Genomic DNA, 72,089 nt, shown 5'->3' with positions numbered 1-72,089 from the left:
TTATGTTGGTCATTCACTTAGGATATAATTACTATAAGATCATCAATTCACTTATAGTTAAGGTACTCAGTGTTTTTAAGGTTTGCTATAGAATTAGCTGGGATATGAAGTGTACTGCAATAAGCTAGACAGCCCTGTGTGCATTTGTCTGCTTCTATTTGTATATGACACCTTTAAAAACAATGGGGAAATTGTCAAAAGACCCATCCCATGCCCACCTATGTGCAAACTAATAGAATAAGATCATCCCCATAGCATAGTACAAATACCCTGATAGTATAAGATGCCAGAGTATGTCTCTTTTGTCACACTCTTGAACTGAGACACCAGAGGGGACAGTTTGGCCTGAACATAGTTATTGGTCCTTAGGCAGTGTTCAAACACCCCAGAGTGCTTTAGGGGAATTTGGCAGCCTTTGATTAGCTGCCTTCCCATGAAACACATGGGCAGAGTTACTCATGTAAGGAAGGGGTTATCAAAAAGCTTGAATAGGATTCCTGTGCTAGTCATTCTGAAACTAGGCATTGCTGCTGGTGGTTTTGCCAAAAAAAAAAAAAAAAAAAAAAAGACTAAAGTGTCCGAGGACAGTGGCCAGTGGCACACTGCTAGAGATAAGAATCTGCTATACTTGAAACCTTATGTAAAGAAACCTTTCCTAGAGTTAGATGCTTAACTTCTGTATGTGAATAAGACAGGCTTAAAAAAAAAAAAAAAAAAAAAAAAAAAAACTTTTCCTGGAATATTACTTATCTTTATTATTATCTGAATACAAATCCCCTTCTGCTGAATTCAGTTCAGGAATTGCAATCTATATTCTCCAGGAATCATTAAACTATTGAGTGTTTTAACCTGAGCACCTGATTTCTCTCTTATTGGAACTCTTCCACTTTAAATAAATAAATAATCAAGCATTAAAAGAGTGATGCAGAACTGCAGCTCTGATATTCCAGTTGAAGCTCTAACCACTGGCCTGTTGGTTACAGTCAGCACATGTCTATTTATGTTAGGTATTCTCTATAAGAAGAAAAATGTCTATGAAACCTATTTTCACCTGGCTGAAAACAGGACAGTAGAGAAGAGGTCTGTTTTAAGAATCCTGTCACCCATGGTATCTAGTTCTTCAAATGAGACCCAAAACTGGTTGTAAGATACATGACAAACTAAGGTCTTCACAGTCAGCAAGCTATTGAAACCGAGTTACTTAAGGAACTTTAATACCAGCAGTGTTAGACAGCAACAGATCATCATTGACTGAAGAATTTAGTGTCCATCTTAATCTAAGGAAGAAAGCTTATCTCCACTAGATAAATTTGGCTGAACAGGTAACATTAATGATATAATTAAGATGATTTTATAAAAGAAGTAACTGTCTAGTTAGAAGGTAGTTTTTTTGGCAAAGGAAGCTTCAGGGTAGAAACCAGGTTAATATTCTGGATTTAGTTTATAACAATGATAGATAGAAAAGCAACCCCAGAAGTTAAAATACTGTTGATGATTTTAAACAGCTACCTAGAGTTATTACAGAAGATAAACACATTCACGTTTCTAGAGTTGGTTTAAAGGGCTAGTTTATATGACCTAGACTGTAAATTAAAATTTGTAGTATTTTTTTTTTTTTCATTTGTGTTAAGCATCCTGAGAAAATTCTCTGCTACAAAGTTGTTCCTTTCCTCTTTTGATATACTCTGTATCTTACTGCATTGTCAGATGTCAGTCTGAAAGCAGTAAATCAAAACACTAAGATTTTAGTTTCTTGTTTTAGCTGTCATTGATTTGTTGGTACTGTCTTCAACACGTAGCTTCTAGAAATTTATTTCCCTTTTAATTTTGTGTCACTTCCAAGCCATTATTATTATTATTATTATTATTATTATTTTCGCAATGCATGTCAGTCACGTTATTTTGAAGGACTATATTTCAAAGAAATTATGGTAAAGAAAGGAATCAATATCATTTTAGATATCTCATCAGTTGAGGCACCTTGACTATAAAAAATGTGTATGAACACACAAGCAAAAATTATTTTCTTGGCCCACAAACTCTAAGAGGTTAAACACAATTCTTTTAGATTACTATCCTGTTTTTACCTTTTTTTATTTTTTATTTTTTTATTTTTAAATCTATTTCAAATAGAAATCTAAAGGATCTAAAATAAATGGTGATATTCAGCTGTGGTCCTTTCTTTCTAAAACTTTGTTTTAAATACTTAGTGTTTAATGTGTATGTCCACCAGAGCACTCCATAATAAAATAGTAAGTGCAGATGAAATTTACATTTTCTCTTTGATCCTTAGGATTAAACCCTGACCAAGATATTTTTGGAGATACTGCCAACATCAGTGCACTGGGTCTCTTTCAAAGTTTTGTCTCTGCAACCAAAAAGGAGAGAAATTTTACAGAGAAAAATCAGCAACGTGTCGATTTTCTATGTTAAGGGAAAGCTTCCATTGCTGTATTCTTTTAAGAGAACATGGGCTGTGGGAAAGAGTGTAGATAAGTTAAAGAGAGTGAAGAGAATTAGGTATGAAGGCTTTAGATGATATCCATTCAATGGTTGCAATTTCCATGGGATATTTGGAAAATTACTTTTTGCAGAGCTGTGTTCTGATGAGGCTATCATAAATAGCAAACAAAACATCCCTAAAACATTTAGGATGACATCAGACTATTGTATTTACTGTTCAAACTACCTCTTGAACTCTCACATGAACTCTATTCACTTCCTGGTTATGCTTTACATTTCTCTTAATATGACTTTACTCAAGAAAGGATGAAGCACTAGTGACTACTGAAGATTGCTAAAATGAGTCCATTTTTGTCTACCTGGGCTAGATTACCTATGTCCTCCTCACTTTTCTGTCTGATTTGATCTACTTCTTTGTGTATATGATGGAAGTCTGCCAGAATTGACAGATTTTAATAGTTGGAAATGTCAAAATATCTTCCTTTTATATAGCTAAATCTTAAATTACCATTACAGCAATATTTAAAGCCTAGTGTCTTTAAAAGCTGAAATATCTAGGACATGAGAAGACCAGGGAAGAAGATACCTTCAGTGGGAAAGAGTCAAGCACTAATGAGAAAATTGTTAACTGACTATAAAAGTTATGCATGAAAATTATTGAAAATACCAATATAGAGCAGCTCTAAACAGAAATCAGATAGATATCAGCATTACCATGCCAAGTAATAATTAGCATTCAGAGATCTTTTCCACCTCTTTTTACTACCCTTTTTAAAGGGCAGAAGCTGAGGTTCACCACAGAATTTCACTTAGCAGTTGCTTCTAAGTGTAATTCCTGAACAGCTGCCTAAGAAGAAACAAAATCCATCTTTCACATTGTAATAATATAACAAAAAAGATCGTATTAACTCTTCCTGCAAGGAGCAGCTGTGGCTCATTATCATCTTTGGCCAGTAGAAGTCAAAATTTTCACAGCTAGATTCTGAGTGATTCTGACTGACAGCACTTTTGGGAGGAGAAATCATGCCTCTTGTTTATTTATGTGCTTATGCAATGTATTAAAATAAAGTGGGATTTTTTTTCCCCCTCTTTACCTCTAAACATGATAATTTTTCTTCATTTACATTAGCTATAGTGAAATATATTCAGCCTGAAATATGCAGGCCTCTAATACAAGTCAGCATATATTCATTATTCTAAATATCTCACCAAGCACATAATCTGTGTTTGCTTGAAACACACAATATTTTTTTTTTCTATTGCTTTGTTTTGTTGGGATTTCATTGAGCTCTTTTATTTTAATTTTCTAAGAATTCCTTGCTTTATTTAGAACTAACATTTAACTGTTTTCTTCTTCAACAAGATTTAAAGAAAGAACAAATTTAAATATATACAATTATAGAACTTGGAACTGTTAAGCGAGTAAAGTAGATGTACTGTTGATTCATATTCACTCTCTGTGGGGATATTGTCTTTATCATTTAATGGTTCAGTCCTGCAGTTATTAAAACATTAACTGTTTTCCCAATAGTCATTATAACAACTGCTTTTGCATTTGAATGCTAAATAAATCTGACGTGAATGTGGTTCAGCCTGCTGTGCCAGCGTTATAGTGAAACATTTTTCTAGCTCTCTCCTTTCCTGATTGCCACTTTGCTATTTCAGCTACTGATCCCTTATCTTATTCTTCTTTCCTCTGCTACTTCTCAGAAACAGCCCACAGATATAGGAAATGAGAGCTGGAAGAGAAGGTTCAAGGAAAGAGTACTGAGGCTGTAAAAAAAAACAAGAATAATGTTCCTGGCATGGAAGATGGCAAGGGTGTGTTATGTTAGAGCAGCTGAGTGAGTTAAAAGGGAATAGAGACAGTCTTTCATTTCACTGAAAAAAAACAAAAAACAAAAAACTACTCACTAATATGATTATGGTTACCTATCAAAGATTTGCATTATTTATAATATTGCATTCAAAATGATTATAGATACATGCAAAAATAAAGATAATTAAGCTTTCATAAACATCAGATAAGTTGGTGTTTGCAAATAATGGTAAATTGTTATTTTGTTACCAAATATTGAGATACTGTCACATTCAAGCAAAGGGTCAGGTGATGCTGTGAGGTTGTGAATAGGCAAGTCTATCCTGACTCCTGTCTTCCTAATCCCTTTACACTTATCTGATATCTATGAGCACTTGAACTAAACTCCCAGAGAGAGATAAGGCAAGACAAAGATTGAAACTTCCTCATCACATAGAGGACTTGGATTGAAGAGAGGTATCAAAGACAGTGCATCAAAGATAGTGCATTGAGACACAAAATAAGCATTGTGAACACCATGATGCAATGGTAGCATAAGTATCCATAATTTTGGTGCTATGTAATTTATTCAAAACTGTGGTGCTGTTGTGTTATGGATATATTATACCTCATTGTTTCAAATCAGCATGAAATGAGCAAATGAACTATAAAATACTTATATAAAATAACTAGCCTGTCCTCTCTAATGTAGGATAAAATTTCAGGTTTGACAACAATACAGCATATTTGAGGAAAGGAGATTGGTACTTTGCAAGTACTACTGATGTCTATGTTGTAAAGCCCAAATACATTTCTGTTAATATGAGCATAGGTAAGAGTTACAAGGAAGTTTATTCTTTGGTGATTTCCCGCCCCCCCCCCCCAGTATTTAATTTGCTAAAATGCTTCATAGTAACCATAGTCTAAACACTAATCTTTTCATGGGCCAAGATCTGATATCCTATTTCTTATAGTCATCCAAGTGATACCACTGGGACTACTCATGAAATTATGCATCTGGAGTCAGTGTAACTCCAAACAATATGAAAGCCAAGGAAAAAAAAAGTATGATTAATGCAAAAGGGTGGAAAATTATATCAGACTTTTAATGAGCCTTGGCCTATCCGCAATAATCAAGTACTAGAGGTGGTTATGACATCCATCAGTTATAGCCCTTTCCCTCTGAAAGAGTATTTTCAAATCAGCCAAATACAATTACATTTTATGAGTGTATAAGTGCAGTAAAATGTCATAATTCAAAACCAATATCTTTCTCATTAATGCTGTAGTTCTGACTAATATCAGATGTGACTGCTGTGATTTGACCATTTCTGGACAATAATTTTAACAACTTTTCCAAATTTGCATATGAATGTAACCACAGTACTTCCTCTTCATCTGTGCTCTTGCTGTGAATAATTTGCCAAGACTTTTAAAATATGAAATAACCTTAATTTCCCAGAGTAGGTTTGCATGTCTTAAATTTATTTGAAGTTTTAAAGATACTACTATCTGTTTAAATAAAATATTAGACTGTTAATTTATACTTAAGGAAACATGGTTTGGGGTTCATCTGACATTAATGTAATATCTCTGAGTTAAACCTGAGAAATGTTTCTTTCCAGGATATGTAATGTAGGCTTTTTTTATGCTATAGACTCATATAACATACCATGAGTCTCATCTCAGACTGGCATCTTAAAAATTCTTACTAAAGTCAGCTAAAAAGCTATAATGATAACACCTGTGTTGTTTATGATGAGATTAGACTCTTCATAGTCTGAATAAACCTAAGTAGAGTATGTAATTTGTAACTGACCACTATTGGGCTGTAGATGCTGAAGAGCACTACATAGAAACCAGAGAGAAAGACAACAAAAGTCTGTTGGTCAGTGGAATGGATTGAAAGAAGGCAGCAGAAGGATGTTAAGGAATAAATTCTTTACTATGAGGGTGGTGAGGCACTGGAACAGGTTGCCCAGAGAAGCTGTGGATGCCAGATCCCTGGAAGGGTTCAAAGCCAGGTTGGATGGAGCTTTGAGCAACCTGGTCTAGTGGGAGGTGTCACTGCCTATGGCAGGCGGTTGGAACTGGGTGACCTTTAAGGTCTCTTCCCAAACCCAAACCATTCTATGGTTCTATGATTATTCTTAATTAAAAAGGTGAATTGAATTCAACTGTAAATGAAAATATCATTCTAAATAGAAAAGCTGAGAAATTACTTTTCAAAACTATCAGAACATACTGGTGTCATGGTTTTAGCCACATGATTTCTTGTTGAGGAATCTGCATGCTTTGAAAATGTTTTAAATCTTTAAAATTAACTTACAATGCAACTCATTTTAGGAATTTCAGAAGATTTTGTATATTTTGGTATAAATGTGTTGTGTTCTGTGATTTCAAGATTTTCTCATTAAATGAAACCATAAACACCTATCTTACTTACCTCAAATCACCAGCTAATAATATAAACTTTATTGGTGTTATTAATAATTATATGATATTTTCTTTAAATTAATAATGAGACTTAAATAGGAAATAGGAATGTTTTCTACAAACACATTGGACAAGTGCATGAAAGTGAATATTTGCAACTATGATTTTTGTAAGTATAATATACACTAAAATAAACATATTTCCCCCACATTCAACTGGTTCCTAATGTACCAATTCAGGAACATTAAGTGACAGTATTTCCCTGTGACCTTTTTAAATTTCATAATCATTTTATTTTTGTTTCCTTTCCCCATATCACAAATAATTCTGTGTTTTAGCTTCCTCATTACACAGATTGGTTCTGATTTAATGATGAAGTCAACGAATTGAGGGTATAACAATAAATAACCCACTGGACTTAAATGCAACTTTTAATCTTCAAAATGCATTCTAAATATTAATCAATTAAAGAAAGAAATAGGAATTTCATCTTAGGGGACTCTAGACTTTGTTAGCAAACATACCCAGGAACAGGATACTGTACTCACTTTATGTGGAAAATATGATGCAGCTTTTTCTATGTGAAGTATTTGTATTAAGTAGATGTTTATGATCTTCAAACATCTCTTATTCTATGAAACATGGCTGGTAGCAGGAATCATTCAGAACAGAATGTGATGGTTTCTTGATTTTGGCTTCCTATTCCACTGCTGTAGGAAGACCATCAGGTAGAATAGATGTTCCTTCTTTTGAGTAGGATAGATCAGAAAAAGCACTTTCTGAGGAGAGATTTGTTACTTTCTTGTTTAAAAATTTCCGTAGTGTGTTTCAGTTATTGGTCTCATAACTGATATCTAGTTTGTAACTTTTTTCCAAACATCTCCAACTGAATGACAGAAAAATAGCTATTAATATTGATAGCATAGATATAATGGAAATTACACAAGAAGACAGAAAAATATCTTCATCTTGACCTTGCTGGAAAGCATATTCCTGATGGTCCTCATGAAATCTAATAAAATAAGAAATATACTGGCATCACTTCTATAGTACTTTCTAGTTATATTCTTCTGCTCTTTTTGTTTCCTTTTTATAATATAATACTAAAATAAGCTCTTTGAAACTTGAGAGCATGTGATTTTCTTTCTTTTTATGTCAGCCTGCTTGATGCCTTTTTTGAAGGCTTAGGGAGTTCTTAGAGTTCTTGCTGACACATCAGGCATGCCTTGGGGAACAGTGAGGAGCTGCTGTGTTGAAATTTCATGGGGTTTTTGCAAGTTTTGCAGGTACTGATACCTAAATTAAGTTGTTGAAAGAGATTATATTTCCAAATATTGGAATTGAAAGACAAGGTTATGAGGACGTCATTGGCTTTTTCATCTCAGAAGGATAGCAAAGAAGGCAAAAGGGAAGAAATAGTGAAGTTATTTATTTAATGACAGAATTAGTATTTTCATCATTTTACTATCTGTTCACATGGTAGTCTGACCTTTAGTCACACTTTTACTAACTAAAAAACATCCAAAATCAGTAACAGAGATTTCAGGGATATCAAAAGTCTTTGAGCACAGTTCTGTTTCAGGCAGTGTTTTATTCCACTAGAAGACATCAGGGGGAGACTTAGTAAGAGGAATAACAACACATCGTCTTTTACATCAGCTGGAGAATGATTTTAGAAACAGACCCAGTAATGGGGGTGGAGGATGTGTAATCTAAAAAGAGATGTTAAATCTTATATCTGTCTTTTGATATATTTGCTGTTTTTCTTCCACTCTTCATCAATAAATGACTTTTTCATAGGATAACAAGGAAGCTCCTTGTTATGAAAAGGAAAGCAGATGCAAGGAATATAAGCCCATTTTCCATTTTTAAATATCAGATTTGACCATCTCAGCAGCTGGTATATTTTATTTACCAAAAAAAAAAAAAAAAAAAAAAAAAAAAGAGGACAATTACCACTACAGCTTAGCAGGGCTTTTAATTGTTTATTTTCAAGTCTATTTTAGAAGCATATTTAACACAGAAAAGTATATATTCAATTATTCCTTTTCTGGATTCTGCCCCATGAATGCACTTTGCAGCAGATTGCTTCCAATCACTGCTGCTTCACAAAGAAATGCTCTGTTATTTCTACAACGATTTTACTTTCTCAGGAACTGAAGGAGACCTCCAGAAGACAGCAATATGATGTGATTTGACTCTATTGAAATAAAGGCATTTCTTATCTTATGCACAGACAAGGCCAGAAAACCCATTCTTTTTACCATGTTGTTTAATCCTACTTTTTATTTGACCTTTCCTCATTTTTATTCTTTCCCTCATTGCTTTAATTTAATTTAATTTAATTTTATTTTATTTTATTTTATTTCATTTTATTTCATTTCATTTCATTTCATTTCATTTTATATATACATATATATTCCCCTCTCAGAAACCCCTGAAGGACTCTGTTCTCTGTTAAATATAACATAATATCATTGGTCAAGTTGAAAACATCATTTCTTGTGTAACATGATTTATAGTTGGTTTTAAAATCTATTTCTTACCACCACTTTTCAATGAACCCTCCATAAATCCAGCTGAGGGCAGGCAAGATCCATGTAGCTCTGATAAAAAGGGTAAATCTAATTTAGTAAAGATTCATGAGTTGTTTCCTCACATCCTGCCAGCCATTATGCCCAAGTATAGCATATCTGATGGAATTACTCTGAACATGAAATAGTGTTTCTCCTGCAACTGAATTTGAGAAAAATCATCACTAGTCTCAAAAGAAATAGAAAAGATGTCTCTTAATTTACAATAAAATATAAATTCTTTTTAGTATATGAGTCTAAAATTAACTGTAATGACGATTTAATTTCTTCAAAGACGACATTGTACTCCAGCCTTGCATGCTCTGTGTGAATTTACATAGAGCATAATGCATTCCCTGCATTCTCAAAAGACAGAGGGCATGCAAAGTTCTGTATAAAATTGGGACAACTGATATTTTTCCACTGAATCTGGTGTTGCTGATTTTAGAGACATTTAAATTGCAAGTATTTGCGCCTATGTATGCAATGTTTGTTTCTCTCTCCCTCTCTCTGTCTTCATTAGAAGTACCTTGGCTCTTAGGTCCTAGCAGATATATGGGAGCAGCAACAGACTCATTCACAGGCATTAGGCATCCAGCTCTTGCCGGTCTCTTCATCCCCGCAGGGCAAAGCATGTCCATGTCCATCCTCTTGTCGGTGGTTACCGGGTGCTTGATAAAGTGGCATGTCTGTGCCATCTCTTCCTTGCTCAGATCTGTCCTGCCTGACAGTCATTGCATAAAGAACCATGTATAACAGACTAGGAAAAGCAACAGCATCCCTGTCAGTCAGACAGGGGTATTTTCCTTTTCTTTCTCTATTACAGGGAACAGTGATAGAGTCAGAAGAGACTTTGGCAAAGTGTGATGCTCCCATGTTCTTCCATTTAGCTTGCTGCATGGATCCAATACTGAGGAGCAAGGAAGTACTGCACACTTAATTTTTTGAAAATTAATAAGAAATTGTATTTAAAACTGAGAAGCAAACTTACTTTTGCTGTATTATGTGAGCTATACAGCTGGAAAAATTTAAAACTTTTTCACGTGCAATTTAATGGGCTGCTGTCTCATGTATAATTGAGGATATAAACTTTTTTTTTTTTTTTTTTTTTTTTTTTTTTTTTTAGGCAACCTTGTCTATCTCCTGGCTTATCTCCCTGCCTCCTCAGTAAAGCTTGAACATATGCTTTCTAATACATATTTTTCCCATCCTTAGTTGCGTTGGCCTGGCTGCTTAGAGAGATGAAAAGCAGACAGAGTTTTTCACATCTCCTCTGTGCCATGAAAACATCAGAACAAGTGAATACCCCACTCTTAAGTGATTTTAATAGTAGAAATACCTTGTGGGTAACAAATACATTTACCAGTATAGTATAAAATCAATCTCAAAACTATTCAGAAAACAAAACTGAAGAATTCATCCTCTTCATACTGCTCAGTTCCGTACACCAAATATTTGAGTTTTACTCACCACTACATTCACTTTGAATGTGCATTTCAAGTGAATCAGATTTCAAGAAAACAGATACTGAAGAATTATATTAACACATCATTCTGGAAGAAACATGGAGAAACCTTCATGAGAACATAGAGATTTAAAACTGCATTATTTATGTGGGGTTTGGGCCAAGAAGAGTGTTCTATGAAATTGTGATCTCAGCATAACATAAAGCAAACAAGCCTTTTCAAGTGGATTAAGAGTACTCAAGTGGTCTGAGCAGAGAGCTATAACAAATATTGACTACCCAACTCAAGACAGGGATATAGCAAGCTACATCACAGGGGTTCATCTCTTTCTATATTTAGTTTTTGTATTCTTGGAATGGAAAATAATGAATGAAATGTGACTTTATAAATAAGCCTTTTGGGAAACAAGAATATAAGCCTTGTTAAGTGGCTGTTGAACAGCTCTGCTATCATTTTTTTTTTGTCCTGGGATGGGAGAAGATTTATTTCCTTCTTTTCTGTCCCCTGAGGAACCCTCTGCCCTGCTTTCTTGTTTCAGTGCATAGCCCTGTGACTCAGACTGTGCTGCAAGATAACTCTTTAGCCCCACAAGGCTAGATAATATTCCTTATATATGCTGCCCTGTTCTAGTCCTCCTAACATGGAATGATAGCTCCTAAAAGGATATAGGGTGTTATCAAGTTAAGTTTCTTCTTTAGCAAGCCATTGGTCCAATGCAATACAAAAATCTTTTTTTTTTTTTTTTTTTTTTTTTTTTTTTTTTTAAATTTAAAAAAAAAAAATTTTTTTTTTTTTTTTTTTTTTCTTTTGAGCTTCACATTGAAGAAATATAATGTATTTTTATTGGATCTAGCCCCCTGAGCTATCTTGTCAAAAGTTAGCAAAATATTGTTCAAAATCTCTTATCTAATCAGTGGATTCTGAGCTTTTCACGATGTTTCCAAAACACAGAGGAACATAATAACCATAAATCTGTGAAAGAATGAAAACAGTGAGTTGTGCTAGATGACAGAAGTTGTTTATATGTTACCTAAGTTGGCAGCTTTCCAGAATGGATAACTTAAGTTTTGGTTTGATTTTTTTTTTTTTTGAAAGACACTTTGAACTTTGAAAACTCAGATTCACTGACAGAGATGGACACAAATTAAACTAGAAACTAATAATATCAAGTAAATGACTGTATGTTTTCCATAAATCAGCATGCTTTTCCCTGTCAGTAGAGTTCTATGTTGCTAAATCCTGTAGAGAAGCACTGTTTACTTTCTTTCTCTTCAGAAAACTGCTCAAGAGAAACTTCTGAATTTTATCAGAGATTTCTAATGGGGAAAAGGAGGGAAAGCTTTCTGAATGCTTTAGGTCTGAGATTGTTTAATTGTATTTATTATAACGCATAATATTAAACACTGTATCATAACTATTATAAATATCACAATATCTTAAACAGGAGGGGATACATGGTGAAAGCCACACTCTCAAACCTCCTTCTCCCATTATTTATTATTATTATTATTATTTTGTAAATTAGTAATTTGGTCATGAACTAGGATCGAGTGTATATATATATATATGTATATATGTATATATATATTTTTCCTCGAGCCAGGGAGAAACCTAACCTTATCAAAGTCATTGCTCCAATATTCTGTTGAGCTCAAAGCAAAACAGCAGAAACAGCTTCGGTAGTGCCTAAACTTGATCAACAACTGGAATAAGAAGTTTTCTGTTTTGAATGCTACACAATCCAGGAGACACACTGAAGGAAACAAACAAACAAACAAACAAAAAACCCAACCCAGGTCTTTTTTACCTAGGATGATTTAAGAAAAAAATATTTTAGCTTAGTTCATTTTAGTTTTTTTTTTTGTTTGTTTGTTTGTTTTTTAAGTACAGTTTTCTTCTTTGTCTTGTCTTCACCATCTGGGAATAAAAAATGTGTTATTCAATGGACATTTTCTCTTAAGTCAGACTAAATACTTCATGGCTAGATTCTCATTGAGATATTTACACTATCCCTTATTCACTAGGACATGTTATTCTCATAGTTTCTGTCAATTAATTATACTGAGCAGTTTGGAAATTGCTGTAGTTGTGAGGTGCTCTGTTGTCACTTCAAAAAAACTTGACATGCCATCCAGTAAATATGCTGTGTAATCAGAGCTGCAGAAGCAAATCTGCATCATTTTAGTTGTAAACCTGTTATGAATTTTACAATGGTGCTGATTTTGGCTGAATAATGTTTTATTTTGTTTGCTTGCTTGTTTTTAAATTTCATATAAATATATTGTCTTTTTTTTTTTTCCTTTCTTTTTTTTTTCCTTTTTTTTTTTTTTTTTTTTTCAATTTTAACACAGTAAACATTCCACTTGAGGCCCAAATGATTTTTTTTTAAATGCATCCCAGGATTCAGAAATAACAAGCTTTTGTATATTTTTTGAAAAACAACAACAACAAATCAAACAAGAAACACCAACAGCATAGTTTTAGGGATTGGTTCCTTGGCCTATCACACAAACATGAAATCTTATTGCATTCAGTGAGAGACTCTATGTGAGCTACAAATAGTAAACAAATAAAACTTTACCAGCCAGAGAGGATGAGTTGTGCTTAATTGTTTGAGGAATATTTTACCTAAAAATGTCAGTTTGTAGAGATATAAAAACCAGAAATCGTAAACTGAATGTTTCTCAGTGCTTTCTTCTAATATTTATATAAAAATATCTAAACCTTTACTACACTATAGACTCTTCCTTTTTCATTATAAAAGTAAATTACTTATAGAATATTCTATGAAAAAAAATAAAAAATCTCAGTCTCTCTGATGTCACACATAATGTGTATTAATGATATTTGTGTAACATTCAGACCCAGAGGCCTATATAATAGTATCTCAAAAACAAATACTGAAATATAACAAAACTTGAAATATACTTGAAAAATGTTAGTAGCCTATACATCTATTTTTTTTTCCCCACGGAGATTTCCACCTTTATTTTTTGTAATATATGTTCCTTATTTATTTATATTTTAATCAAAAAAAAAAAAAGGAAAAAAAATATAATAAAAAATCTGGCTGTATTTCCTAATCCAAATAGGAATTTCAAGTACTATCTGCATTTGGATTTTTCAAACTATCTTGAAATGACAAAATCAAGAATTTTCTAGTTACTACTAAAATAAACATTTTACAAAACTGAAGAAAGGAAAAGTGTTATTTATGATAATGGTTAGTGTTACAAATACTGACTACATGGTTACATGACATTTAAAATGCATAGTTGTCAATTTAATTCACTAAATATTTTTGTATATGTAGACATTTGTATGGTTAGCCCTTGGCTTCAGTTCAAATATGAGACTAAATTCTCATGTTCAGCTTTTAGAACTTGGTTTCCCATTATATTACAACTTGTTTCAAAACATGTTATTAACTAAGATTGATTAATAATGACTAAAGTTTTCTGTTTTTAAAAGATGTTAGTTCTACCTAAAGACTTCAAGAGCACTTTAGGTATTTAAAATGATTTTTTTAAAACAAACAAACAAAACATTTCAACACTTGCAGAAGCCTTAGTAATCTGGAATCTCCACGTGGATTATCTGAAGGAGTTTTAGGTCTCCATACATTTCTACTTTTGAAATTACACTTCAGGTTTTAAGGACTCTCATCTCTTCATAGGCACACCTTTATTTATTTATATGCAATACTGAAATGCAGTATTTTCCCAAGATCTGCAGATTACTGATGAATGAACATTTGCAGTGTCACAGACAGCTAATTAAAATAACTAGGAGTTGTAAGCAATATCAAAGGTAAAATGCAAGTCATATACCTGTAAAAATAACATCAGAAAATATCTTCTGCAGTTTGGGGAGTTATGCATGTGCACGTGTATACATCTGTGAAATTATTAACCCAGTAAAATAAGAAAAAAGAAAAAGAAACAAAAAATCATTAAAAAATAAGGAAAAAATAAGAGGGGAAAAAAGATAGCCAACTTGTCTGGATTTCAGATGTTCCTTGCTCAATGCATGGAAAATCCTAAATACATAATAATTTACCTTATTTGGGCCTGGGTCCTCCACTCAAAGGCTATTCTTCAGCCGGTGGAGAAGTAAGATGAAATATTAGACTTTTCAATTTCTCAGCCTGAGTGCGTGTATGAGACTTTAGTATTAACACCACTGCTTTAATTATCAAAGAGAGAAGTAATATTACATGTAGTAATCAATCTCAAAACAGTAATTTCCCAACTACTTTTGAGTAAAATAGTCTACCATTTCTGATATGACTTCATTTCTTAAAAATCCAGGCAAAAAGAACATTTTCATATAAAGGATTATTCAGGGGGTTAAGGAACCTGTACTACCTCTTGACAACATGACATGGGAATTTATCCTTGATATGGATATTTTATTCAACCATAATCCTCTTTCTCCTTCTGGCCTTATTCCAGACTAACTAGATTTATTTTGTGGAACTTCAAATATTTGATTCGTTTGGGGTTTTATATTAATTTGATGAAGCTCAGTCAGATCAGAGAGACACTGTGTTCTTATTCTCAAACTTCAGTATACACAGTGCTCTCTCAAAGAGAAAGCAATCTGCAGCCCTAAGACTACATTATGATCGTCACAGGCAGACAGATGCCATTGGATGAAATCTCTTGCCATCAGAAAGTTTCTCCATGGGGACAGCAAATCGCTGTTCTGATTGCAAAGAACAACTGTTGACCAGGAAAATATGGAAGAGATTTAGGCAGGAAGGGGAAGGAAAGGAGGAAAGGAGGAAAGAAGGAGGGACAATACCTGGAGAGACATTTTTTAAATTATTTTTTATTTTTTGGTCTTTTATAGTTCCTTGGTTACCCTTTGGCAACAGATTCCATTAATTAAGAAACAGAATTTCTTTGGGCTTTGTGAAGATTGATATTTTAACTGTGTAAAATATAATGCTAACATTTTCAATAACCTAATACTGAATAACCTAATACTGAATACCTAATTTGAAGTACAGTTTTGATTAACTCTAGAAAACATAATATTATCTTGTCTATTTTCATGCTCTGTAAAAGGCTCTAAAATGGCAGGATCAATTAGTTTTGATTTCCATACCAATCAGTCCAGATGGTTCCCATTATTTTCTGAGGATAGCTGCAAATTAAATTTTTTGAACCCATAATTCAAATTATGTAAAGGTGATACTGAGCTATCTTTTGGCACAATAATCAGAGCTGAAGCCTGCCTAAGCTCACCATTCCCCAGACTTCGAAGCAAGTTTGAAAAGTACAATGTACTATTTCAGAGAAAGGGAAAAATAGGCAATTTTGCATTCTTTTCAGAAGAGATGGAAAAATGTTTCCTTAGATAATTTCTTAATTGATTTATACACCATCTTATTCCAAGATATTAGAAATGATAATGGATTTTACAGTGTCTGTACCTTACTGTAAGATAAGCAATGATGTGGGGCATTAGATATGTCACATTCCATATATGTATATAGCTGAGCACAGTCTACGTTCTGATTACTGTTACTTTGTACCATGTCAAAACACAGAAAAAAAATATAGACAATGTCAGTTTATCAGTCAGTGGAAGCTTGTAAAGTCACTGAAAATTTCTCTGCTAGTTATACCAGATGAAGAGTATTCTGAGCCTACATAAAAAGAGGCTCCCCAGAAAACCAGCATACTCCTGTAATTTATCTGAAAATCATTCAGTAATACTTCTTCACACTTATAAATGAGAATTAAGGCAGTTTATAGAACATTTGACTCCTAAATTGCTGCTTTATTTCATGTATCTCAGGTCCGTAAATAATACAGATTTCAGACCTCATATGATGCATCAGTTTGATACAGTAGTAGTGTTGCAATGTTGATTGTACATTCTACTATTCCCCATGGGTAATAAGAACTGTAAGAAGAAAGTGCACATGCACGCACACACTATATAGATATATATCTATACATATATTATTTATATATATATATCTTATCTATATATGTACATACAATATTTTTAAAGGTACCATTATATTCTTCTCTTAAAAATCTACCTGAAGTTTGTCTTTAGCTATTTATGAGCTATCTGGAAGTTTTGATTTAGAACAGCTGGGGCAACTGTGCAGTTTCATGATCAAATAGTCAAAGCAATCAACAATGTAAGAACATGACATGTTATAGCCAAATTACTGTTCAATTATAAGATTGGAGATAGGTATTAGCTATTTTTCCCTGCATCTTTTTTTTTTTTTTTTTTTTTTTTTCTTTTAATCTATTTTAAAAAAAGCTATTGGAGCATTAATCATACAATTTGCATAACTCAAGAGTGAGTTTGAAGCATCCTCAGCTGTCTTGCAGTAGACCAAAGGAACAAGAATTTCAAAGGCTAGGAATACTGCTAGCACTGGGCTTTGTAGTATTTGACTTCTGATAACAAATTTATCTTTGCATGCCAATTAACTAGTAGGTATTCCAGTTTTAATAACATGTGCTTTCCCAGTTCCATGATTTTTCTTTAAGCTTTTTAACCTGATTTCCTATGAAAACATAAGTTGTGTGATTATATTGTCAGCTTATCTTTTTCCCCTTTGATAACATTTGAATCCACTGACTAATTGCAATCCAAAATTGATAGGTGGACAGAGGTTTCAAAAATAATTAAATCCTTACAAACATTGTGAAAATAAGCAGCCAAGGAGAGCTGGAAGAATCTGTGAGAGCCTGGATGAAGGAAATGGCAACTGTGAGTATGCAGCTAATTAGACACTTGCAAACCCACAGTAGTGAGAGACGTTTATGTCTCCATTGCTGAAAAAAGCTTCAGCAGGATCTCTTACCTGCTCAGACACCAAAATAATTGCAGCCCTATAAGTAGGAAATGAAGCTTGTTTTCTGGGTACTTGGGAAAAGAAGCTGAGCTATCTGCTATCATTAGAAGTACTTGGGAACCAGATGCTGTTCTGATAGTTGTTTTCTCATAGTTGTTTTTACAAATTCTTTTCAGAAATCAACTATTATTTTTTGAAAAAATCAACTTCTGAAAAATCAAGTGTTTATTATGCCCTAGAAAGTTTTATGTTTGGATGCTTCTGCCTAGAGAAGCTGTGAAGTAAATGAGATTGTGTAGACCAACTAATTGAACCCTTCAGAGACCATCAGACCTGAGGCCTAATAAGCACCTCTCGATGTCAGTAGAGTTAATTGGCCTGCAGGTTTTGAAGATACAGGGAGTTGGCTAAGTTTTATGGGAAAAAAAGAAAAGGAAAAGGTCAAAATGTCTGGAGCATGAATTGTTGGGTCCAGGTCATACTATCAGGTACCTGTGTTTGGAGAATAATTGATATCTGAAAATATGATAGCAAATTAAAAATGAAGTCTTACATAGAAATTATATTATATATATATATATAAAAGTATTAACTGTGTGTAGGGCTGACAGAAATAACCTTGTTTTTGCAAAATTTTACTTGTCTCTAATTGTTATATGATAATCACAGTGGCAATGAGCCACATACAGTTTTATTCTGGTGCTGCAGAATTAGGGTCATTCTTATAATAACAACTCATCTGAAACAAAATATCCTGGAAAAATACCAAAGAACTGTGAAACAAAAAGCATTAAACATTCTTGTCTCTCATGGTAAGTATGCAGTAGCTAAAACCTTCAGGGCTCCGTGGCTCAGAGGTCACCAGGAGTACAGCAGCATGCAACCACCAGTGTCCATCAACTTATGCAGCACAGTGTGAAGAATCGCTCCACACTACACCTGAATCAGGCAGAGTGCCCCTTAAAGGACTTTTGTTCTCCAAGGCAAACCTCTCTCTCACGATTTTTGGAGGATTCCTCTTTGACACAAATAGTTTAAAATGCAAAGGTACAAAGTGTCTTGTAACTCTTATAATGACCTTATGTTTTTATTTAATTCCTAATGGCTGTTTCCCCTCATTTCCATTAGGAAACAATGCTGTACTTGAAAGCTATTGGATATTCAGGGTAATTAATGTTCTTCATATTTTACTTATGTAAACCACAGCCAGGAGAATGCTTACAATAAATCAACTCCTTTTGCAGCAGACATGAACAGGACTTGCATGCCAGCACATTTCTGGTTTAAAATCAGTCAAGCTGTGCCCTAGAGCTGCAGAGGTTTCTCAAGCTGAGCTGTGCAGCCTTACTTACATAAGAGTCAATGTTCCTGAGTGCAGGCATGCTCCTACAGCAGCTGAAGTGCAATCACATCTTGCCCACCACATCCTTAAAAAGGGTCTTTGGAGAACTGCTGCAATCACAGTCAAAGCACTAGAGTGCCTGCTTTTAAGTGATGTGTGTTGCAGGGCGTTATGTTGGCTTTAAGAGAGGTGAATCAATGAGTTTAGATACACATTTATGGCACAGTGAGTTACAGAAAACCTTCTATCTCCAGAAGGTTTATTTTCTGATATGCTAGACTAGACTTCAAGGTCTAGCTGATGCAGACGACACCTACTTCTAATGATAAGGTTCCTTCTTACAACTTCATAGCCAGCTGTGGGAGAGAGGGCTGGGCTGAGGTCTTCTGGAGAAGGGAGCAGTCAGAGGTTCCTACTATAAGGCACTGGATGTGACCAGTGTGACCCACCATCCCTAACCCCTTTTCTCCTTGCACAACCAGCCTCTTCCACTGACAGTCTCTTCCACCCTCACCAGGGCAGGGAGGAGAGGAATTCTTTCTGGGTACTTTTTACACCCCTCTCCACTGACACTCTTTCACTAAATATGTACCCTTGGCTTCTTTCAACAGTTTTGAAGACTACCACAGAGAAAGTGTGTTCCTGTTGTTCAGTGGCAATTATTTAGAAAAAGATTATACATTGTCATATGGATTTATTTGGATTTTAGAGCTTTGCCATGTAATTTGACATGGATTGCCAATATAGATTCTCAAATCTCTGATGCTGGGGACTCTCTGCCCGGCATTTGTCTGTGGCATGTACAGCAGTGAGTCACAGATGGTGAATGTCTCCAGAGGAAACATGGATAGTGAATGCTCTTCTTGTACCAACAGTCCTCACATATTGTATTTCATTATTCAAAAGTGCTAATAGCCATGTGTATAGAAGTTCATATGCAGATACACGCATACGAATATACATGTTTATATACACACATACGGCATAATTTCTTGCTTCTATTTCGTCAGCTGAATTGCTTTGGTAGGCCTGTGGTTTAATAAAGCTGGATCTTTAACATAGAAACTAATTTTATTCCAGCAGTTGAGACTAAATCTTCTCTACCCTGAGCACATGACTTAAAATATGGAGGAAATATTTAAGACAAACTTTAAATTGGTTTTAAAAGTCATTACCAATATAACTTCATCACATATATTTTACACCAGAGTTGTATGAGTTCACAACATTCCCATTAAAGTGTTTAATTTATTCACTTCCTGTACAAGGCACTTCTACACATGATCTATCTTTATTGTGAATTCACAGATGATTGGCATTCCTTTTATCCTTATATATTGCAGTTCTAACATAAATGTTTGTTCCCATTTGTACAACCTGTCCTTGAATACTGCTGAGAAAGAGAATATTTGAAAGTGTGACTTTCACCTCTGCTTTATCAGGATACTGTAAAGTTAATATAAACATGAATATTTATGTATGATCTGCAATAAGTTCATTTTCATCACCTATAATGTTGGAAAGGAGTGTAGCTGAGTAAAACCTGTTAAAAAACACAACCTATCCTGCAGTTTTATATTTTAAAACTTACTTTTAGTAGATTATAAAAAAATCCTAATGATGTTTCTGACCTCATCACATTTAAGGAAACACAAATGCAGAAATCTTTGCCACTGAATAGAAAATAGTATGAATCTAGTTATTAGAATAGGAAATTAAAATAAATAAATAAATAAAGCAGTGCCATGATCTGGATGGAAGAGCTCAAAATGATGTGCACACGAATAGTAAACAAATTGTACCTTAGAACTCCTAAATTGTGTTATGAATTTTATAGTCTTTTATAAGCTATTCCATAGTATTTTGGTGTGGATAGGTATTAAACAAATGTTTAACTGCCTCGCCAATGCAGGAATAAAACTATGCTACATTGAAAGCATAATTCAGTACACATTTTCTGAAAAGGAATCAGTCAGCCTGGCAAACTGAATTTGCCAACTGATTTAACAGCTGCACATCCCTGTGGCCAAGGCAATAAATACAATATGGAATGAATGTCTAATATGCAAATATAGACAGCTTTTCAGCCTATAGATTTTACTTTTTATTATTAATGCTATTATGTTTTTATATATGCTGATGAATGGTTTTATAATTCAATTAAAAAAAAAAAAAAAGCTATCAGAGTGTACACAGTTGTGCTACAGCTGATGGGAACATGGCTGCATTGCTCATGAATTTAGGTTCAAAAGTGTTGAACACATGATAAGTCAAGCACAATATCCTCTGTTTAAAACAGTAGGTGAAACCTGCATCCCTCTCTATAGGCTGCAAATAAAACTGAGATCAGCTGTGGTACTTGAACAGCTCTCAGATTCAAAGGTCAGGAATTTGGGAGCATTCTCTGCAAACTTTGGAATTTGTGTTCTCCACTATCAGACTGAGTTTGACCTTTAAAGGACTGAAAAAGCCTTGTCTCTTGAAAACAGAGAGACTCCTGATACCCAAGCACTTCCAATCCCTACCAGAGTTAATGGAGCAAATATTTGCTCATGGATGTAATTTGCCACTTATTTAGGATTGCTTCTGATATATAACCTCAGATGAAAGTTAATCATGTTATGGTTGACTCATACGGATAGAATGAAAGTGAGTAGATTTTAAAGACTATGGGAGTTTTATGGGAGAGAAAAAAGAATATGGACTTGCTAGAATACTCTTGGTATGCCCCTTCACTGAATTAGCCCTATAAGTGATATTAGCCCCACAAAAAAAGTTGTATTGATATTTTACCCAGAGCTCTTTCAAAGGCTATACTTTGTAATATATATATTCATATTACAAAACACAAGCTATTTAGCCATGTAGATAAATCCTATGGAGAATTATACCTACATTATATACAAATTTTAAGCTTCATATCTCAGGAAAATGAGTTTGTCCACCCAAGGCTTTGTAGGAATCAACTCGGAGGTTAGCTCACTGTCACTCTGAACTGCTTTGCCACCAGAACATGTGCATTTCTGGCAGAAGCAGGGCCTGTCAGAAATATGTAGTTCTCTTTGGGATTTTTCAACTGCCCAGTCTCTTCAAATTTCTCTTTGAATAGGGTCATTGCTATGCCCTGTACAGGTTGTGAAAGGGCAACTTGTTGCCTGATTGCTGAATCCTATCACAGTTTTGGCTGAAATTCATTATATATGTATAAGAAAAAAAAGAAGCTCCATTATTGCTGTTTATTCTCCTTGAAGAGCTTCTATGTAGTAGTTCTGTAAGAAGGACAAATTCCACATACTGATAAAGCACAAGTACTTGTGTACATAATAAGGTGTACTGAAGAATTTAATTTGATCAATACAAACACTAGTTGAGAAAATAATCATCTCTAACTTCATTGTTCAGTGAGAAACAATAAGATAATACTAAGAAAATATTATCAATTGACTGGCATCATTTAGAAAAAAATCACTCTGTTGGAATTCTCATCAGATAAAGGCCAGTTTATTTATTTTGGAATACTGTTTTAGAATTAAGTAGAAATATTACATTATTTGCATTCAAACAGCTGAGCATTTCTGTTTCATATTAACATACTTAGTTTTATACAGTCAAATAAACACTTCACTACTGAACTATAGAAGCTTAAGGAATTATGGCTCCCACTGTATCATATACAGTAAGTAGTTAGGGATGGTTAATTTTTCAGAAATTAATTTAGGTCCTTGATTTTTATTGGTGCTCTAAAACTAGAATGTAGCTTTCTTCACCATAGGATTTCATTTCTGTTTGTAATCTCTGATCCTCTGAACAGGAACAGTCTTTAGTTTTTCTAGACAAAGATAATGACTACCCTGTCCAATTTAATTTTTCCCACTTTCTGTGAAAATGTTAGAATTTGTAAAACAGATTTTTCTCACTGAAAACAATTATATTGTAAAAATGGCTTCAAGAGGGGACTCAGGTAGCTGATAAAACAAAATTGATTATTAAATAAAGGAAAATATGACTTGAAGTGAAGAAGATAGCATTTTTTTTTGCTCAGGAGCCACTGAAATGGGACAGTTGCAGCTTGAAGCAACATTTTGAATATGGCTATAGAACTGTGATGGTACCTTTAAAGTAAAACTGAACTAATTACATGTTAACTATTGAAGACCTGAATTAAAGTATGCAAACCTGACTCTTGGGAAGGACAAAGGGGCTGAAAACAGAAAAACAGTTTATGTTACATGTTGTCACCACAGCCAGTCTGAGCAGAAAGCAATATAGCCTAACAAATTGGGTCTGAGGCAGGGAAAAAGAAAACCTGGTTTCTATTCTCAGCACTGCTGATGACTAATGGACTAGTGAGTCATTTCAAGTCACTGTTTCTCTTTTCTCTCCTTTCAGGCTTGGATTGGAAACACTTCTACGCTTTGGGGGGGGTTTTGCTTTTTTTTTTTTTTTTTTTTTTTTTTTTTTTTGGTAGGGTATGTGAGATCTGAGTCTTCTAAAGCTATAGTAATGTGAATATTCTGAGATAAAGCTTTTGCTGAATCATGAGGTGACCCTGGACCACATATTTTAAGAAAATCAAAAACAGTATGAAGAAATCTCATTCTTAGTTTAATTTTGTGTTCTTATATACTGTTATTCCTGCCCCCATGTAGCAGCAGAAATTCAGTCTTCAAAATGTCTTAGCAGAGGCTGTCTTCCAGTATTTCTCTGCAATTTTGCACCCAAGGGTATTTCAATCATCTGGACTCTTGGGTCTTTAATTACACACTGTCACTGAAGTGAACTTCTGAACCTTTCTAATGTAGGCTATGAGAGTTTTTTAAAAAAACACAAAGTATCTTTTGTGTACAGTGTTCATGTGTTGAAATCCCAGAATTTTCATGATCTTTTTTCTAGATTATTAAACATTGACTTCAAAATACTGTTTCTTCAAAGACTTGTCTGTCTTCAGAAACGATGAGAGGTAGTTCTCATTTTAGAAACATGCCCTCTCCAAATGTAAGATATTTGCACACAAAAAATCTAACTTTAAACATTGCAAGGGTTTGGCTGACTTAAGTTGGCAAGAGATATAAACATGACAGGGGAAAAGTGATGCTTATTTCATTTGATGACACTGCTACTACTCTGTAAATGGCTTGTAGTTTCTTATAGTTAAAACCCTGGCTAGAAGAAAGGGAGAAAATAAAAGCCTTTGATCATCATTAGTTAAGGTTCACAGCAGTGAATGCAGGGCAAGAACATTAACATTAGCAAAAAGACATCCTTAGAAGTCCAAGAAGTTAAATTCATTTGAAACTTCTATATACAAGACTTGTAAATTTGGGAAGAATAATGAAAGTTGGTATTACTTTTTTTTTTGGTATGGATATTAACACTTACACACACACAGAGCTATAAAACATACTCCCCAGCAGCTGATTTTTTTTTTTTTTTTTTTTTTTCTGATGGCCCACAACCCTTACACAACCTTTACAAAGCTCCATGGCAACTCTTTAAACATCCAACACTTTCTGTCATGCTTTGGAGGAGAGAGTTCATGATCTCACACACCCTTCTGGCTCAGTAGTTCTGTCAGTGTGCCTTTTCTGCATCCTTAAAAGCCTTCCTACTTTTGCAAGTATCCATCTCTATCTATGGTAAGCTGTTGGAGATGATCAAATATTCATCATTTAATTTCACTATGTTTTTCAACAGACAAATAATACCTCCCCTTTGCACAACTCAAAATTATCATATAAGAAACGCCAGTTTTAGTGGGTATCCAAGTGATTTGATGTAATTCAGATTTTAAATGGAATCCAAAATTCTGGGTATATATGAACTCATAAAGTGTTGAGTGAATTGAAGTTATGTTTTCTATCAGTAAACCTAACAGATATCTCAGACTTGGAATTACTACCTGAATAAAGGTATTAAGACTTTTTTGTCTTGATGGTATCTGAAACATCAAGGAGTTAATATAAATATTTTGGATTTATAGACATTTTAGGGATATTATCAAAAACTTTTTTTTTTTTTTTTTTTTTTACTGAACTGTTTAATCTTTACCACATGCACTACAGTTTCTCTTAATGAGTGCTGTAAATAAAATCTGATTCCACCTGAGTGCTGTAAATAAAATCTGATTCCACCTTGTCATGTTTTGCTTTAGATTGAAATAAATATTTTTCAGCTGTAGTGAGCATCTCTATATTCAGACTACCATGATCCCATAATCGCTTTTTAATTCTAGTCAAGTCAATACAAAAGTTCTAACACAAGCCATGAACTGTGCAGTACTACATTTCTTAAGACAATAAAGAACAATTACATTATTTTTTAATTTTCCTTTCTCTCTCTCTCTTATATAAAAATTTTTATATATATACAAGGCCAATAAGATAATCTGATTCTGTGCTTTTTAGCCCATGTTTATTGCTACTTAACAGCCGCTTCTTTTGGATAAGTGAATAAGCAAATTTAGCAGTTCAGTCTATCAAACTGTATTTTATTTTAGAGTTCTGTGTTCGGTTTGGTGCTTGTCACACCCAAGACATTATTTTTTGTGTAACTTTGTTCTACTTTTATTTCTACAAGAAAGCTCTTGGCAGCACCATTTATAATGATAGGGGAAGAACTAAAATAATAGGAAAATCCTCTGCAAATCTGTGAAGAACGCTTGTATTTCATTTCTCTTGTACATCCACCATCTTAGACAGATTCAAACAGAAAAAGCTCATAAAGTTGTCCATTTCACAAGTCAGATATACACTTGAGCTTGTCAGCACCTTAGGGCTACCTGTCACAGGAATGTATATTTTAAAATGTGATTTAATACTTCTAGTTGTGCACTTCAAAAACTCTGCAGATAAATAGATTCATGAAGAACTGATGAAGCTGAAAAGTATCTAGAATCAGCTGATTAGAGTGTGGGTATCCTTGCAGAGTTCAGATCTCAATGTAGCAAGGCAATATATGGAGAGACAGAGAGAAACAGCAATTACTTATTTTCAGGGTGGTGATTTAATGCACCTAATTTCAGCAAAGCCCCATGTATCCATACATTTTGACAGCACATCTGCCTGCTATGGGCTATCTGACTACAGAGGTGTTTTCTGTGTTTTCTGTTAGTACTTCTCCCACCTCCATTGAAGAATTTTTTAAACTCTGAATTGCATCAATACTATTTTGCAAACCTTTTCTTAAAAACTATCATTTCACTAGGTCTGAAATCTTCACTGAAGGCTTCTGCTCCTTTTTATCTTCCTGTACTCATTTTCTACACACTAGCGAGGAACTCCCCAGTATAAACTTATTTTAGCTTTGATTGCCTCTTCTGCTAATTTTGACTTAGTTTCCTTGATGGCTCATTAATTACACTAATTGTGGATTATTTTTTCCTTCTACATTTCTTCTAAGTCGTGGCCCTTTCCTAGTCCTACATATTCAAAAGTTTTACAATCCAGCAGGAAAATCACAGATTCTCTGGATTAATAGGAGATATACAGCTTCCAGTCATTAAAATAATCCTGGGAGGTGTCTGGCTATAAACATAGACAATGTGCAGCCATTGCTAGAATACTAGAAAAGTCCCCAACATTCCTACAATCCATGTTTCTCACTCTTGTTCTTCTTTTATTTGGCTATGAAAGCAAAGAAACAAATGGGCAAAATCCACTCCAAAAGCTCCTCCATGTTGCTTATCAGAAAGAGAGTGTTGTTGTTGTTGTTGTTGTTGTTTTTTTAATCTGTACAAGCTTTCCCCAGTTTCTCATGGATCAACAGACTCATTCTCTTCCCTCACTTATCCTCTGTCCAATGAATAATAGTAATTAAACATGTCTAAAAGAGTGTGTTTTGTGTTTTGGGAATACTTTACTTATACCTTGAAGCTATTTTACACAGTCTGATATTCACCACTGAGATCTTGTTGTTCTGAATATTCATAGTTGATTATTTGGTCCTGCTATGAGCATGGCCTACCTAAATTAACTTAGTTTAATTTATTTTATTTTAATTTATGCTTAAAAGTTGGGATTTATTTTGCCATTTTCTCCATCTTGCTTCTTAGAGATTGTTGTGTCGTTCCAGAAAAAGGACTTGATTTAGTGGAGGCAGTTAAACTTGGCCACAGCTTTTCTTGGCACTATCTGGGACAACAGTATGTGGGATAGGTTATCGCTCCCTCTTAAACTGTAGTTGCATTGTGGAAGCCTTTCTGTCTGGTCTCCAGCCCTGCCTTTCCTTTCGGGGCAATGGGGAAAACAAGAGGACCTTGCTGTGCTAACTCTGACCCCTGCTGCTTTGGAGAACTTTTGGGGTTTACTAACCACATATTCATCTCAAGAATAATTTATGTTTAAGTTGACCTCACTGGTTTGCTTGACTTTGTGGTTGTTTGCCAGAGAGTTCAATCAGGGCAGTGAGGTCTTGGTGTTGAGGTGGGGAGAAATGTGGGAAGTGCTCTGCAGAACCATGGGCAGTAGAGTAAGCTGCAAAGGGGGATGCCCCTTTTTCCACTCAGAGCTGCAGCCAGATTAAGGACATAAAGCATGTAGAGTTTTGATGTGTAAAGGAATGACTTGGAGATTAAAAGCCATAAACAATTTAATAGGGATTTTGCTACAGTAAATTAATCCTAACATTGCTTTTCAGAAATTTCTTGGAAATATATATATATACAGACATATATATATATATATAGTGTGTGTATGTGTTTTGTGTTTTGATCTGTGAAAATCTACACTAGTTTGCTTCTTGATAAATTGATAATATTCTTTTTTATATTAGCAATAACAAAGTATTCTAATACTAATGCAAGAGAATTTTCCTCAGACAAAACTAAAAGTCAATGCTAAAATCAGTAAGAAATATTCCATGTTCTTAATAAAATACATTATATCACAACCAAATAGAGCATTATCAAAATAGTAATTCCAGTTTGCTAAACTGTAGTGAAAAAAATAGTCAGCAGCCTATAAAATGCATAAAATTCTCTTTCAATTTTACAGTTATGAAATTTGAACCATATTACACATTCTTTAACTTCCACCCTAACATCCCATGGATGGAGAAAGATCCAACTCTTCCCCCTCTCCCCCCCCACTCCCCCCTTTTTTTTTCTAGCTGTGAAAATACTTTTTCTGGTCATCTCTTTTTCATCCAATCCATTAATCCATTCAACTGTTTATTTTATGTTACAGTGCCTGACCATTTCATTCTGATGAGTGTGCTAATCTTGGTGTTTGCCAAACCTTCTCTAGACTTTATTACCAACTTCCTGCTTGGCTAGATTGAACTGAGAATAGGAGCCTTAGTTGTGTTATTTTTAAGAATTTCATACTGGGTACAGAACCAAATACTGTGTTGGGTAACAGGCTTTATTTTTATTTTTTAAAGGCATGAACATAAAAAGAGTGAAACACTTCAGAAAAAAATCTTGAGTTGCAGCTAAAAAAAGAAGCTATTATAATGCCATACTGTATCATAATTTAAACATAATTTTAGGCATTTGGACAGAGCTATTTCAATTTTGTAGCACTAAAGTTTATGGACTTGAGGCATTTCCCTTGACTTTAAGGTCTCTCATTACAGAGTGATCTCAATTTCAGGCACTAGTTTAAGCCTATACAAATCTAGTTTTTCATTTGCAGCTTGTTTTTCTACCTGATACTTCCACGTCTATCCACCCTCTTAAAATCTCACTGCTCTGTACTCCAGAACTTCTAGTAAACTAGTATGCTCTGTTATATTACTTTCTATATTATTATTTTTTTAGATCTGTTTTGTTTTGCTTTCCTTATGCCACTGGCCCTGGTACAACCCATTTTCTTTTTACTTCCACCATTCCTTTCTTCCCTCCATACCTCCCTCCCTTTCCTCTCCTTTACTTCTTTTTCTTCATTCACTCAGCTTTGCAAGTATTTGAAAATAACTAATAATCCTAAAATGTAACTTTTCACTCTCCATTTGCCCACATGTGTTTGGTTAAAGATAGGAAAGATGCTGTAGTTACTTGTTCAAGAACGTCTGTATAGTTCTAATACTTCCTATTTAGGAATAATTACATTAGAAAATATTTTTTTTTTCATTTGTTTTGAGTGGATTAATCAAGAGTTCAAGTCAGATCAGCTTGCAGTTTGACACTTAGAGACTAAGGGTTACCTAAAGGTTGATAAGCGTCTGCTCATAGTAGTGTTTGTAAGAAATTGCTTTCTTCCTGTTGTGACAAACAATTTTCTGGCCTGCAGCATATATCTGGAGCAGCAATAAATCTAGTAGGACATAATCAGAAATATCTTTTAAAAATTATTTGCAGGTCATGCACTGTACTGTAGCTGTGGCTACAAAATTATTAGAACTTTAATGGCTAGGATGGCATTTTACAATCTTTTGGAAAAATAAAGATGAAAGACACCCTAAGGTGGTGCTCCAAAACACCCTTTTGTGGATTTTCCCTAGTGCTTGTAGTTTATTGTGTAGAAGAGCCAGGTAAAGACTGGCTATGTTATAATCGAAACTCCCTCTTCAGAGTTTTGTGATGGCTTCTTCCATTGATTTCTTCCACTTGTCATCACTATTTTGACTTGATAGGGAGAATGAGTAAATATTTTAGTGAGACACTTTAGGAGAAAAATGAAAACACATCAGGGATATTTTTTTACTGAAGTTTTCAGTCACTTCTTCTTCTTCAAAAAAAAATATTGCTTGTTTGCATAAACTGCACAACAAACACACACAAATTCTTTTGTTTTTAAATAGCAAATATGCACATTATATTTTAAAACTAATAAACTATAACTTAATTTGCATCACATAAATATAATCACTGGTAGCTATAGAGTATATTTATTTGCAAGTGGTGTATTTGTGTACCAGTACTGTAGCCTGGCCTGGGGCCCCAGCACAAGATGTGTGTAGACCTGCTAGAGCAGGTCCAGAGGAGGGCCACAAAAATAATCAGAAGGCTGGAGCATCTCTCCTATGAAGAAAGGCCAAGAAAGCTGCGGATATTCAACCTGAAGAAGAGAAGGCTCCCAGGAGACCTCCTTGCGGCATTTCAGTACTTAAAACTGGCTTATAAAAAAGATGGAGTATACTTGGGCAAAATACTCACACAAATAATGATAGGACAAGAGTTAATGGTTTTAAACTAAAGGGGGGGAAGAGTTAGATTAGGAGGAAAGTCATCACTTAGTGAGGCACTGTAACAGGTTGCCCAGAGAAGCTGTGGATGTCCCATCCCTGGAGGTGTTCAAGGCCAGTTTGGATGAGGCTGTGGGCAACCGGATCTATGAAGACAGTCCAACAGTGTAGCAGGATGCCCAGGAAAGTTTTGCAGTGTCCATCTTTGGAGGTCTTCAAGACCTAAATGGGCCAATTCCTCAGCAACCTGGCCTGAACTTAGAGCTGGCTGTGACACCTGAAGCTGGACTGGACACCTTCTGCAGTCCCTTTCAACCTTAATTATTCCATGATCTTATGAGCCCACCAACAGGCTAGTTTTTCTCACTAGAAAAACAGGGCTGCTTTGTTTTATTATTATTACTATTATTATTTTATATTTTTTATTTTTTAATTATTTTTTTTTTAGTTCTTTTGTCAATTGTGTTTAAATTGAAGTATAAGGACTTCTATGATATTGGAAGCTGGAAAGACCAACAGGTCTTCTGTTCATGAATGATGATTTAATAGATTGATAGAATCTTCTATCAATCAATAGAATCTTCTATCAATCAATAGAATGATTGATAGAAGATCTCTGAGATCTCCTATGTAAAGTAATAGTGTAAGACAGTATACCAGCTTGACAGTTATGCACCTTTTTTCCACCTCTGATCACTGAAGTCACACCACGCTGAAAATACCATTTATAACTCTAAAGGGATATCCCTGTACTTTGGAGATAAATATATCATACTCAAAAGTTTAAGACAGGATTTCAGTCTGTTAGCTGAGCTTGAAGCAATGATGTGAATTTGAACTGAATACTGTTTCTTAGTATTCGAATAATTTTGTATTAGAGTATGGTTCATTGCAGATAGTCTCTTCTCCTAGCTTTTTAATCCAAAGGCATGAAGCTGATCCTAGAGCATGAAAACCATCTCCCTCTTAATATAAATTGAATTTCTAAGAAGAAAAATGAAAAAAATTTTGATATGCACCAGTCCCCGAAATGGATCCATACTTTAAACCACTTCTCTGTGAAAACACTTAAAATTATGCGTCACAAATTGAGTACTTGATTATATCTCTGGAAATTTTCCTTGCACAGATAAGAAGTTATATATTATTTGCACTCCAGTGATTTTTATATAGTTGTCCATACAAAAGGTACTAACAGACTCAGTTTAGAAATCATCACCACAAATATGTTTCTAGGTTAATTAACTTGGCTGAAATTGTCATTATTTCCCAAATGCTATATTCATAGACAGTGTTCAGCTTGAAGCAATTACCACATAAAATGTTAGACAGCAAGGAAACTCATTTAGTTAAGAAAACACTTAGGGGAACTTGGGTCAAAGTTGCGATATGACCCCTAGGCAAGCTGTTTAATCACTTTGTGTTTCAGTTATCTGGCTGTAAACTGAGAATCACAGGAATAGCTCCTTTCTCTGCTTTCCTGCATGTTCAGGCTTTGCTCTGACAAGTTTATCAACTAAATAAGAAGACAAAAACCTGTTTAGCATAGAAATATGTCACAGAACAATATTGCTGGACTGCTAGATGTTACTGTGATCATCAATGTAAATAATCAAATAACATCTGAGTTGAACACTACTGTCTAATTCTGCAGTTGGGCTTATTTTTCAAAATTATTTGATATCACATAGACATGCAACCCATTGGGATTATCTTTGCAGTTTTGTCTCTAAACCTGCTGCAGTCATGAGAAATTACGTGTCAAGCAATCTTCTCACTTGATAGCTGAATAAAACTTCTTTGTGATTAAGCGGAAAAAAAGCATTTCTATTGAAGAGTTTGAATAATAAGGCATTTTCCTAATTGATCTTTGTAAATTGATGCAGACTTTAAATTTCAGCTACCAAGGTACATCTGAAGAGTATATAAACTCAGTAGATTAACCTTACAACACATAACATCTTGCAGTATGTATGTGTAAACTGCTGACTGGTTTATTACAGTTTCTTACAGAAAGGATTTTGAATACTCCAGTACTTTTTATGATTAGTTATTTGCCACCAGAACCCAGTGTCTCCATGGATTAGACATGCAGATTGAATTTTCAATTAAAATTTGTCTGTCTTTCAAAAACATCCTTGTCTGCAGTCAAAAGCTACTGGTACAAGGGTTTCTCTTCAGTGATTTTCAATATCAAAGCCATCTTTGGTACACCTGAAATAAACAGCATTATACTAATGGTTATAAAAAGGCAATGAAATTTTGAATACTTTAATTCAATTCTGAGCTCAGTATAAAAGAAGTGTTATACATAGGAGTTATTTCCTTTACACCTATCAATTTACTCTTATTTATGTTCAGAGAATAAGTGACTAATTTTTAAAGGTAATTTGCTACTCCCAGAAAGCATTCAATCAACAGCTTTGGAGGCTGAACTCTTTTATTTAGCCCCAGAGTATATGTGAAATGAGCAACACAGCAATACTGCTCTGCCAATGTGGCATACACCTGACCAAAGGGAAAACTGTTTTTTAAAGTCCATTTGGTGAATGTTATGAACTGAAGGCATTTGATAGAAGGTACAGGTATCTGAAAAGGAGTTTGGATTCATGTTCCACTGTGGACACAAGCCACTGCTTATGATAGTCTTTGATGCTGGGAGCAGTTTCAAGGAAAAAGGAGAGGAGCAAATGTCTTTATTTATTTTTATTTTTTTTTCTTTGTGAAGTAGAATGATAGAGTAACTGAAAATGTTCAAAATGTATTGTCTCTGAGATGACACTAGGAATGAGATATTCCAGTTCAACACCTATACCTGACTGAGAATAGAAGTGTTTTCTTGACTTCTGAATAATTATTCTAGGGCTAATTGTGCTAATATCTATATCTATGAATAAAAAATCTATACAATATAAATCTACTGAAAGACTTCTTAAATAACTTCTCCACCCTTTGTGTAATCATGTAGCTGATGTTTAAAAATACCTCATGGCACATTTTATTTCCAGAATGGATCAAAATGTCAAATTTACAAACAGTTTTAGTACAGATACTATTGTTTCTGTTATTTATTTATTTATTTTTTAAATGCAAAGGTCTCCGAATTAATTAGAACAGTTGCCATGGAAACATAGTGGGCAAGAAATATTTATAGTTACTGCAAGCAAGCATATTGCAGTTTAATACTTTAAAATGTCAAGAAAAAAAATCTCTAAAACAAAATAAAATGCTTTTTGTTTGTTTGCCAGTCCCTATTTTCACAGTTTCCTGTTAAAATATTTTGTGTCTTGCCTTTAGGAAGAAAAAAAAAAAAAAAGGAAGAAAAAAAAATTCTCTGTTTGGCTAAAATCATTTTTCAAATATAAAGACAAATAACATCTTGTCATCTTGCAGACTTAGGTACGCTATTATACATGTGTGATGTCATTAAAGTCAACAACTGTAGATTTTTCAAAGCTAATTAATTTTAAAGTCTTTTTTTTTTTTTTTTTTTTTAAAGTGTCTAAACTCTAATGTTAATTGCAACTACCAAAATGTACATGCCTTATTCATAAATGCAATATAACAAGTATCTGATAATCTTATTAGTCTTAAATGAGTCTTATTCTTAATTTGTTAATTGGAATAGTACTTTATAGAATCATAGAATATCCGAGTTGGAAAGGACCCACAAAGATCATCACGTCCAACTCCTAGATCCCCAAAGGACCACCCAAAAAAATCAGACCGTGTGTCTGAGAGCACTGTGCAACCGGTTCTTGAACATCAAGAGGCTTGGTGCCATGACCACTTCCCCAGCGAGCCTTGTCCAGTGCACAACCACCCTCTCAGTGAAGAACCTTTTCCTGATATCCAGTCTGAACCTCCACTGCTGCAAATTCAAGCCATACCCTCAGGTCTTTTCTCTGGTCACCAGAGAGAAGAGCTCAGCTCCTGTCTGTCTGCTGGTGCTGTCTTCCCCTCATGAGGAAGTTGTAGGCCACAAAGAGGCTTCCCCTCAGTCTCCTCCATGCTGAACAATCCAAGTGATTTCAGCTTGTAATAACAAGCACTCAAAATGATCTCAGTATATATTGTATTCATATATACATATTATATATATTATGAGAAGACATTGGTGTTGTAATCCAGCTTTCAGAAAGTATGTGCTTCTCTGTGTCTCAGGACCACAGATTGGCTCTATGTTACCTGACAGTTAAGACCTTCCTCGGTGGGCCTGAACATCTGAAGATACCGTTGGTAGCCACCTGAATGTAGTGAAGCAGAAAGCTGTCTCTCCTTCCCATCTCACACAGGGGATTAAGGAAAAAAATCTGATTACTCCAAGGCAATAAAGACTGTTACACAAATGAAAATATGTCCTTAAATTAAATATTCAGCTCCTAACTTATGTACCACTTCAGTGCACTCTTTTAAATGGAAATGTTTTTTTTTAAAACTCTGACTTATTTAAATATTTGAGCAACTGCCCTACAGGTTCTGCATTTAAGTGAATCCTATCTAGGCACTTCACTAACCATGTGCATGCTTGCATATGTATGGATATCTCTAAGGAAATCAGAGGGGGTTAAGAAGATAGATAGATAGATAGAGAAGAAAAACTGCAAAATAAAGACAAATAGTTTCTACTAAGTTTCATGAATGAGAAATGAATCCCTATTAAACCTGGAGGGATTCTCTCTGTATAGTGTTTGAATAAGGGGTAAGAGCAGAATTAATCTAACTTGTCACAAATAGTGTGAAAGAACAGAAATAAGCCAGGCATTCACTTGTGATGTACATCATTTATTTTCAGGATTTTATGCTGCAAATAACAGCAAAATGCTGTCAATTATAGCAGCAAATCTCTTCTAGGGATGATGACAGTATAATATACATTATTGAATTGGGTAGACCCATATGCATTTAAAGAAGACCACACTTCCTGAAAGTTCACCTCCTCCCATTCAGCAATGCAGATCCTGAAGTATTAAGAACATGAAACAAAAGAAAAATATTGAACAGAAGGAGGAAGAGTTCAGGTTTTCTTCTCTCAGAGAAACATTAATTTCTTCATACAACCATGGCCATCAATCACAACAGGAACTGCTAACTGTCTGCTTTGTTTACCAAACTGGAAATGATAATTTCATGATTTATATAACATTCAGGGAGAAAAATGAAGCTGACATTTCTGCCTGCATATTGTAAATAACAAGAAGGTTTCATGTTAAAAGGCATGGGTTTCTTGATGATTGTTTTAACCGTGTGCTAAGTTGCTTCAGAAGATGTTTTCTTATTTTTGTCATGTTTCTCATCTTGAAAATTATTGGTTTGCTCTTTCATTTCCCTGTTACAGAACTGATTATTTCTCTATATTTTTGAAGATGTGCCTGTAGCATGATTTCTTTTGCTTTTTCAGTTTAAAGAATATATTTAATTAAAGGTCCCTAGAAATAAACAGATCTTTCTAGCACTTTGCTAGATTAAGTTCTATGTTGTTACCAATGATGGAACATATTATTATTTCAGTTACCATTGCTATACACTGTCTTTTTAGATATTTTGTTTGTTTGTTTGTTTAAATGAATGAAATTCTTGTAATGTTTATGTAATGGGTATCACAATGTGCTACTTGTCAGCAGTGTATTCCAGGTATATTGTGTCCCTGGTGAATTAAAACATTTTTTCAGTGCAGAAGCAAAGATAAAAATAATAAAGTGTATGCAAGGAAGATCACAAATTTGTTCAAAAAGAGAAATTGCATATTAAGCAAAGTGCTGTGAAGCAAAGGACAGAAGAGAAAGTGTGTAGCTTTACCTCATATCTTCTAAAGAATCTAGATTAGGAAACACTGTCTCACACTTATTTACATGCCAGCCTCCAGCAGGATGCAGCTTGACCTCAGGTTGACTCCACAGTCACAAGCTAAAAGGAACAGTTATGCAACTCAGAGTGGCTAAAATTAACCATATGAAACCCCAGAAGGCTGGGGTGATAGTACCCCAAAATCACAGAAATTTAAGGAACAATGTCATTTTTTTCATTGAAAAAAAAATTTGCTTTTATTATTGTAGCATCCATTTTTATTGTGCAAACAGTCCATTTTCTTTGTTTCTTTTTCTTTTTCTTTTTTTTTCTTTCTTTCTTTCTTTCTTTCTTTCTTTCTTTCTTTCTTTCTTTCTTTCTTTCTTTCTTTCTTTCTTTCTTTCTTTCTTTCTTTCTTTCTCTTTCTCTCTTTCTTTCTCTTTCTCTTTTTCTCTTTCTTTCTTTCTTTCTCTTTTTTTCTTCCTTCCTTCCTTCCTTCCTTCCTTCCTTCCTTCCTTCCTTCCTTCCTTCCTTCCTTCCTTCCTTCCTTCCTTGTCCTTCCTTCCTTGTTCCTTCCTTCCTTGTCCTTCCTTCCTTCCTTGTTCCTTCCTTCCTTCCTTCCCGTTGCAGAATATGCAACAGGATTTGGTGAGGTTTGATACAATTACTGAAACCATGTCTAAATTTCAGACCCGGGTCTCATGCCTCAGCTGTAGCACTGTGATCCATCCTGAGGACCCTGGAGCTTTGCTGGTGTGGGACAGCAAAAGCATGAAAAGGTTCAGCACGAGAGAAAGACAGAAGGCATTAACATTACCTTCTGTGTAGTTTTAAATAACACCTAGAACATGAAGTGTTCTTGTGTTATTTCAGTCATATACTCTCTCTGTCTCTTTTCCTTTCTCCACCAAAATTTCTTTCCTCTCACATCTTCTTTCACCTTCATTTTAATAAAAGTCAGACTTACCAAAGTAAGTTACTCTCTTTTGCACACTTCTCTGCACCCGTGACCAGAGATACTAAAGAAAATAATGTTTTAAGTAGTTCACTGCAAGTACAGCTCTCAACTGGCTTATATATATATATATGTGTATATATATATATATATATATATGATGTTTACAGGTTAACCCATATGCAAGACAATACAATGTAGTCCCCCATCGTGGAGCACGGGAGGGAGAAAGAAACAAGTTAATGTGTGGTCTGTACTCTGCTCCCTCACCCACATAAACTGTACTGCAATACTGCAAGAAACTTTACTACTACTTTACTGTAGCACGTAGCCAATGCTCCACAAGAGATGTTTTAAGGCTGGTAATGGCCTGTGTTGTGTTTGCTTTCTCCAGCAGGGAGGTTAGAAATAGGAGTCAACTTTATAAAAAAATGTGTTTTCTGTCTTTATAATACTTTTGTCCGCAGTCAGTGTGCTTATGGATAGCTGTCAACTCTGACAATAACAGTTATTCCAGCTCATTCTAGCTTTTTCATTCATTTTTATCCTCAGTAGAAACAGAATTTTCAGGATTACAAACAAGAATTTCAGCTAATACAGTCCACCAGTCCTCTATAAAAGCTGTGGGGAGAAGGGAAAACATTTTCTAATAGAAAGCTTTTATTCATTTATTTTTATTTTAAAATTAATTTTAATTTTATTTTATTTTATTATTTCAAATGTCTAAGTTTCAGGTTGTTTCATTGGTTGGTGTTTTTGTTGTTGCTGTTTAGTTGTTCTTGCATGTTGCATGTTTCCAAGAAGTGTAGAAGATTTGTAATGGTCTTTATCTGCCAAGAGTCTTATAAAGTCCATCTCTATAACCAAAACTTCAAATATTTAATATTGTAGAGCGAAAGGTTCATATAGACTGTTGTGTGAAAGGCAAACACCTCTTGGAAAATGAATATCATCCAGGGATATTAGCAAGCTGAAATTCACAAAATCCCTGACAGCTAGACATTTGTTCTGGTATAGAGAATTGTTAATTTACTGAAGTTCTGACAGCATATTAATGTTTTGTAAAAAATGCAGGGTACATCTGAAACCCAGGGAGTATGCAAATGATACAGACAGATGGGAAAATTTTCAATGACTTATTCTACAATTTAATTAGGAGATAGGGATTAACATTAGCATAAAAAAATGAGCATATTATTTTCCTTTTTTCCTGAGTAATGTAGCTGCAGTTAAAACTTCCCAAGCTCTCAAATTTAAACATTTGCAAAACTATAGTATATACCTGGGAAAGAAATGAGTTCAAAATTAAGTCATGACCAGTTTTCATAATGCAAGGAAAAAGGTGGTAAAATGTATTCCACACTAAGAATTTCTTGTTCTAGGTCAGCAGACCTATTATATTGCCATCTAGAAGTGTTACCTACAATATCACAGCTCAAAAAGAAAGCTGCCAAAGCCATTATGCAGCAGTAGTATGCTCAGACGTACCACCTATGAAAGGAAAACACCTTCCTTCTCTGAGACTCCTGAATCATTTCTGGAACTAATAAACAGGGCTCCAAAACCTCTCACATGAAGAACAGTGAACTGAAGACCTTTTAGATTTTCATTTTGTGAAATGTTAGAACACTCTGTGGAAAACTCTTTAATTAACACCACCTATGTTTTCCCTGTTATTGTTCTTGCTTGGAATAACTAAATGGATCCATATTGGTGCTTGTGACAGCAAATGGATAATTGGACCAAAGCAATAACATAACATCATGCCTCTTGTAATGAGAGCCTTAACTCACTGACATAGAAAGTCTCTTGCAACCATTGTCTGCATATACATGCATAAACCCAACCTAGGCTTTTTAAACATACCTAAGAAGAGACTGAAATATATGCTCTATGTCAAGGATGCAAATCTGAGATGTGGGAATAGGAAGTCTGAGAAGTTATGTTTTTTATATTTTTTTAATGTTCCGATTAATGCATATTGTTTCAAAATAAATATATGAGAATATTACAATTAATCCTACACAAATTCCTGTTTACAAAAGAAAATCTACTTGAAGCATGTCATTAGAGGCAAATATTAAGTACAATTTATTAGTAAACTTTGTAATTTCTTGACCCCATTGGGAAAACAATAGCGGTCATCTTCCAAGATAAAAATTCACACTTAATTCTTATGATTAATTTCTTATTTTTTATAATCATAAAGCAAAGGCAAAAGTTTACTCAAATATATATATATATGTATATTTGATCTAGGTAGAATACTGTAGTGGTGCAATATGCAGACCAATTCAGAAAAAAATATCTATATAAATGCGATTTTATTCTTTGAGCTCACAATGAAGATGGATGATATCTATAGGTGTGTTACTTTGCCATAAAAGCAATAAAATAAAAGCTATTAAGGGAATTTTATGACCTTACATGATTAATAGAAAATATTTGATTAAATGCTCTTTAGTGTTCTATTAGAATAAAGTAATATTTTTAACTGAAAAACTGTCATTTTATTTTCCATGCCTTTTGCTAACACTATCAAGTCTTTGCAAAACAATGAAGTTCATATTTTAGGGAAAATAACTGAAAGTCAGGATCCTAAGAAGATTTTTTTTTTAATTATTTTTTTTTTTTTACTTTTTTATTTTTATTTTTTCCCTGCATGGCTGTGTATATGTTTGTGTATGAGTTTTTGTCCTGTAAAGACGTCTGGCATTCTATTAAATCACTTATGACTTGGCTAAAACTGAAATAAATGTTTGGACTGAAATTTCCTACTGTAGGCTTATGCATCAGATGGAATCTTATTCAAAACAGTCAGACAAAATAGTTCAGTTATTTCAGAGAATGAGATTAGGCAAAGTATGTTGTTTTACCAGTGTTAAAGAACATTAGAGAACAGTGCCATCCAAAAACTGGAACAGAACCGAGAAGCTGTTAGTTATGCCATGGCTCTGGAAGCAAATAGCAGCAAAGCCAGATGCTTATTGAATGTCTGCTTTGCTTTCTAAACCATAGAGGGGAAAGCAGAAAGTTTGTGCTACCAGACTCCCTAAAGCAGTGACTATGCTACAGATTTATTATCTGAATGTTTCAGTTGTGCCCCACAACTCTGTTTTTCTTTTTATTGGTATTATTATTTTAATTCAAATTATAAGTGCAGAGAAGATGAAGTTGATGCTGAAGCTGATGATTCTCTGCTAAACAGTAGTTAATATTACAAGTGACAGAGGAGAGTAATTGATGAAAATTCTTCTGTATTCCTATATTATAATGTTTTTATTAGATAATGAAAGATTACCCCCCCCCCCTTTTTTTTTTTTTTTTCCTTTCCAGAAGATCACTGTTTAATCCACTGATTGGTTACTTGTTCAGATCCTAAATATTTGTTCTCTGCATTATGTAATATAACATAACATTTTTGGAAGAAAACTCACTTTTCTCTATTAGATGACTTTTTGAAACTGTTTAAGGGTGATCCATGAATTTGAAACATATTTGTATTCAAAATGCAATAAATCAAATCTAAAAGAGAAGATATTTGGAGAATGTTCTTTCTGAATATCTTGTGGCATGCTGGGCATGATGTATCTCCCACAAGGTCCAAGTAGGATTCAGGTACATGATTGTCTGAACTACCTAAGGAGGTGCACAGAAGACTGGCATGGTCATCACCTGCAACATCATCTTCCCTTGCCATGCCAAGTGCTGCTTTCATGTCATCTATCCTGCATACCAGGAGCTGGACTGGAGCTAGCTAGAGACTTTGGCTCTAAGGACATAGGAGAGCTCAAAAGGACAGGGTTATATCATTTTGCAATCTGTAGTGGGTAAGTTGATTAGGTCCAGTATTTACTGTTGCTATGTATCAGAGAACTGTTCAGAATGCATTCCTACAGCACAAAAGTTATTAATAGCTCAAATAAAGAAATATTCACGGACCGAAGTTTTAGCCATACTCTGGATCTCAATACTCTTCATCTTTCTTGGACTGAGCCAACTCTTCATTGAATGGTAAAACTATCACCAATTTCAGTCAAGGCCCAAAAGTAAATGGCTGTGGGAGAAAGATTGCTCATCTTTCAGAGCAGTGAGGCATAGATGTGAGACATTCTCATTCCTGGAAGTGTTCAAGACCAGGCTGGATAGAGCTTTGGGCAACCTGGTCTAATGGAAGGTGTCCTTGTCCATGGCAGGGGGCTTGGAACTACATGATCTCTAAGGTCCCTTCTGACCCAAGCCATTCTGTGATGAGTCTATGGTTATTCCCTTCCTGATGTGATAGTATCAATTATCGCCTCTAAGTCTGGAGCTGATTTCTAGTTGACAAGTTTGTAACTCACTACAGAGACACTGGGACCGAATGGAAGCCTCTGTTTGCAGAATACTGTGTCCTAATTAATCCACCAAATGTTTTGTTGGACAATCTGTCAAAGCCATTACTAAAAATTGAGCGTAGCTGTGTTTCAGACTATATTTCTTGTTTTAATGGCTCTGCCTCCAATCAGGTAAGGCAGCAGCACACAATAAAGCTGGGTTTATCAGAAAAGCAGTGTTTTCAAAATCTATTTGGCACATTTTAAGGAAGGTGTGATTTCACTGGAAAGTATTTTAATACCAAGATAATAGACACTACAAAAGGTTGTCAGCCAGACTCTGATAATCAGTACTTGCAACTACCATACTAAGTCTGATAGTGTTTATATTTTTCTCTTTTACTAAAGACTGTTTCTTTTGAACTAAAAATAAAATTACTGGCTAATAAAAGAGCATATTAGATTCTTCACAGTGCAAATTGGTATGGTACAAATTAACTGAACTGTGTCAACTGAGGTTGAGGCGTGAGCTTAATGGGATAGTGAGGAAATTTGCAGACCACATCAAAAGAAACTCCAATAATATCAAAAGAACTGAAAATTCATAAGCAAACCTTGTAAATTATTTTGCTGTCTATACAGTTCTTTTAAAAATCAGATGGGAAGATAATTACAATAACGTACTTAAATATAGAGGACATTTATTACTGAAAGCAGAATTAGTGCTTTATTTTACTATTATATGTTACTCAGATTGCTTAATCTGAGAGTTTCTTTTATTTATATTTAAATGTGAATCCATTTTTTTTTTCTATTAAATTTATGATATTTGATGTATTACATACTCCAAATCTTTTACATTTGAATTTTTATTTATTTACACTATGAATTTTCTTGCCTTTGTTAATAAGTATACTGCTAAAATTTAGATTTGGATGTGTTCAAAATTAAACCCTGTCCATACCCTCTTTTTGATCCATTTTATATATACTAGACACTTAAACAGTGGCACAGTACTTTTATCCAGTAATGTTTGACAATGGCAAAGGGCCAAATGATTCCTTCAGCTTATGAAAACAAGCAAAAGCAGACTTTTTAGTCCACAGTATTTTTCTAATGGTTTCAGTCTGGTGAAATACTTTGTTGAAATTAGATTGAAGCAGTCTACCTATTTACAGTCCTGAGAAGATTTTGGAACTAATTAACACAATTTTTCACACCTCACAGTTGGAAATAAATGGAACTTAATAGGGACAAGGTAATTCAGGACCTATCCTGCCAAGGGTGAGGACTGTGTAGGATCTCAGGGTTATAACATATGTGGTCCTGATCTTTAATTAGCTAACAGTTTGGAAATCTGGAAGGCTGAATAATGTACTGGTTGAGAGGAAGGGAGCAAACTGTGCGATATACAAATTACAGACAAACAAAACAAAACAAAACAAAACAAAAGGAACCACATAGGCCATGAAGAAGAACACTTCTGCAAACAGTCGCCCCAGAAATGTAATTGTGGAGAAAGGTTATGTGAGGAAAGAGAGAGAATAGGTTTTCTAGGTTTGCAAGTACATAGCTATACCTATGTCTGTCTCCAGGTATAGTCAGTTGGGATATCAGAAATTATTTGGATTTCCTCAAGTCATACAATTAACAGAAAAAAATGTACATGATAATTGCAGAAAAAAAAAAAAAAATACTTTTGCCAAGGGTGAATTACTGTTTTGTACTCTATTCTAGTGAACCATACTTCCGAAAGGGGCCAAAGGCCATTATGGACCTTCCATGCTACTTTTCTAACAGTTCTTTGAAAACACCTAAAAGATGTATCATAGACAACACTGATTTGACTTTGCCTTAAGAAGTTGTTTCAAAATTTGCCACCTACCAGTGACCCAGGCCTGGGCTAATTGGGCATAAAAAACAAAAGCTCAGAGAAAATCAAAGAACGCAGAAAGATGCCTCCAAACCAACCCACAAGCTATCAATGCCACAAGCACTGTAGCGTTTGTCACTAATTAGGTCAGAATCCTGTGAATGCAGATCTTGCCCTGACTTGCACTTCAGTGACCTGTTTCTAATCAACAAAGAATGTACTCTTACCTTTTGCCAGCTAAAAAACTTGCATTGCATTTTCAAACAGCTTGTCCTCTATACTACAAGTTGTTGTTCTATATTACAGTTTTGGAATTCAAAAAGTTTAAATTACTGTCTTCCCCCATATTTGTTGCCTGGCTATAGAAAGAGAACATAATGAAACCCACTTTTTGATGTTTTTTCAGCTAACCAGAAGGAAGAGATTGAAGAGTGTGATGCTCCAGACCCTCAGATGCTTTAAAAGTAGGTAGTTTGATAGCTCTGTCTTGATTTAGGTAGCTAGCTGTCTTGATGGAGCTGGCTGTGAAAATCTGTACACAATAAGATATGAAATAAATTAACACTGATGTGTTTCTGAGGATGATGTCGTTATCACATCATAAAGCCACCATGCAGTAATTATATGGTGTTTGGGATTGTATTCTATCATAGGATAAAAATAAATTGCAGCAATATATTTTTACTTGTTATCTAATTCTACATTTTTAAAGTTATGTGTTTAAATACATAATCTTTTTCTCTTCCTTGTGGTTGTGCTGCCCAAGAAAATTTGTGATCTAGGTAAGAGTACAACTGGATTCATTTGCTCCAGGATGAATGAAGATTTGAAGGGATTTCAGAGCTACTGTGATTTATACTAGCTAGGAATCTGTCCCAGACTTTCACAACAAAGTCCAAATTCTTCAGAACTGCTCTTTTGAATAGCACTTTGCAGCAGCCAGCAGTACTGCTCAGGAGGAATAAAAGCTGTAGAGTTTGTCTCTCATCACGTGGCAGTTGATCACAATAGGCTGTGGTGGTTTTACCGTGCTAGGCAGTTGAACACCACAACCGCTCTCTCACTCCCCCTCCTCAGATGAGGAGGGAATGAAGTAAAGGAACAACTCACGGGTTGAGATAAGGATGATTTAATTAAAGAGAAATATATATATATATATATTATTAAGGAAATATTATTATTAATTAAACAATTCAACTAAAGGGAAAAAAGGGAAAGGGGAAGAGGGAGGGGGAAAGGGAATAACTAAACAAAACAAGTAAAGGCTATGTGGAAGTGCAGAGGAAAAGAAATTACTCTCTACTTCCCACAAATGAGTGATGCTTGACCACGTCCTTGAAGCAGGGCCTCAACGCACGTAGCCGGTGTTCGGGAGGAGGACAGATGTTTTCACAACGAGAGCTCACCCCTCCCCTCTTCTTCCTTTTTCCACCTTTTATTGCTGAGTGTGACATCATATGGTATGGAATATCCCTTTGGTTGGTTTAGGTCAGCTGCCCTGCTGATGTTTCTTTCTCACTTTTTGCCCACCCCCTAGGAGGGTCAGAGAGAGTCCTGATGCTGTGCCAGCACTTCTCAGCAGCAGACACAACACTGGTGTGATACCACTGCTGTTCTAGCTACAAGTGCAGAGCGCAGCACTGTATGGGCTGCTGCAGGGAAAGTTAACATCCCAGCCAGACCCAGTACATAGGCAAACAAAACATCTGATATCCTTTTTCCTTTAGACAAATGCCCGTGACTTGACACCAAGTAGTAAACACAAAATAAGTCTTCTGTTTTTTGAACTCTGGCATAATGTCTAAGTTCTGCATTTTAAGAAAAATAAAATGCATACTGAATTCCCCCCCCCCAGTATATATATATATATATATATATTAAAAAATAATGTTGTCATGGTACCATAGTGCATTAAGAGATCTCTGATTCTGCTGTCACTCACAATAAGACAAAGGCATCTGATTGATAATTAGAATGACAGTATCTTTTAAATATAACTAACACTAAAATCATGCTCCAAGAAAAAAATTTCCATGAGTTACCATAAACTATAAAACTATGGCATCTTCTCTTTGCAAGTGAAAAGACACAATGTTTTTATACTGATGTTAGAAAATGCAAGCAAATTACACTTCAACAAATGCAAATGTATGAGAGAGCAAGACAGGGAGGAACAAGCTAACTACGTATGCTAATATTAAAGCCAGTTTAACTTTTTTTTTTTTTTTTTTTTTTTTTAAATAGAATTTGAGAGTCTTAAAATTGTGGGGTGAGTTTTGCACAGTCTTGGGTCTTTGTTACCCCTGCAGTTTGACTACATAATACTAAATGACTTCTCACCAAGGGATTTAAAAGTCCCTGCAGAATTTGAGCGACATTGCCTCCTTCCTTTCTCCCACATAAACAAACAAAGAAATAAACAAAAACTGTTCACCAGATAGCAGATGTGTTCAAGTACAAGCATCTGAATCCCTTTTCTAGATCCTGCATTTTGATATTTCCTATTATAACTTACAGATTTTTGGTCATGCACGTACATGCTACTTGCTGACCTTCATAATATCCTAGTCTCTGTGGTATCTTGTGGCAGAACTCCACTGGCTAATTGTGTAAGAGATGCTTTCACTTCTCAGCATTGATTTTGCTATCTTCCCATTCTACTGAAGTCCCTTTATTTTTGTTATAGAAAATTATGATTTCAAGTTCTTTAGCTGCCTTCTCTGTAACAACCCATTTTATCTACATTTTCTGTAAGTTAAACACTCTGTCTTTTCAGTTCCTAATGCTAGGATAAACTTCCCATACACCTATCTTTTCATAACTATATGTCAGAGAGAAAGTCAATGGTCTGGATACGTCCCTTGGGATGATTGGCCCAAAAGACCAGCATTAGCTGCGGAGATGAGGTAATGAACCAAGGCATGCTTAAAATAATTTTTTTTATATTTTCTTTTCTGTTTTTTTATCATAATTTTAAGTATCATTGCAATAAAATATAATTAAAAGAAAACTAATGCTTTTTAAACTGAAAAAAGACCCTGCCTAAGATAAAATTGATGTTAAAATAAGTGCTTTGGACTATAAGAAAATTTGTTCATGCATTTAGCGCAAAATGATTTTATCTAGCTTTTTAAAACAGAAAGAAAATGAAAGAGTTTATTGCCATTACTTCATATGTGGCTTTGAACATCAATATAGTAAATGTTTTAATACTGGATGTTTTCTTAAGTGATGAAAAATTCACCCTCTAAACATTTTAGTCATTAAAAATCCTCCAATTTTAAAGACAAAATGGAACTTACAATGCTTTCAAAACTTTCAAAGATCCCACAGACAAACTAGGTGATTGTGAAATTTATCCTGAATTTCTTTCTCTGTCTAAAATGTATTCATCCTTCACCCAATTATCCATCAAATCAGATATCTCCAGTACTGAATCACTATTTTTATCAAATTACTTATATCACCTCTCAAATTGGATTATCTATATCTTGAATATACTGCAAACTCCCTATCATTATTTATCATTAAAACATTAGCTATGAAATGATATTGTATTTTTCTCTGTAAATTATTAGATTAGAAAAGGTGTATGGCATCCTTGATAGTAATATAATTTAATACAATTGTTATAATGTAATATGTGGTTTGCCAAAGTAGAACTTCATTGACACTTTTGGAAATTGTAGATTTTTAAGTAATCTGATTATCTCATTAAAGGATTATTGTTCCTGGCAGTTCCCAATACTGGAAACTGCAAACTGGTAAAATGGTTGTGATTCATGAGCCAGTTAGTGAAATTGTTCTGTAGGTCAAACTAGATGATCATAATTGCCCTTTTTGGAAAACCAAAACCAAAACCAAACCAAACCAAAACAAACAAACAGACAAACAAACAAAAAAGACTGATCATTTAAACCAGAGCAATATCCTGTGTTGGAATGGATCCACAAAGATACAAGGATCACCAAGTGCAACTCCTGACTCCACACAGGATCACCCAAAAATCCAAAAATCAGACCATAGGTCTGAGAGAGTTGTCCAAAGGCTTCTTGAAACCCAGCAAGCTCAGTGCTGTGACCATTGTCCTGGGAAGCCTATTCCAGTGCCCAGCCATTGGAAAAGTAAAGAACCTTTTCTTAATATCTGGCTTGAGCCTTCCCTGTTGCAGCTTTATGTCATTCCTTCAGGTCAGAGAGAACTCAGTGCCTGCCCCTCTGCTCCCCTTTTGAGGAAGCTGCAGGCCACCATGAGGCCTCCCCTCTGCCTTACTTCTCTGGGCTGAGCAAACAAAATGGCCTCAGCCACTCCTCATACAACTTCCCTTCTATACCCTTCACCGTATTTATTGCCCTCCTTTAGCTGCTGTCTAGTAGTGTCACATCCTGTTTATACTGTGATGTCCCAAACTGCACACAATGATTGAAGTGAGGCCGCTGCAGCACAGAGCAGAGCTGGACAATGACTTCCCTTAACCCACTAGCAATGCCATGCTTAATGGTCCTCAGGATAGAGTTGGCCCTCCTGGCTGCCAGATATACTGTTGGCTCATGTTCAACTTGCTGTCAGCAAAACCCCCAGATCCCTTTTCTGCAGGGCTGCTCTCTCTGTCCCCCAGTATGTACATATCACCAGGGGTGTCCCACCCCAGGTGCAGAATCTGGCACTTGCTCTTGTTGGTGATTGACCAGCTCTCCAACTTGTCTAGATCTCTGCAAGGCCTCCCTACAGAGTCAATAGTTCCTCGCAGTTTAGTATGATCTGCAACCTTACACAAAACACCTTCTAGTACTACATTCAAAACATTTAAGAAACACTGAAGAGAACTGGCCCTAAAATGGAGCCCTGCAGAACACCACTAATGGCTGGCCACCAGCCTGATGCAACTCCATTTACTATAGTGCTTTCAGCATAACCTGTCAGCAAATTGTTAACCCATCACATTATGTTTTTATCTAGCTGTTTGCTGGACATATTGTCCAGAAAGATACTGTGAAACAGTATCAAAAGCTTTATTTTAAAAACAATGACAAAAATACTTCATCTGGCTTCCCTTGGTCAACTATATGGGTGATCTTGTTATAAAAAGAAATTAAGTTCTTTAAGCAGGACCTTCCCCTCCTCAATCCCATGTTGGCAATGACCAATGACTGCATTGTCCTTCAGGATTTTTTTTAATTAATTCCCAGAATAATTTTCTCCATAATTTTACCAGGCACTGAGGTGCAACTGACAGGCCTGTAATTACCATCTTTTTCTTTCTTGCCCTTTTTAAAGATTGGAATGATGTTTGCCAGCTTCCAGTCAATGTGGACCTCTCCATATTCCCAAGACTATTGAAAAAATATTTAGAAAGGTCTTGTGATGACATCAGCCAGCTCTCTGAGTACCCAGGGATTAATCCCATCAGGCCTCATAGACTTACATACATCCAGCTGTAGCACCAAATCCCACAAAAGTTTGGCTGGGAGTTTATCGTTACCACAGTCACGGTACTCTAACTCAGGACACCTGGGATCCCAGAGCCCATCATTGGTGTTGAAGACAGAGGCAAAGAAGTCATTAAAATGTCTCTGCTTTGTTTATGTTACTGTTAGTGAGGTGACCGTCCTCATCAGTGTTTTCTCTGGTTCTTCTTTTGATGTTAACATACTAAAAAAAAAAAAAACACAACCATTTTTTATTGTCTCCCACAATACTGTCCAGCTTTGACTCTAATTGAATTTTGGCTGCATGAATTTTCTCCCTACAAAGGTGAACAGCTTCCCTGTAGTCCTCCCATGTTGCCTGACCTCACTTGCAGCTACCATACACGCTTTTTCTGTCTAAGCTCTAGAAGAAAAAATTGTAAATTTGAATTCAAATAAAACCTACTACTAGGCTTGGACAGTACTTGCAGTGAGTTTCACATTTTTATCTATAATTACACATATTTATTCCTCCTCACTTATTTAAGAATGTTTCTGCAGAGGAAATATGAATACTTTTATGGACAGGAATTGTTCATGCAAATATATATTTGCATCAATGTTTATATCAATATCTTTCAAGGTCTGTTCCTATTCATAAATGTTCAATGAGAAATCAGAACACAGAGTCCTTCAAAAAGAGCAAATACTTGAAAGAACTACAGTAGTAAGGAATTCAAGAAAATTATAATGCATTTCCATGAAATACTTTCAGAATCATTTTCATTAAAGAAGGATTCTGAAAATAAAAAATCCTGTAGGTTGCTTCCCAAAAGAGAGGACTGCAATGGATACACTTGTTAAATTATCAACTTCTTTATAATGTAACAATTTGTTAAATATTTAAAATAATAATAAAATTATGTTCCTTGTTCTGCTGATAGAATTATTAAGAAAAATGGTTGTAAAGTCTCAGACTCCTGCAGCTGGGTTGGCTGGCTGGGGACACAGTGGAAGTCTACAAAACCTTAAGTAATATAGTGGGACACGCAGAGACTATCCAGCATGCTCTTCAATACAAGAACAAGGACCATTAGGTGAGGCTAGTAGGAGCAACAGTCTGATGGGCTTTAAGCCCATGGGTTGGGCTCCCATGAAACAGATTTAGGCCATAGACTTGTGGGACTCTTTGCCAAAGAATGTAGATGACAAAAATATACAGAATTTCAAGAGGAGATTGGACAAGAACTTTGAAGAGTGATCTAATGTCACTAAACAGGAAAATCATGCCAGGCTCCTGATATCACTACAGCAGAAAATAGTCAGAGCCCCTGAGTACTCAGGGACATGGCATATCCACTTGCTTATTCTTATTCTTCATCCAGCACCTACTGCTGGAGACAGCATCCAATGCTTGATGGAACCCATCTGAATGGCTAGTCATGTGCTCTAAGGGGACCACCTTTTTGGATATATGTTTGGTATCAGGCAAGCTACCAGCAAAGGAGTATCTTTTCTCTCTTTTTACAGTTTAGAAGGCAGACAGGGGTAAAAGCTGAAGAAAACCGACCAAGCTTTGATCTTAGTCCTACTAATGGGAGTTAATCTGAACCTCATTAAAGGCCTGCTCTTGATGTCTACTTGGCATACATTGAAATATATACAATAATTGCTGTGGGTTTGAATCAGGCCTCAGTTCATCCTAAGGTATTCCATCCTTTTATGTATTTACAAAGGAGATTTTAAAGAGCTCTGAGTGCTTTATTAATGTCTTATTCACTGAGGAAAAAAAAAAAAATAGGTCTAACACCCCATGAAAGACAACCAGAATACATCTTGTATGTACCCCTGACATTTCTTCTTCTCTCAATAACTGTGATCAGAAGATCAAGACTTGAGAACCAAAATTTAGTCTTTGGAGATTAGGTTAAGTATTTGAATGATATATGTGCTAATGAGTAATGTGATAAGTGTTTTTTTTTTTTTTGTTTGTTTGTTTTTTGCTTTTCAGAACACTACACAAGACTGAAAGTCACACACTACTCTGTTTCCAGTTTTTCATTCATTTCTAGGTCCATAGTGTTTCTTGCTTCTGTTTGCCATTGAGGATCTGGACTGACAAAGAAATAAACGTTTACAATGTTTAGTTATCTAACGTTTATACACTGTTTTGAAAGTAAAATGGCTAAATGCAGATTATTGAATATATATATAAATGTTTTCCTCTTTGGTTCCTCCTTTTTATTATCTTAATAACACTGAAGACAAAGGGATGATGTTTGCTCAAAAACACTAACTATAATTTGTATTTTGATAAGACTCATTGTGTATCTGTCTCTCATGACTCATTAATATGTCATGCATTACATTACATGTGGCTATTAGAATGTATTGTATTTGAAATGGGTAGGTCTTCAAACTACAGAATATAAGTAAATAATTTGAAACAATTTAAAACTAACACTGCTTCTTTCTTGTTCATATCTTATTCTCAAGTGGATTATGATTTCTCAGTTTGATTACTTAATGAAATTTATGAGCAATGTTAGTCACTGTGATGATTTTACTTGAGTGGGCAGTCGAGCTCCACCACAATCACTCTCTCACTCCTCCCCTCCTCAAAGAGGAAGGGAGAGAAAAGGCAACACAAAGAGCTCGAGGTTTGAGATGAGAATGATTTAATTAAAGGGAAGGGGAATGGGGAGAAAAAGAAACAAAAGAAACAACAAAGCCACATGGAAGCACAAAGAGAAAGGAAAAAAAGTTATTCTCTACTTCCCATCAACGAGCGATGTTCGGCCACATCCTGGGAAGCAGGGCCTCAAAACGCGTACCGGTTGTTCAGGAGAACCCCTCCCCCATGAAAGCCCCCCTTTTATTGCTGAGTGTGACATCAGGTGTTATGGAATATCCCTTTGGTCGGTTTAGGTCAGCTGCCCTGGTGATGTCCCCTCCCCATCAATTGCCCACCCCCAGCCTGCTGGCTCTTGGGGGCTTGGAGGGAGTTCTGATGTTGTGCCAGCACTATGCAGCAATAGACACAACACTGGAGTGATACCAGTGCTGTTCCAGCTACACAGCACTGTGTGGGTTACTGCAGGGAAAGGTCCATTCCAGACAGACCCAACACTAAGAGTCACTAACTCTTAGTCAATAACTTTTACATCTAAGTGTAAAGAGTCACATTTTACATACAAGTAAAATCTTGTATGAATTTTACAAAAACAGTTTTTCATCAATATACATTCTGCTTCTATTTTATGTTGACCTCTAGCCCACGTTTCTTGTTTGAATATAATCTTCCTGAAATAATGCTTCTGATGTATATAGTGTTTTCACATTCTAAATTCTGTTTCAGCAAGCTTTTCCTATTAGTCACTCAAAATCTATTTTTTTAAACATGATTTTTAACTGAGTCATTTTTAATATATGTACATATTATATATATATAAGCATAGTACATTTTTAGTATGGTATATTTTAATGTATATATTTTAGTATGGTATATTTTTATATATTTGTTCTAAGAGAACAAGTCTTATGAGGAGTGGCTTTGGGAGCTGGTATTGTTTCGCTTGGAGAATAGAAGGTTCAAGGGAGACCTTATTGTACTTTATAAAACCTTAACCAAACTCTTAAAAGAGGTTGTAGCGAGGTGGGGACCAGGATCTTCTCCCAAGCATCAATTCAAATGGCCTTCAGTTGCACCAGGGGAGGTTTAAGTTAGATACTAGGAGAAAATTCTGTGCTGAAAGGGTTGTGCTGCAATGGAATAGGCTACCCAGAGATGTAATTGAGTCACCATCCCTGGAGATCTTCGAGAGATGTGTAGATGTAGAACTTAGTAGCATGGTTTAGTGGTGGACTTGTCAGTACTAGGTTAAAGGTTGGACTAGATGATCTTAGAGGTATTTTCCAATCTGAATGATTCTGTGATTGTATGAATATGCCACATGATCAGTTAAAACGAACCATTACTTTAAATGAATGTTAGGAAAAATATATAATATTTTGATACTTTCCACCAGCTAAATCCATAGTAACTCACAGACTCAGAAACAACAAGTAGCCATCAAGTTATATATAACTCACATACAGCTTCAGGTATTACACCCTGAGAGAGGAGCACTGGTCACAGAACCCAGTTTACCCAATTTCTCTTTCCAAAATCTACTTTGGAATGTATTAGATCTTTTTAAATAACAGTCAGAAGGAAGACAAAAAGAAATATTTCTACAAATTCATCTGAAAATATTACCTACAAGAGGGAAACAGTTTCCTGTCCTGCAAAGCCAAATCACCTTTGAAAATCTTTCTTTCTTTGTGAGGGACATAAGAAAATTGTAGTAATATATTTTGAAATCCTCTACTAAATAAGCTTTGCAGAAATTTTAAAGCCAGAAAATAATGGTAATGATAATATTAATAATAGTGTTAATAATTTGAACACTTCATCTTGTTTCAGAAATATAATTAACTTCCCATAACAACTGTCTAAAAAGTACAAGAAACACTGCTATTTATCTGTGGAAATATAGGGAAGTACAGCAAGAAATAAGGGTCAGTAGTGTAGCTTTCTTGTGGAAGTAGAAATTACACCCACAATATATACCAAAATTTTGACAACATCAGTTGGTGGGATGAAAGAGCTGATTATTTTTACCTCTTCATATCTGGATTTTTAACTCAAGCAGGCATAAGTTAAGTTCTTTCTCCATTTGCAGACCTAATTTTCACCCACAAAACAGACAAACAGAACTAAACTCTGGTAAAAAAAAAAAAAAAAAAAACAAACAAACAAACAAAAAAAACTTCTTTCTTTGCTCAAAGTGATACTGCATCTGCAAGGCCCAGAGTTATTAACTTCTGCCTTCCCTTTGACATCAGACAAAAAGATACTCAACCTGTGATGCCTTTTACTTCTGATTCTTTTCTTCCATTTTTTATATCATAGTTTAAAAGGCCGATAATTTTATTCTATCCTACCATCTTTTAGTTTCTCCAGAATTAATAAATGTGTGAGGTTAGAGTAAATGATTTTGCTATTTAGCCAGGTCACTTTGTCCAAGCAACTCAGGATAAATTTAGGAAGGACCATCTCTTCCAGAGCTCGCTCTTAATGATTTTCATGCCTGGAGTATTCCAGATACCTATCACTTCAATTTCCAAATATAACCTTTTATATCCACTGAGATGATCCTTCAGAAGCCATTGCCTGAAATGATAATTTTATTTGAATAAAACACTCTTTAAGACACATAAAAAAAAAGAACTGTGAATCTCCACTCAGAAGCAGATTTAGAAAAGCTGAGCTAAATATATAATTACAGACATTAAAGCTAAACACTTCTATGTTGAAAGCAATTCACCTGCCAGTTTTAAATTTCTGATTTCATTGATTCTTGAACTAATCAGATGTTTCTTTCAGTTGTATCCTCTTCCCTAACTCCTTACCTATTAACACTGCATTTTTACACTGTCAAATGAGTTAGCTCCCCAATGCTTTTCTGGGTACTGATCCCAGTATTTGTATAACAACTAATTATCTCCATGGCTTTCTCTTAGAGTGAGTCAGCTATTTCCTAATACACTCAGGTAAGGCTGTGGAGATCGTTTAGTACAATAAAAATAAGGTGTTTGTATTTATATCTATGAACAGTACAGGTATATGGCTGAAACTGCACTAGATTTGGCTTCTTTTGGACCCTCCACTGGCTTTGTACCCTTTAATGCCCAGACATGGGTGCTTAATGCATCCTAAGTCATGCAACATCAGATAAAAATCACCCATCCCAGTATTTCAGACTGTTATATTGAAGTATTCCAAGAGAAAGAACCATTCAAGAGGTAACTAGCCTGATGGTCATGGACACAAAACTCCAAGAGGAGTCTAAAAGCAAGAGTTATACAAGTGTGGGTGCAATCAGTCAGCTCTAGACATAGTCTTTAGTTCAGACATAATTGTCTTGTAACAACTTGCTTGAGAACTAAAGAGGCCTTCTTGAAGTGCATGTTTTTTAACACTACAGAAATAGATTCAGAGATAATTTTTCTCTCACTCTTCCTCCTTTTTTTTTCTTTTTTTTTTTCTTTTTTAATTTTATTTTCCTTAGATTTTTATGCACACTTTTCCTTAAAACGGTACTAGAACTTCAGGTGATGAGTCTTCCTTTTGGTTAATGATTTCTACTTCCTCTTTTTTCTGTTTCAGATACAGCATAATAAATCCATGGTACTTCCTAGTTACAAACTACTAATAACATTATTTAATACAAAACCTCCTTGCTTACTGCCAGTTTTTTAACATGTTCCAGAGATCTGTTTTGATCTTTCATTATTTTAAATAGACATCAAAGCCCCCTATGGTCACTTGGGCAAGTGTCCGTGGCAGAACTTACTTTATTAAAATTAATGATTTTTTATCCCAGGAAGACTCGTCTGATGGCTTTTCCAGAAGAGATGAGTCATCTTATTTCCTTAAAACCACAGGGTAAATTGCAATAGTGGCTAGAGGCAAAAATGTCATTGATTTTACAAAAAAAAAAAAAAAAAAAAAAAAAAAAAATGAAGTCACAAATGTTTTTATGTGTTTTGTAGCCTATTTTCTATGTGAATCTTGAATTTGGGACAGCTTAGTAAAAATTCTATACTGTTTGCTAATTGTTTCTGACTTGTGTTAAGGTTTAGTCCACAAAATTCATGTCAATTAAAGATTTATCTATTTTGATGAAATAACAAGCTCAGCTGCTGATTACTGTGCTCACCTTTAAAAACATGTTATTTGTCATTAGTTATCCTTAACAGGATATGATAAAGCAGCTTCTTTTAAAGTTGAATATCAGTATCTTTAGGAGGAATATTTTGGAAAAACTCTTTCCTTTTCTTACAGTGAGAAAGATAAGTTTAAGTCTTACCTTTTCAAAGATGAGCCTAATCTAGATTTTAATTACATCCCCAAATCAGTGTTTTGTAAAATCTAAAATGCTCAAAGAAATCAGAGTTTGTAGAAACAGTGTGATAGAACAGATTTTTTAGGTGGAATGACATTGAAGACCAAGTATAACAGTTTTATTTTAATCACTCAATAGGTGCTATATATTAGTTATGAGGTTATTGATATTCCTATAAGACAGCCTGGGTATTGCAGTCTTGGGTTTTCTGGGTCTCATCCCATCCCCTCTGGTTCTAAAAGCAGTCATAGAAAGAACCCACAAGTGCACATTTACCAGGAATAACTATGGGTAGAAATTAGTCCATCTAATTCAGGAGTTCTTTCATAAGAAATAAGAAGTTCCTGCACATGTGTGGGATCCCTTCTTGTCCTTGTTTGAGCTGAATGAATAAAACTATCACACTTCTGTAAAATAGGGATGTTATTGAGACAACTGAGCTTTAAATTTTTAAAAACTTTTAAAACAAAAAAATCTGAGATTACAGATAGTTCAAGTGAACAACACAAAAGTGTTATGTGATGTACGGAGAATTTTAACAAGTTCAGGTATTTTTCTTCCCCTGCATATCCTCTTACAGGGTCAACACTTCATTTTGACCCTGTGAATTTCACTTCTATATGTGCTTTTATCTGCACTGTTTCATACAAATTTGCGACTCTAAGGAGTACTGTAAGTCCCAGTGGTAAACACAGTTCTGGCTGTTAAAGGAAATATTCAGTGTTGATTTATTTTGTGCAACAAGAGATTTGAGAAGCAGATCTCAAGACAAAATTCTAATGTCCTTTCATGCGGAGAAATTCTGAAGTGTTATTCTCATCCTAAAAAGGGTAGAAGACCAAGAGAATCAACATGTGCTTTATTTCATAATGGCTCCATAAAAACTGCAAAATTATTTCATGGATGTCCTGTGAAGCTACTGATGTCCAAATAATAAATAACCCTATCCATTAATCATCACCACTTCCTCTCAAAACTTATCCTAGGATGCATCTTATGCAGGTAAGGGCATGTAAAGTCTGTTGTTGCAGTTTATCTTAGACAGTAGTTCTTATAACATGATGTTTCTGCTCCTACATAAAAAGATCATAGCTGGTTTGGGCCTCACATACAGAAGTGCCAAATAGTCCCACAGATAATATTGCATTCATAAATCATGTTGTTTGCCTCATATTATGGCATACTTAAAGTGTAGCAGGGGGTGGCATGAAGTTGGATGTAGCTTCTGCCAACCTGCCCTTGAGATGATGACTGTGTTTGGGGATTTAAATATAAAGCAGAGAACAGACTTGCATTCCCATGGAAGGTGATCCCTGTGATAATGGCACAGACAATGAAAAGCATCTTACTACTGAGATTATTGCAAATTTCAAATATATGCCAATAAAATCAGAATGCAGCTGTCTGTTGGAATATTTTCTAACATTTATTAATGTTTTATTTATTTCTGTATGAAAAGTTTTGTTTATTTGATTGATTGTTTTTGTTGTTGTTTTCCTACTCCCTGTTCTGAGGGAATTGTGGCCAACTTAGGCTATTTGCAGAGCAGAAGAAAGACAAGAATAATATATGGATCATATGCCAAGGCTACAGCATCCTACAGCATTCATGAGATTCTTCTCCAGATTCATTAGATTCTTTTATCCAGGGGACGTCTTGGACAAGCAGTAGCTAAAGGAAACTGAACATTTCAGCTGAAGACCGTCAAGAAGTTTATATTTATTTATATTTCTATGATAACATTAATTCAGGATCAATGATTAGATCTATTATTTCTTGCAGGCTTAGTGGAGGGGCTGCATTAATAGATCATCAGGTATAACTTAAGAAATTATTCCTCAAGTAATTGAAATATAAGCAATACTGAAACTTTGACAGCTGTTGCAGCATCAACAGCAGCAAAACAAGAGATGTGGAAGCAGCCACTCCTGCTAGGAACAGAATGACACCAGCCTTCCTCCCAGGGTTTGAATATCTGTTCTTTTTGTCAATTGGTAAGATAATGTCAAAACTTTCTGAAAGCATCTGTGAATAGTGTTGCTTCACCAGATTTTTTTAATTTTTTTTTTTTTTTTTAATTCTGTTCAGGTTTTCTATACAACAAAACCATCACAGTTGCATTAGTTTTCAGAGTCAGTGGTAAAATATCTCTGTACAGTGGGAAGTGTAAAATATATTCAGCTAGCTAAAGAAAATATTTTGAAGTTACATCAGTAGCAGTCATAAGGCTGCTATGCATTGAGAAAGGATTTTTTAAGGGTGTTACGCTGTGGTTTAAGAAGGAGAAGACAGCCAAAGAGCAGGAGAACCAGCACAAGGATAGAGAGAGAATTGGTACATATGGAAATATAATGCCAAGGGAATTCACACATGGGCACCAGAAAATACGTAATGATTTGTTTCCATCATCTACAAAAAATTGTAGCATTCAAGGTCTCCAGCAACTGCAAAAATAAATAAATAAATAAATAAATAAATAAATAAATAATGTTACTTCCACGTAAAGAACAGCAAGAAGGACACAGAAGTGTAGGCTGATCAGGAAAAGTGTCATTTTAGAATTAATTTCCAAGTAGGAAGGCAATCAAATTAGTCACCATGTATTTACCAGGGCAAATCTTGACCTACCTGTTTGCCTTTTATGAAGAAAAGAACAAATATTCTGCTGAGAGGACACTGGAGTACTGTAACTTGACTTGGAAGGCATTTGACACCACCTCCCATTCAATCATACTGTTGTGGTTTAACCCAGCGGGCAGCTAAACAACACACAGCCGTTTGCTCACCCTCCCCCCTCCCTCTCTGGGATGGGGGAGAGAAACTAGAAAGTAAAGCCTGTGAGTTGAGATAAAAACAGTTTATTAATATAGAAAATAATAATAATGATAATGATAATAATATGTACAAACAAGTGATGCACAATGCAATTGCTCACCACCCGCTGACCGATGCCCAGCCCAACCCCGAGCAGCCAGCCCCCCACCCTGGCTAGCCACCCCTATATATTATTTAGCATGACATTAGATGGCATGGAATACCCCTTTGGCCAGTTTGGGTCAGCTGTCCTGGGTCTGTCCCCTCCCAGCTCTTGCTGCACCCCCAGCCTGCCCGCTGGCAGGACAGAGCGAGAAGCTGAAAAGTCCTTGGCTTGGTGTAAGCACTGCTCTGCAGCAATTAAAACATCAGCATGTTATCAGCACTCTTCTCATCCTAATCCAAAGCATAGCACCCTACCAGCTACTGGGAGGAAAATTAACTCTGTCCTAACTGAAACCAGGACATGTACTTGGAAACAGAAAGAAGTGTGGACTGTGCAAATGGACAGCTATACAGGTTGAAAAACAGCTGGATTGCCAACCTGCCAAGCTCATAGCACAGTAATCAATAGTTTGATGTTCATTTGGCAGATGTAACAGCATACCTTGGGATCAATACAAGAGCTGATATTATTCAATATCTCTATCAGCAGCCTGGATGATGTGGCAGAATACATTCTCAGCACATTTATGGATGATGCTACATCATGGAGAAAAGCAACTGACATGCCAAATGGCAGAATTTCAATCTAGAAGGACCTCAGTAAAATAGAAAAATGGACCAATGGAAGCCTCATGATGCTCAATATGGAAAATATAAATGACTCAACCCAGCAACAAATAACCACATAAATCTGCATAGGCTGGGAACTGACTAGTCGAGTAGCAATCCTGCTGAAGAGTACCTGAGTGGTCAGAGTGGATGCCAGTTTGGATATTAGCCAGTACTGTGGTCTCATTTCAGTTAAGACAAACTGCACAAAGCAACATGAAATTGAGGTATATTAGGAGGAGCATGAACTGTGTATCACAGTAAGTTATTGTCATTGTTACTTCCTTCTGCTTGCCACTGGTGAGGTCACACCTAATATTCATACTACTTTGGGCCCACATTTCAAGAAGAGTGTTGAGAAAACAGTAGACTGTCAAGTAGAGTGCTGCCAAGACGGTCAGGGACCCAGAAGAGGGACCTAGGAAAAAATATGTCATGAACTGTGATGACTGTCAATAAATCTCAGGATAATAATGTTTATATCCCATGCATATGGTTTCATTCACTCATGTTTAGAATGTGAACATAAAGATCTTGTTTGTATTAAAAATCTGAAAAGCAGGGATCACCGGTTTCTGAGTCAGATTATTTTGTGGAAATAAAACCTGTATAACCTTTCATACCTTTCCCAGATGATCCCAGCTGGGGAGCAGTAGACCTGAAAGATAATATGAGTAGGGATGTTTGCTATTCTTGAAAATGTTTTAAAATGTCAGTGGACTCATATAGAGATTGATCAAGTTATGTTTTGAGGCTTTACTTTGTATTGCATGGGGCTAAGATGTCTTTTTTAAATAAGACCATTGATTTTCAGGTAGTGACAAATGATACCAGCAACCAGGACTTTCAATGCCTGTCTTAATTTAGTCTTTTTCTGTGTCTTCAGGTACAATTTTTTCATCTATAGCGATGTGCTACAAGGATATACAGATGGATGGTTCTAGAAAATCACATAATAGGGTTTCTAACATTACTGTTAGTGCCTTCAATTCAGTGCAATGATTTATTTTTATTTATTTATTTATTGGTATGCATGAAACTGCATCAACAAAACAGTGACCTGGTTTAGTTAAAAAGTCAAGTCTAGCTGTACAGAGATCTCTAAAATCTGAGTCTTATTTTGACATATGGACATAGTATATAAAAGGTAGTCATGCTGAGAGTGGCCTACTTTGCCTGGATACTGAAAGGGCTCAGCAGTGACACTTAGATGCCGTTATTTGCTTTGAATTATCTTGGCATGTGATGTGTAGATGATAACTATAGAGTCTACAGTCATAGCTGTGGCTTTTGGGCTACTAATTGTATTACTGCCAAAGAAGGTACTGAATTGAGCTCTAAGTGGCCTGCAAGCCTAGTTAAGACACACTGCACATCTTGCACGTAGCTCTATATATTTATTCATCCCTTACCATTGGTCATTATGCATTCAGTTGCTATTATGGACTTAATGCTCTTTATCTTCTTATCTGAACACCTTGTTCTCCCTGTGAGGCTCCAGAACTGTTGGGAAAACAGCCAGGAATGCTGAAGCTCTCCTTTTTGGAATTTAATGTGCTGTGGTAACTCTGTGCAGGCTGCAGGCAGCCCCACAAGGGATTTCAGCCTTTTAGAGGTTTATAAAAATAGTGTGGCTGGTTTACTCTTAAAATTCTTTGACAACAGTGTGGCTTTGTAATCTTAGTGAGGTGGTTTCTCACTCCCACAGAAGCCTGAAGTGTACCTGACATTGGCCTGTGGCACAGAGCAGGCACTTTCTATCCCTTCTCTTTGTTTTATTGATGATTCTGATACTCATTAGCAAGCAGCCTGTTGCCAGGGAGTACACAATTTACCAAGTCTCTTCTTCTAGAGGCGTATCTTGGTGCTGCTCTGGTTACTGGGACACAATTCTGTCTGTGAGACGTTTCCCTATGCATGCATACTGATTCTTCTTCTGTGGCAGAAATAGATAAATAAATATATAATATATATATATATATATATATATAACATAGCAACATCAGAGATTCTGCAAGAGAAGTTGGTTCTAAAATCTGAAAGAGAAATATCAGTTTAAATGGTTTAAAAGCAGAACTTTGTAACAAGGGATTAGAAATACATATATTACTTTCTTGGTTTTGTTTTTGTCCTCTTTGTATTCTAAAAGGCTAGAAGAAATAATTAAGTTTGGATGAGAGGAAGGTGCAGAGATTATTATTTTAACTACAAAGCAATTATATGACTCTTAAACAAGGGCTGATTGAATTGCCCTATGATGATTTCGAAATGTAGTTAAAAATTGACAAGCACTTAGGAGTGCAATTCTGAGGAAGGAAGAAACCTTTAAACAGTTTCTTTCTTTATTTTGGGTTCTACAATAATAAATAAAATGAAAAAAAAAAATTAAAATATGTCATTCCCAAAGCAGAAACCATTAATGAAGTCTGCCTTCTGATTTGGATTTATATTATTCAAAATCATAACCAAATAATGTAAAAGTCCATAATGTAAAATTTTGTCAATTGAAAATGAGTGCTAGTGAAGCTACTACTATCAAGATATTTGTCGCACAATTTAAAAGCAGACAAGAACTGACTTGAAAAATGCTTGTAAAATAAATAGCATTTTAATGTACATTATATATATAATTGTTTAGAATAACGTGCAGTCTGAGACAGGAATCTCTGATAAAGATGTCACTGTACATAAATCCAGGTCTCTGTGTATCTTGAAATTTAGAACAGTTGAACATTTACCACTCTGATAGAATCCACCTCCATGCCTTTGGCAGAGAGCTCTTGTCTCACCAACAGTCCTTTCTACCTCACAACATGAAGAGAATTATTTCATGACAGGTCATTCACCATTTCAGGGATAAACAAAAGAAAGAAGGGATAGCTAGAAACATCCAAAGAAAACTAGAAGGAAGGAAGGATGGACTAGAAGGACTAGAAGGCTGGATTCTTATGACACAATTTTTGAGGAAAGGAACAAGGAGGAAAAAAAAAATGGCTTTGCAGTGTAGTTTCAGTGATTGGTGGAAGGAAGAGATATTGAGAAATATGGATATATGTCTTCTGTAGTTCAATTTTAGAGTTTCTATTTTAATGATTTGAAAAAAGAAATAGAAAGGTAATCTGAGGAGAGAATAATGTGAAACCTGATTAAAAGCAGAGTGATGACAGAAGTCAAGTTGACAGAAGAGAGTGGGTGAGTGCAAAACTCATTAGTTTCTGAGTTACCCCTTCCTCTGCTTTGTACATAGAAAATATAATAGTATTAACTGTATGAACAGGTAATCTAAGGAGTTTGTCCTATTGCAACTATGAATATAGAGTGTCAGAACAAAAATAATCAATATTATGTATAAATTTAAAATGTTTTTTGAAGGGCCTCTTAGTCGTAGACATAACAACTGCTTTGTATTTTTTTATATACATTTCTAACTAATCAGGAAATGGCATGGCATCATTGCAGATGAAGACTTTGGCAACACAGTTTTGTCAGCTCTGCATTAGATTAAAGTAGCTTCTGAAAATTATTAAGCTCATCCTAGGAGACAGGAGAAAGAAAAAGAGAAGGAAAAAGAGAAAGAAAAAGAAAGAGAAAATAAAAGAAAAAGGAAAGAGAGAGAAAAGGAGAGAGAAGGAGAGAAAAAGAAAAAAGAAAAGAAGGAAAAGAAAGGAAAGGAAAGGAAAGGAAAGGAAAGGAAAGGAAAGGAAAGGAAAGGAAAGGAAAGGAATAAAGAAAAGAAAAAAGAAAAGAAAAGAAAAGAAAAAGGAAAAGAAAAGAAAAGAAAAGAAAAGAAAAGAAAAGAAAAGAAAAGAAAAGAAAAGAAAAGAAAAGAAAAGAAAAAAGAAAAGAAAAAAGAAAAGAAAAAGAAAATAAGAAAAAAGATATATATATATTATTATTTTTTTCCTGCTGCTGCTCTGACTGCTGAAAGGAGACAATTCAGTTCTGCAATGTAAGTCTTCGCCAGTCATTGTGGGATTGTTCTCTTCTACTACTTTGTCATTTCTCTATTTTATTTCAGGGTTGAGTAAAGCAGTGGATTAATTGATTCCTACATAGAGTCTGAATGTAGAGCTTTGGGAAACTTCAAAAAGTAGAAACATCTACATAGAAATAATTATGATTTTTGCTATTAAAAGAACAATTAAAAGATTGTGTTCTACCATCTGGAAATGCCTTCTGGTGAATTACTCATGACCACCTACAGCAGACAGTCAGAATGCAGATTCCCAGCTTTTGTTTTCTTTCCGATTTAGTCCTCTGCCAGTGAATATTTCTAGCTCATCAATTTTCCAAAATGTAAAATGAAGCCACTTAAAATTCCTGATACTTCTCCTCCACAACATCTGATAAGCTGAAGCTGTGGAGAGAAAGATCAGGACACATGGATGCCTTTTCAGGAGAAGTTTTACCCTGCAGATCACTGTTTTATGTCTATGTTTTTACATCAGCACTTTGGTAATGATCAGAGAAAACTACTGATTTGCCTTGGGCATATGACATAACCCAAAATAGTTTGGGAGGGATATTTTCTCAGCATGGACTCTTTAGAGTGCAGAGCACTTGAAGGACTACATTTTCATTGTCATTCTATTAGTGCGAACAGAATTTCTATTTGTAACTCCCTGTGTAATTGGAGAAACTTCAGTAAGAACTGTAAACAACCTGTCAAGTCTTCCTGACTTTTAAGAATTCTTTTATTCAACTCAGTGAGGTTTTACTTCACAATCTCAGCTGCTCATTTTTCTTTTTGCTAAAAGTGTATGGGGTTATTTTTCTGTAAACAAAATAGAAAAGGCCAATTTTCTTCTGACTAAGCTTGATTAACTTTTTGTCTCTATCCTGGAAAAATTGATTTTCTGTACAGAAAGATTTAACAAATGATATTAATTTAAATACACTCAAAGCCATGATGTTTATTAAAGATACAGCAAATGTGCCTCTCAGTTTGAAAGATGTAACTACTTAATCTCATAGTTCTCGACCGGACTGAATGCCAAAAGTGAATATATGCTCTGTGAATTCCATACAATATGTAGTAGTTAATTCCCATTATTCATGATAGTTGTAGTTAATGTCAAAACAGAAGTTTAGAGGTATTTGAAGGAAGATTGATAAATCCTGGTGAGAAGTTAATGTGTGGTGCAGCCTGTGCCTAGAATGTGCCAACACAGCTGACAGTAGCAAGGGGATAATCATGGACTGGCACAGGTCTCGGCTGGGGACCCCTTTCCTTGCTGAACTTTTCTTTACTCTCTAAATTGCTGTGGGAATACCTGTTTCAGGCTTCTCTGACCCTTTACAGATAACTGAAATGAACGTTTGCTTCTGAAGAGAGGATATAACCCAACAAGGTGAGGAAAAATGAATATTTATCTTGTACAAAAGCCCAAACAACCCTTATGATGCAGAAAAGAGCTAGATAGCTAAAAGACAGAAAAGGTGTTTATAGTATAAGATAAGGTTAAACTCATTACATTAGTGACTGACAAATATCAAACCAATGTTCATACCACAGTACTATTAGACACTTGACATTGCCATCTTGTGGGGAATATTTTGTATTAGTTTGATCATTTTGGATATTTAAAGCCTTAAGCAATTTCACAGCATCTTTGTGGTGAGGGCATTGGGGACTTTTTGGTTGGTTAGGACTTGCAAACTGAAACCCAAACTGTGTATTAGCAGTGTATCTACTTGTTGTTGCTGCTAAAATAAATAAATAGGTGAAAAGTGATAAATTTCACACTCAGAGAAGGTTAGACAAAGCCTTGCCTCCGGATTTCTAAATTCTCACACAGAAATGTCACCATATTTAATAAAGCTTCCATTGTGGAGGCTTTGCTTCTGGTCTGATATGGTAAGAAACCAAATTATATTGTACATAAACATTTTTCACCTGGTGGAAATACAGAAAGCTCACCAAAATCATGAATTACTGTTATTTTTTCTATTAAAGAAGACTAACTCACCAGGGCAGAAACAGTTGTTTAATGCTGAGCTGTATGATGTACACCTGGAAGTAGATAATTAACCACATTTAGGAGAAATACAATTAAAGAAAGGAAGTTTGAGTCTATTTCTTTTAAGGAAACCATTAGACAAGAGCAATGAGACCATATGGAATCTCTGCAATCCACTTGGTCCCAAAAGAATTTAAAAAAATCTCCTGAATATGGCTTCAGTAACATTTATATCATGCTGAAATTTAGCTTTGCTTAACAATTTCAGTTATTACTATTTATATTACAGCAGTGGCCTGGGACTCTAGTTGTAGAGTCCCAGCAGTGGGATGAAAATGTGTACATTTGTACACCAGGGCCAACTTTACATACAGGTGACAGGGTGGCAAAGTAAAAGGGCAAACTTACAACTTGCTTTCATATACTATGAAATGTTTTGCTCTGTCCTTCAGATCCCTGGTTCCAAGGCAGCTCTAATGCTACAGCCACCAACTGAAAGGTTATGTCGGAAGTTACGATCCTGTGTTTCACAAAACTGAATATTAGGATCTAATAAGTAGAGTATTGAAATTTCAGATTATTGCAGAACAGAGAAATAGTCAATTCTCTGTCTATATCCTGCATCAAAGTTCTATAGGACACAAAACTTCTGCAAATTCAGAAATCGCTGAACCCTCACTGGCTACTTCTCGCCACTTTATCCTCACTCTTCAGTCTGTAAAATCATCTTTCTTCCCTACACAAAGTCACAATGAGCTTTATCTGATATCAGTATACACCTCTGCCTAACAATATACCTTATTAATGAAAGAAAGACTGTCCATTTCAGCCTCAGGAACTCAGGACGTGATATTGAATGAATGTAATAATGCTACAAAACTCTTTTCATTAAAAGATACTTTTAGATTTTTTCTTATCTATAAGGTCTTTAGACTTGAGTTATTGTGATTACCATATTTTTCCTCTTTATGAAAAAAGCATAGCATCAAGGAGATCAATATTCTTTACAAAACAGGAAACTGTAACAAGACTTTTTATAATTCAAGGTTTTAAATTATTATTTAATTTTTTTTATATATGCAGAACACTCATTAAAAGAATCCTCATGTAGAAAAAGTATAAGCAATTTTGGTTTCACATCCTGCAATTTCTCTTTCATAGGTTTATATATTCATACACGTATATATTCCACAGTATAGGGACACATTGAATTTAACCAGGTGAATTGAGAGCTAAAATAGGAAGAAATGAAAACTAGTGAAAAAAAAAAAAAAAAAAAGGAAGGAAAGAGAAATTTCAACTATGTCTCGCTGACATTCCCAAGTTCATTTTACTTTCAAATCACAGATTAAGCAAGTGCTCAGTGATAAGAGCAGAGACTGATAGTTTGTATTTGAGGAGAGAGAGTGCAGATTGAAAAAGAAATTGTGCTCATCTATATGTGCAACACAATTTGTATGCAGCTATAGATACATGGTAGAAAAGGACATTTTGATGAATCTATGCATGAAACTTCACATTTGGCAGATGTAAAGAAAGATTCAATCCCCAGACTAAACTGTTCCAGCAGAGAACAGTCCAGTACTCAAAAATTATATTCATCTCTAAATGTGGACTGACATGTATTTTATCTAACAAAATGAAGGTACTGCTCCTTCTGACCACATTTAGGATTTGTCCTACACCACTACTGCCCATGTTAACTATCAATAATATTGCAGTTGTTTAACACAATTTTAATCATGTGCACAATTAACATTGTATTTTGTAGAAAAAAAATGAAATAAACAAAAAAAAACAAAGCACATTTTTAGCCCAGAGTTCCAGCTTATATAAATTTTCAACATTACATCTGTGTCAATTTAGGCAATTCTGTGATGAGAATAGGTCACTAATGCCATTTCAGTTTTTAAATTGCTTGCAGTATTTCGGGATAGTTCAGCAAGAGTACCCAGTAGTTAGATGTCAGGCCTGGGGTCCCAGGATCAGGGTGTTGAAGATGATGGAGACTGTCTTTACAGGAAGGAATTTTGAAGTGCTGGGATTCCTCTACCTAACCCTCTGCCTCTGGAGACAGAGCAGCTGGACACACACAGAAGGTTCATAGAGATATGGAGAGGGCAAGCAAGGGCATATTTGCATTATAGATTGATCTTATTTAATTGTGGGAAGTGTGTAGGGAAAAGGAAACTGATTCCGTGCAGAAGCTGTGCTCCTGTGGTAAAGACATATGCACAGCTGTAGGAGGGCCACATGCTCTTTTTTAAGCAGGGGTCATAAGCCTTAGAGTCTGTGTATGTTGTTGGTTGTAGCAGTGGTAGTTCCTAACTTTGTGCATACACAGGGAGGAACTATGCATTTTTGTACAGTGTTTGTATAACATTCTGTAACAGCTGCCTAAGCCAAACTCTGTAGTTACCCTTTGGATACCCTGTAAAAATGTTGCCTATGTTTGAAGAACTTGACCAAGAAGCACATATGAAAGTACATATAGGTGTTATTTTCTGTCTGTATCTTTCTTCTTAAAAGAGAAATTATTATTTTCAGAACCCTTATAAACTCTTCATAACTCTCTAATGCAATTATACTATGTCTCTGAAGAGGTGAACTGTAAACCATGTTTCTTTCAAGATTTCAGCTATAGAAAACTATATTTAACCTATGAATCTAGGAGGCAGCTTGAGCCACCTGACTATGTTTGTTAGTTTTCTCTTTAGCAGAATGTGAACTGAATATATTCACTCAGAACTGGAGAAGGATGGAAACACAGACTATTTCCCATACGATATCCTCCATTTTTAATTCATATGCACCATTGGTATTTGCACAGCGATCTGCTTGTTAATAGTATATTGTAAGTGCTATTACTTTAAACCCATTGGTAATATTAATGACCTGCTGTTTTCAAAAACTGCCACATCAAAAACACTCCAGCAATACTCTTTAACATTTCTATTACTCCAGAAGAGGGAATTCTATAAAGGCTTCAAACACATAACAACAAAACTCACTTTATACCTGAATTATGAATTTCTGTGTATAAAAGCAAAGTATAATTTGTGTGATGGGCAACCAGCAAGTCAGTTTTGGTGAGACTGTAAAGATTTTCTATAACATATAACATAATAAGGTTTTACTCTTGTAAAAAGAGTAACATATATATATATAACATATAATATATATAATATATATAACATATATGTATATATATAACATATATATATATATAATATAACATAATAAGATTTTACTCTTGTAAAAGAGTGTGGACCTTTAAAGTTATAAGATGTTTTAAAGTCCTTTGTACGAGGTTGCTAGGTTTTGTGGCCTAATGGTGTTCCATGAACAATCCCAGTTATACATTAAACAATATTAATATCTCTGTGTATTTCAGACTTGCATAGGATATAACTACATGATGAACTTAATCTGTTCCTGAACTCCAAAATGACTATTTAAGTGCCTTGAATCCACACAAAGAAGTCTCCAGTTTGGTTTAAGGTCTTTAGTGCTCCAACTCTTTTTCAGTGCTAAATTCATCCTTCAAGTCCTGGGCAGCAATGTAAACTGCTTTTAAACATGTACTAATAAAAGTTTTCCTGCTGTGAGCCTTATCCAGCACTCTTTTGAAGTCACTGGGAGCTGCAACAGAAGCTTCAATGAGAAGAGGATTCATGTATTCTGTATTGTCAAATTCACTTTCATTAGTATGGAATTTTGCTAAAACTAGCCCTTGAAAATCCCTGAGAGAAATGGTAAACAATATTGCTTTCAGATTTACTTTGAAGAGTTAAGTTGGAGACCTCTGATGTTGTGATATATCATCTCCTTTTTAGCAAACAAATAAGAATTTTTTCTACACATTATGCTACATTACAGACATTGCTAAGACAGATTTAGTTGAAAATAAATATCTATAAGATATTCAGAGATAAATTAGGCCTTGACTGTAAGAGAAAATACAGATGTGAGTCTGTATGAAAAGCACCAGGATGGTTCTTATGTGGTCATGTGAGACACATATAAAACATTATAAAACAGGAAATGCATACTTAACTTTTCATTAAATGGTTGTGAACATCACATTTTCCATCAATCTTTTTCCTCTTTGATAAAGTGCAGACTTACAAACTATTATAAAAAAGAAATTAGCGATCAGCTTCATATTCAATGCAGACACAAAACAGTGAATATATTTGCAAAACTTAAAAGTAATGTCTGCATTTAAAACAATATATATATTTGTTTTCAAGAAGAGTATGTTTAAATCCAAAAAATGATTAAAAAAATGTTTTTTCACTTAAAATGTGGTCTTCACACAGTTATCTTCAAGGATTCTGAAATCAAGAAGCCGTGCAATAGAAGGTTTTGCTTTATTGAACTTGAAGTCACAAGCTTGATTTTCTCAGGCCCTGCTACTTGTTACCAGTTCATTCAGGATAAAATATGACATTTTGAAATCTATTTGCAGATGAAAATATAGCATCGAAAAGCACATCATTTAGCAAAATTTATAATAGGGTGTTATCTGTGGAAGTGTGTCATGTCCTCAGCTCTTTAGGGGTCCCAAGAAAAGAACTGAAGGTAAGGAGGTTTCAATCCTGCACTATGCCTAACACAAGCTCTGACATTTACTTGAATTTACAGAATTCTAAGCAGAAGCTTTCCTGACAGATTAGTCCAGGTCACAGTCTTTATTTCTTCCACATACTGGCATAATTTTATCTTTCTTCCTAAAGGGCAACATATCTTTCTAAAATTCAGCACTAATGATCCAGAAAACTCCCCAACAGCTTTCAAGTTGCAGGATATAAATTACCATGGTCTGTGTATTTTAGTGCATTTAGTATCCGTTAATAAGGTGACTGATTAATAAGAAAACAAACAAACAAACAAATAAATAATAATAATAATAATAAAAAAAACCACAGCAAATCTGTTGTTGGTGGTTATGCATACTCTGCTGCTCAATGTGCCATTATTGACTGCGGAACTGTAGGTAGAGACAAAGCGTCCCACACTCTCCTTGCCTATTCTTTAAAGTTCCTGTTCCCTGTAGCATGGAAAGAAACTTCCCAAAATATATATTGCCATCTTTCCACAAGCAGCTGGTCGATTCGTTCCCTTATAAATTTTATGTGTCAGTATTCTTCAAGTGGAAAGAAAAGTCAGCTGTTAAAAACGGAAACATCAAGCAGGCATATGAAGCTATAACATTCATTGTTTTTCTCTTAAGAAATATATTAATATATATATATATATATATAGTCAGATATTCATGACTGCAGTTATTTATCAAGGTAATTCAGGAATGCTGAAAGTATTCCTAAGAAATGTCTATGTAGCAGTTATCCCATAAGAAACAGTTGAGTAGAACTAATAAGTAAGGAAAAATCTTATTTTGCAAAATGTTTCCAAGTTCAAATGTTTGTTTGATTTTATTAAATGTGGGAGTGGAACTGAGGCTTTTTGAAATATTTCTTGGAGTATGAGAGACCTCACTTGCCAATAGCACCAAACTTTTGTAAGCTACCATTGGCTACACTGCTTACATGAGTTATGAAATTCCCAAGACAACTTTTAAGGGAAGAAGTTGCTTTTCAGACTGGGAGGGATATCAGCATCTGATCTACATAAGCAACAACTGAAATGTTTCCTATTCATGAACAGTGTAAATCATTTGTACTTCAAACAATTTCAAATAAATATATGAATTAGGTTTTTCATATTATTCCTCTAGAAAATGTAGCGGTTTTACTGTGCTAGGCAGCTGAACACCACAACTGCTCTCTCCCTCACCCTCCTCAGATGAGGAGGGGAAGAAGTAAAGGAAAGAACAACTCACGGGTTGAGATAAGGATGATTTAATTAAAGAGAAAAAATATTATTAAGGAAATATGATTATTAATTAAACAACTAAAGGGAAAAAAGGGAAAGGGGAAGAGGGAGGGGGAAAGGGAATAACACAACAAAACAAGTAAAGGCTGTATGGAAGTGCAGAGGAAATAAACTACTCTCTACTTCCCACAAATGAGAGATGCTTGACCACGTCCTTGAAGCAGGGCCTCAACGCACGTAGCCTGTGTTCGGGAGGAGGACAGATGTTTTCGCAACGAGAGCCCACCCCTCCCCTCTTCTTCCTTTTTCCACCTGAGTGTGACATCATATAGTATGGAATGTCCCTTTGGTTGGTTTGGGTCAGCTGCCCTGGTGATGTTTCTTTCTCACTTTTTTGCCCACCCCTTAGGAGGGTTAGAGAGAGTCCTGATGCTGTGCCAGCACTTCTCAGCAGCAGACACAACACTGGTGTGATACCACTGCTGTTCTAGCTACAAGTGCAGAGCGCAGCACTATGGGCTGCTGCAGGGAAAGTTAACATCCCAGCCAGACCCAGTACAGAAAAGTTGTTGGATCCTGCTGATTTCTCTCCAAAGTTCAAATCGATTAATCTTTTGAAGGTGTAGATGTTACACATTGGTCATATCTTGTCATATAAATTCTAATAATCCTCTAGTCATTTCCTAAATTAGCTTCCTTTGAAGAATCTATTTGTATTGGCTTGAAAGTACTTTATGATCTAAAGTCATGAAAGTGTTTTCAAACATGACATTCTAACTATTTGGAGGTTAGCTACTTCTCTAGATGATCCAATACTTTAATCTTCATGAAAGAACCAAAGGAGATTGAGCATGTATAATCCTGGTACCCATTTTATATAGACATATAAAGTACTCATGATTGAAATATAATATTTATGAGTAAGGATGAGGAAAAAATATCTCTTTCTCTTGATGTTATCATGAAGAAAGATTTTCTAAAGCAAAGATTATTCTGTGGTGTGAACTATTTTGATTATCTCAAAATATGTTCATTATAATATTTTATTAAATGTCTTTATACTATAATTCAACTGTATAGACTAAGAATACTAATTCCAAAGAATTTTCCAGTGCACACTATAATATACTTATTTACATAAGGAATCAATATTTATATACACTGACAGAACAAAAACATGACTTGGTTTTGTAACTAAAGATGGCACATATCATTTTGACAGACACAGCTGAGACAGTTGGGTTTATGTTTCTAAAAATATATTAATTTTGTACTTTTTTATAGCATACTGACAAGGGACTTGCTAATGAAGATAAAAATGATAAGGGTGGGAAGTGTAACAGAAAGGTGGTTCTGTAGAAATTAGAAAAAGATATGAAG

The sequence above is a fragment of the Oxyura jamaicensis genome, chromosome 4, assembly GCF_011077185.1.
Source record: "Oxyura jamaicensis isolate SHBP4307 breed ruddy duck chromosome 4, BPBGC_Ojam_1.0, whole genome shotgun sequence".
Lineage (NCBI taxonomy): Eukaryota > Metazoa > Chordata > Aves > Anseriformes > Anatidae > Oxyura > Oxyura jamaicensis.
The sequence above is the reverse complement of the archived record's forward strand: the minus strand, read 5'-3'. Positions refer to the sequence as shown.